The 69,844-nt window shown below is 49.8% G+C and overlaps 3 protein-coding genes across 3 annotated transcripts; 1 reads left to right on the forward strand and 2 right to left on the reverse strand.

Moving 5' to 3' along the window:
- The first annotated feature begins 6,041 nt into the window (after positions 1–6,041).
- Positions 6,042–23,672, forward strand: GLT6D1 (glycosyltransferase 6 domain containing 1). The gene is made up of 5 exons (XM_010372750.2): positions 6,042–6,282; positions 6,383–6,459; positions 15,174–15,221; positions 21,122–21,259; positions 22,649–23,672. Exons 2-5 carry the CDS (start codon positions 6,389–6,391, stop codon positions 23,316–23,318), a joined length of 927 nt encoding a protein of 308 aa, XP_010371052.1. The 5' UTR covers positions 6,042–6,282; positions 6,383–6,388; the 3' UTR covers positions 23,319–23,672.
- Positions 23,673–31,342: 7,670 nt separating this feature from the next.
- Positions 31,343–38,200, reverse strand: LOC104669694 (beta-lactoglobulin). Its single transcript, XM_010372751.2, has 6 exons — positions 38,040–38,200; positions 36,961–37,097; positions 35,764–35,837; positions 35,407–35,526; positions 34,404–34,499; positions 31,343–33,184 (listed from the first exon to the last, which is right to left on the reverse strand). The coding sequence occupies exons 1-6, from the start codon at positions 38,148–38,150 to the stop codon at positions 33,159–33,161; spliced, it is 564 nt and encodes a 187-aa protein (XP_010371053.1). The 5' UTR covers positions 38,151–38,200; the 3' UTR covers positions 31,343–33,158.
- A 22,916-nt stretch (positions 38,201–61,116) lies between these two features.
- Positions 61,117–66,149, reverse strand: PAEP (progestagen associated endometrial protein). The gene is made up of 7 exons (XM_010372869.2): positions 66,022–66,149; positions 65,066–65,205; positions 64,331–64,428; positions 62,966–63,070; positions 61,977–62,081; positions 61,666–61,711; positions 61,117–61,261 (listed from the first exon to the last, which is right to left on the reverse strand). The coding sequence occupies exons 1-6, from the start codon at positions 66,115–66,117 to the stop codon at positions 61,695–61,697; spliced, it is 561 nt and encodes a 186-aa protein (XP_010371171.1). The 5' UTR covers positions 66,118–66,149; the 3' UTR covers positions 61,117–61,261; positions 61,666–61,694.
- Positions 66,150–69,844: the final 3,695 nt, after the last annotated feature.

Raw genomic sequence — 69,844 nt, forward strand, 5'->3', positions numbered from 1 at the left:
ACCTGATTGGCTACTGTGTGTTTGGACGAACGGAGGCAAGATGGCGCAGTTCCGGGTTCTTCACCGTCAACTTTCCCGCACCGGGAAAGACAGGGGTCGACTGCGCAGGCGCAACCCGACCTCCGACGGAGAAAAACCGGAACCCGCCTAGCCACGCCTACCGACCCGCCCCCGACCCGCCTATGTCCCGCCCACTGCCCTCCCACTCCCGGGCCCAGGACATAAAAGCCGCTCCTGGCGAGCACGCGGTGTGAACTTCCTTGGCCCTCCTGGTCCGCGGGACCCCGGAACCTCGTCCGAGAAGGCCGGTGCGAACTTCCTTGGCCCCTGCTCCTGTGCGGACCTAGGAACCTCGCCCGAGAACGCCGGAGTGACTTCGTCGGCCTCCACCGCCGGAGACCGGTGAACCTCGCTCCCTCCTTCACATTGGCTTGTAAATAAAGTTTTTTGCCTTGCCTACTTGCCTTTTCTCTGGCATTTGCTCTGGGGGTCGCATTAAAGCAAATCACTGTCTAAAACTGAATATAGCTAATTAGGTGGGAAGGGAGAGGCTGTCTGTTATGGTACAAGGCATGTTTGGGCATGTCAGAGTGCGGCAAAGGCCGGCAGGGTAGTTTCCGCGGGAAGAGCTGTTTCAGCGGAAGGGGCAGTTTACAGAATGGGTAGCCAGGAGTAAAAGAGGACTCTTTCCAAATAAGGAAGAAATGTGAGTTACAGATTGGGACTGGTGGGAGAAGTTGTGTTTACAGAGCAGGTAGCTTAGGCTAAGGGACAAGGAAGTTGATCTCGAGAGCAAAGAACAAGGAAGTCAGAAATTAAACCTTTGAAGAGGAACTTACTGTATCTGACACATACCAGCAGATTGCCAAGTGCTCACCGTGTTCAGAGCACCTGTGTCTCTGGGGATGTAGGGGAGTGTGTTTTCATCCATTGACGGTGCAGTGGAACCAGTCCCACCTCTGTGGAAAGCACCTTGACAATAGCTGCTTACATTCTAAATGGGCAGAACCTTCAACCTAGTGAGAACTAACCTCTGCATTTTTATCTTGCCCAAATTCCTACCTAAGGGGTCTGGGGAGTCATGCTGTACAGATCATGGATTCTCATCAGATGGGTTTTATTTGACCCTGTGTATTGTGACTTGCTTTTCAGTCTGACTGTGGCATAATATTATGAGCCAAGGAAAACAAAATATTTAACCCCAAAATATATTTCCTTGTCATGCCTTGAAATTGCCCTGCAAAATCTCTTGTGGGAAAAAAATCTACATCCTATAGAGAATCCCCTTCCCCTTTGTTTTCCTTCCTTCCTTTCCAGATCCAGGAGATAATCAACTAAGAGCCAGGCTCCCTTTTAGGTCCCATAAGAAACATTTTACAACAGGCTCGCTCTCTCTGAAGGCTGCTATCTGAGAGATTCCTCTGCACAATAAAACTTGGTCCCCACAATCCTTTGTCTTGACCTGAACATCCTTTCCATTAATCCCAGGTCTTCAGATAACCTCAACCAATTGTCAACCAGAAAATGTTTAAATTTACCAATAGCCTGGAAGTCTCTGCTTTGAGTTGTCCCATCTTTCTGAACCAAACGAATGTATTTCTTAAATGTATTTGATTGACGTCTCATGCCTTCCTAAAATATGTAAAACCAAGCTCTACCCTGACCACCTTGGGCACATGTTCTCAGGATCTCCTGAGGGCTGTGTCATAGGCCATAGTCACTCATATTTGGCTCAGAATAAATCTCTTCAAATATTTTACAGAATTTGACTCTTTTCATCCACACCAGCAATTACATTTCTGGGGATCAAGTCAGTGTCGGCCAACACGTGGTCTCAGAGCATGTCCCAGGATTGTCATGGTGGCATTATCACGAATGTCTGGCAATAGGAGACTGGTTACATAAATTACAGTACACTCATATAATGGGATACAGTGTGGCTGTAAATAACAAGTTGAATTTGAATGAGATGTAATGGAATGATCTTCAAAATATACTGAGAGAGAAACTCAGGGTGCTGAAGAGTGTAGCACATCACCACTTGTACCCAAAAGGAAACTACAGACCAAACTCTGTATGTCTCTGTATGCATAGAAGGGTTATGGGATAAAACCCAAGGGCCATTACAGTGTGTGCTCCTGGGGTGGAGGAGGAGGAGAGCCAGAGCCAGCAAAGAAGTAGACTTGGTGCGCATTGCAGAACCCTTTGCACTGTTCAGTGTTTTGTTTTTATTTTTGAGACAGGGTCTTGCTGGGTCACCCAGGCTGCAGTGCAGTGGTTTGATCATGGCTCACTGCAACCTCCATCTCCTGGCCTCAAGAGATCCTCCCACCTCAGCTTCCTGAGTAGCTGGGACTACAGGTGTGTGCTACCACACCCAGCTATTTTTTTTTATTTTAGTAGAGATAGGGTTTCTCCATGTTGCCTAGTCTCGAACTCCTGAGCTCAAACAATCCACCCACCTTTGCCTCTCAAAGTGCTGGGATTACAGGCTAGAGCCATCATACCTGGCAGATGCGTTATTTTGATTTTTTTTTTTTTTTACCAAGTTTGCTGGGTCGAATGGTATTCCTTAAAAACATATGCCCAAGTCCTAACCCCTGGTATCTGTGAATGTGATCTTATTTGGAAATCGGGTCTTTGAGGATTATCGTTAAGGTGTAAATTAAGATGAGGTCACACTGCAGTAGGGTGGCCCTTAACGCAACATGACGATGTCCTAAGGAGAGGAGGAAAGACACACACACACATACACACACACACACACACACACAGAGAGAGAGAGAGAGAGAGAGAGAGAGAGAGAGAGAGCACTGTGTGATGACAGAGGCTGAGAAGAGGGATGCGTACTCAAGCCAAGGGAGCCAAGGGCGGCTGCAGCATCAGATACTGGAGACACCTCCATCTGGGGCTCCTAGCTTCCAGAATTGTCAGAGAATAAATTTGTGTTGTTTTAAGCTGCTCAGTTTAATTCGTTATGGCAGCTATGTGAAACTAACATGTACATATGCTAGTTTTTCTTTCTTTCTTTTTTTTTTTTTTTGAGACAGGGTCTTGCTCTGTTGCCAGGCTGGAGTGCAGTGGCTTGATCTCAGCTCTACAACCTTCACCTCTTGGGTTCAAGCAATTCTCCTGCCTCAGCCTCCCGAGTAGCTGGGACTACAGGCATGCGCCTGGCTAATTTTTGTATTTTTAGTAGAGATGGGGTTTCACCATGTTGGCCAGGATGGTCTTGATCTCTTGACCTTGTGATCTGCCCACCTTGGCCTCCCAAAGTGCTGGGATTACAGGCATGAGCCACTGCACCCAGCCTACTTTTTCAATAAGAAAAACTATTTTATTTTCAAATGAGAGGGGTGAAATAAATAAAGGTTCCTATTATGACCACGAATGAAGGTGGCTGTCTGAAGATGGTGGAATTATGTACAATTGTCATTTCCTTTGTGCAGTGAGGCATCTGACTCATAACACAAAAACATGCTGTTTCTGTAATCAGAAAAATAAGTACTTAAATGACATCCTCAGACAGCATAAGAAGGGTTTTACTGTCTTGGGGTGATCAGACAGAACCTCAAAGAGGATGAAGGAGGAGAAGGATGCTGCATTTTTCCTCTGTTGTATGAATATAAACATAGGTCATTCAGAATATCTCTCCATAAGTAAGAATCAGTGATTAGGAAGTAAGGAGACACAACAAAGGAAATGAAAAGCAAAAGGATATTTACAAATTTCCTTCCTTCCTTCCTTCCTTCCTTCCTTCCTTCCTTCCTTCCTTCCTTCCTTCCTTCCCCTTCCTTCCTTCCTTCCTTCCTTCCTTCCTTCCTTCCTTCCTTCCTTCCTTCCTTCCCTCCCTCCCTCCCTCCTTCCTTCCTTCCTTCTTTCTGTTCTGTTCTTTTTTTTTTTTTGAGATGGAGTCTTGCTCTGTTGCCCAGGCTGGAGTGCAATGGCATGATCTGGGCTCACTGCAACCTCTGCCTCATGAGCTTAAGCAATTCTTCTGTTCTCAGCCTCCCAAGTAGCTGGGATTACAGGCGTCCACCACCACGCCTGGCTAATTTTTTTGTATTTTTAGTAGAGATGAGGTTTCACCATGTTGGCCAGGCTGGTTTTGAACTCCTGACCTCAGATGATCTACCCACCTTGGCCTCCCAAAGTGCTGGGATTACAGGCATGAGCCACCGCACCCAGCCTATCCTTTAATTTTTCAAATGGGACAAAGTCTTGTCCTCATAACCATGGGAAGAACCTGTGGGCAGAGGTGTCACTGTGACACTTGCATCATCAAAGGAGCCCAGTGATGTCAGCACCAACAGAAGACTCCAGCGCCAGGAGAGCAGTAGACGGCAGCTGGTTTGTGACGCAACACACAGACCAAAAGATATGATGCTTGGAAGATACCTCTCCTCGTGGGATGGCTTTGGCTACCTCTTTACATCACTCTAACCCAGGGTAAAGGACTTTTAAAGAGGGATCTAGGAGAGTTTGGATGATTGTGGTAAAATCAGGGTTAGGGTCATCCCCTAACCTTGACATCGGAAAGATATTGACAGACAGGCAGCTCATCAACACAGCTAGAAGGGTGCCTAGGGATGATGTTATGGAGGAGGGAATGCTGCTGCAGAGAATCTGGCTAGATGGGCCTGTCTTACCCCATCCACATGGCATTTCTAGTGATCTTGAATTTAAAAGGTGGTCAGTTTCAAATTGCAGAGGCACAAGAACTGGGCCCAACTGAAGTCTGCCGAGGATGGGATTATATGAAGAACTGCCCCCATAGAAATACAATGTGAGCCTCATTTTCTTTCTTTCTTTTTCTGTCTTTTTCTTTTTCTTTTTCTCTCTTTTTTTTTTTTTTTTTTGAGACAGAGTCTCGCTCTGTCACCTAGGTTGGAGTGCAGTGGCACAATCTCAGCCTACTGCAACCTCCGCCTCCTGGGTTCAAGCGATTCTGCTGCCTCAGCCTCCTGAGTATCTGGGATTACAGGTATGCACCACCACACCCAGCTAATTTTTGTATTTTTAGTAGAGACAGGGTCTCACCATGTTGGTCCAGCTGGTCTTAAACTCCTGAACTCATGATCCACCCGCCTCAGCCTCCCACAGTGCTGGGATTAGAGGTGTGAGCCCCCGCGCCTGGCTGGTGAGCCACATTTTCAATGTCCAGTTTCCTAGTAGCCACATTACAAACAGTAAGAAGAAACAAGTGAATTAATTTTCATAATTTATTTTTCATTTAACTCACTCTTTCCAGACTACAACACCCAGACTGTTACCATTTCAGTGTGGAATCGATATGAAGTTATGAGTGAGATGGTAAATTCTTTTCTTTCCCACTGTGTTTGACTTTGAGACCCCATGTGTTTTGTACACTTGCAGCTTACCTCATTTCATAGCAGCTGCATTTCACACACTCAGGGACTACACATGGCAAGTGGCTACTTTATGGCTATCAGTGCAGAACTAAAGCATCATGTTTGTTAAATGAGTGTTCAAAAATGAAAATAACTGGGAGGCTGTGGGTGGATCACCTGAGGTCAGCAGTTCAAGACCAGCCTGACCAACATGGTGAAATCCTGTCTTCACTAAAAATACAAACATTAGCTGGGTGTGGTGGCTGAGGCAGGAGAGTTGCTTGAACCCAGGAGGCAGAGGTTGCAGTGAGCCAAGATCCTGCCACTGCATTCCAATCTGGGAGACGGAGTGAGACTCCATCTCAAAAAAAAAAAAAAAAAAAAAAAAAGGAAAATCAGAGAATCAGAGACCTGCATTTTGTGTGGACACACAGCCCAGTGGCGTGCTCCCAATGGGCTTGTAAACCAAATCCCACGTGAAGCCTCCATCACAAACTCAGGCACTGGTGAGAGTCCAGATTTCCATCTTAAAGTCTAATGCTTTTAACTTAGACTTCATTCCCTGTTTACAAGATCTACCTTTGAGAGCACTTGTAAATTTTTCGACCGGCATAGTCTGGGAACAGGTTACTCATCTTATGATCTCAGCGAGGAAGAAAGAATAAAAAGTTGACTTTGGGGACAGAATACATTATCCTAGGTCAAGATGACTTCCTCATCAAGACCTCATTCTGTTTTCACAGACCTGCAGTGGAGAGATTTATTGAGTTTCTTTTATGCAATCAAGGCAGACTTTGATACGAAAAGTCAGAGTGCACGTGAAGCTGGCCCACAAGGAACAGTCAGCCCCAGGCACTTGAAGGAGAAGAGAGGCTTCCCTACTCAAGTCGCTGTCTCCTGACAGCTGAATATTCTAGAAGCAATCTCTAAGGTTGGTGTCCAAGGCCCATACATTAACTCATTGTTAGAAGATGACAAATACGTCATTTTTTATTGATTAAAATCTAATTTTTTTCTCCCTTTTTCCCTAGGAGAGAATGAATTCCAAAAGAATGCTGTTATTGGTTTTATTTGCTTTTTCACTGATGTTGGTTGCGCGTTATTTCAGGTAAATATAAAATATTGATGAATCATGATCTTTAGTGATTGGCAGAGGTGGTTTTAATTTAATTTAGTTTAATTTAATTTAATCTAATTTGATTTAATTTGATTTAATTTTTGAGACAGGGGCTTACTCTGTTGCCTAGGCTGGAGTGCAGTGGTGCCATATTAGCTCACTGCAGTCTTGACCTCCCAGGCTCAAGCGATCCTCCCGCCTCAGCCTCCTGAGTAGGTGGGACTACAGGCACATGTCACCACACACAACTAATTTTTGAAATTTTTTTGTAGAGACCTATGTTGCCCAGGCTGGCAGAGATAATCTAAACTGCTGAGTTTTGTCCAAAGATATCAATACTACTCTCTAAGTAAATCAGAAGTTACTTTGTCTTTGTGGGACAAAGGAAAATATACATATTTTAATTATTTCATTGTTAAACATTCAACAATTATTCACTCAATAGAGTGCCTTCTAGGTGCCAGGCTCTATTCTAGGTGCTGGGGATGCAGTGATAACTAAAGTGCCTGTCCTCAGGGAGCTTCCATTCTATTTAGAGAAGGTAGACAGTAAACATACATGAAAGACAATGCCAGGGATATAATATTTTATAAAACAAGCATAATAAAAAATAAAGGTGAGCATGCCATTTTAGAGGAATTATAAACTGTCTCAAGTTTCCATCTTTGTGTTTAATGTAAAAAAGACTAAAGTCAACCTGTGTCTATGCATATAGAAACGTGTACTAGAGGACACATCTGTAAACCTGCTGATATGGTTTAGCTGTTTTCCCCACCCAAATCTCAACTTGAATTGTGTCTCTCAGAATTCCCACATGTTGTGGGAGGGACCCAGGGGAGGTAATGAATCATGGGGGCCGTCTTTCCTGTGCTAGTCTCGTAATAATGAATAAGTCTCATGAGATCTGATGCGTTTATCAGTGGTTTCTGCTTTTGCTTCTTTCTCATTTTCTCTTGCCTGCCGCCATGGAAGATGTACCTTTTGCCTCCCGCTATGATTCTGGGCCTCCCCAGCCATGTGGAACTGTAAGTCCAATTAAAGCTCTTTTTCTTCCCAGTCTTGGGTATGTCTTTATCAGCAGCATGAAAACAGACTCATACATCTGCTAATATTCTCTCATCCAGAAAAACTCAAATTCTTGCTTTCTCTGTACCACTCCTCATGGTCTTCCTCATAAGCAATGCAGTGTTTCCAGAGGCTATTTGAACAGCAGTAGTATCATGAGAGATAATGGTTTTTGAAAATGAAGGCTTTGCACAATACGTAACTGGTAAGGGACTTGTATCCAAAATATGCAAAGAGCTCTTAAAATTCGACACTAAGGAAACAAACACCTGAATTTAAAAATTAAATATTGGCTTTTAAAACATTTAAAAATGAGCGAAGGAGCTGAATAGAATCTCACAAGAGAAGATATACCGATGGGAAATAAGCAAACGCCAAGATTCTCAGTCTCATTTGTCATCAGGGAACGGCAATGAAGACAGGAGATACCACTACACACCCATTAGAACAGCTAACACCCAAAAATCTAAAATCTGAAAACCAGCTTCTGGTGAGGAAGTAGAGCGACAGGAACACTCATTCATTGCTGGTGGGAATGCAAAATGGTACTGTGGAAGACAGCGTGGCAGTTTCTTAGAAAGCTAGACAGAGCTTTACCACGCCATGGAGCAGCTGTGCTCCTAGGCATTTAGCCAACTGATTAAAAAACTTACGTCCACACAAAACCCTACACAAGATGTTTTTTTTTTTTAATTTTTTAATTTTTTTGAGATGGAGTCTGGCTCTGTCGCCCAGGCTGGAGTGCAGCGGCCGGATCTCAGCTCACTGCAAGCTCTGCCTTCTGGGTTTATGCCATTCTCCTGCCTCAGCCTCCCGAGTAGCTGGGACTACAGGCGCCCGCCACCTCGCCTGGCTAGTTTTTTGTATTTTTTAGTAGAGACGGGGTTTCACCATGTTAGCCAGGATGGTCTCGATCTCCTGACCTCGTGATCCGTCCGTCTCGGCCTCCCAAAGTGCTGGGATTACAGGCGTGAGCCACCGCACCCGGCCCACAAGATGTTTATAGAAACTCTATTCATAAATGCCTCAAACCACGAACAAACTAGATGCCCTTCAGCAGGTGAATGATAAACAAGCTGTAGTTCATGAAGTGCTCCAAACCAGAAACCAACAGACAACAGGAGAAGGATAAACGTGCTGTGGAATATCACCCAACAGTAAAAAGAAATGAGCTGGCCTGGTGTGGTGGCTCATGCCTGTAATCCCAGCACTTTGGGAAGCCGAGGCAGGTGGATCACCTGAGGTCAGGAGTTTGAGACCAGCCTGACCAGCATGGAGAAACTCCATCTCTACTATCAATACAAAATTAGCCAGGCTATGGTGGTGCAAGCCTATAATCCCAGCTACCCAGGAGGCTGAGGCAGGAGAATCACTTGAACCCGGGAGGTGGAGGTTGCGGTGAGCTGAGATCATGCCACTGCACTCCAGCCTGGGCAACAAGAGTGAAACTCCATCTCAAAAAAAAAAAAAAAAAAAAAAAAGAAATGAGCTATCAAAACTGTTAAAAGGCATGAAGGGCCGGGCGTGGTGGCTCAAGCCTGTAATCCCAGCACTTTGGGAGGCCGAGATGGGCGGATCACAAGGTCAGGAGATCGAGACCACCCTGGCTAATACGGTGAAACCCCGTCTCTACTAAAGAATACAAAAAACTAGCCGGGCGAGGTGGCGGGCGCCTGTAGTCCCAGCTACTCGGAGGCTGAGGCAGGAGAATGGCATAAACCTGGGAGGCGGAGCTTGCAGTGAGCTGAGATCCGGCCACCGAACTCCAGCCTGGGCGACAGAGCCAGACTCCGTCTAAAAAAAAAAAAAAAAAAAAAAAAAGGCATGAAGGAACCCTAAATGCATATTGCTAAGTGCAAAAAGCCCATCCGAAAAGGCTGCATGTGGGCCGGGTGCGGTGGCTCAAGCCTCTAATCCCAGCACTTTGGGAGGCCGAGACAGGCGGATCACGAGGTCAGGAGATCGAGACCATCCTGGCCAACATGGTGAAACCCCATCTCTACTAAAAAACACAAAAAACCAGCCAGGCGAGGTGGCGGGCACCTGTAATCCCAGCTACTTGGGAGGCTGAGGCAGGAGAATGGCGTAAACCCGGGAGGCAGAGCTTGCAGTGAGCTGAGATCCGGCCACTGCACTCCAGCCTGGGCGACAGAGCGAGACTCCGTCTCAAAAAAAAAAAAAAAAAGAAAAGAAAAGGCTGCATGCTGTATAATTCTCATGTGACATTCTGGAAAAGGCAAAACTATATTGGCAAGAAAAAGATCAGTGGTTGCCATGGGGTGGAGATGAGGGAGGGGATGAATAGGTGAAGCACAAAGGAATTTTGGGGGGCAGTGAAACTGTTCTGTATGACAGTGTCACCAGGGACACATGTAACTTTGCATTTAAAAGAAAACCCACAGGATGTTACAGCACGAAGAGTGAAATTAACATATGTAAATTTAAAAAATTAGGAAGTTCGAGGTATCCTAGGAAGCAATGCAGACTGTGAGAACATAATCTGTATCCCACATGTACAGAACAAGCCCACTGGAAGGGGTGAGAGAAAAAGCTGCTGACCTAAAATAACTTGGGAATGAGTGGAGTTTGTTTTGTTTTGTTTTGAGACAGAGTCTCTGTCACCCAGGCTGGAGTGCAGTGGCATGATCTCGACTCACCACAACCTCTGCCTCCTGGGTTCAAGCGATTCTCCTGCCTCAGCCTCCCGAGTAGCTGGGATTACAGCCACGTGGCACCACGCCTGGCTAGTTTTTTATTTTTAGTAGAGACAGGGTTTCACCATGTTGGCCAGGCTGGTCTCGAACTCCTGACCTCAGGTGATCTGCCTGCCTCAGCCTCCCAAAATGCTGGGATTACAGGTGTGAGCCACAATGCCCAGCTGGGAATGAGTGGAGTTTAAAAGTAAAAGCAATAGAAACTGCACGTGAGCACTGTGTTTGGGCCGATAAAGGTTTTTTCCCACAGGAGAATGAGTTAACAGTTCTGCTGCTGCTATACATGTATGTTTGAATCAGTTAAATAAATGAATGGGGCATGGGGGAGCAGGTTTCTTGCTGTTGGAGGGGACTTCATAGATAAGCAGGAGAGGGGCTGCAATGATCCGAGTGGGAATGGATTGAAGCTGGAGACCTCAGCATGAACTCACGTTTACCTTACTATGAACAGAGATGTTTACATGTCAAGATGTTCGAAGATACGTGGATATACACACAGGTTAGTGTCTATTTCCTTGCTGTATTAGCTGAGAGGGCCTAGGAGGAAGGATACCCCGGTAGCAATGAGCACACCTGATGCCCAGATCTTGGTGTCTAGCACCATTCTCCAGGAAAGCAACCAAGGCTTCTTGGAGAAGTGGGTGGTTCTAGATTCAGGCAGGAGATTTATAAGATGAGCCCAGAACATCTCATAGTGCCAGGAAGGATGGAAGGGATTTTTTACAAATTCTATATTTAAGGGAGTAAGCCACTTAAAAGGGACATGGGAGCTAACTGGGAGAGCTCCCAATGGCCAGAGTTGGAGCCACTTGAGCGAGAAAAGAAAGTAACATTGAATTATAACCCAGAGTATGAAACGAATTTCCACAAGTTCATACTGATGTAAATGAATGATTGGAGGAAAAACAAGACGGAAGAAAGGAAGGAAGACAGGTTGGCTGGATGTTAGAAGGATAGAAGGAAGGAAGAAGGGAGAAGAGACAAATCTCCCGTATGCAGAAGAATTCCAAATCATGTCTGTAGATTCTCCACCGCCAAGGACACAGAACCTGATGCCCCAGTCCTGAAATGTGAGTTGCGCGCAGTGCTTCCTTATAAAGAAAGCGGGGAGAAAGAGCAGTCTTTGTGTGGAGAGACCTGAAAACACAACCCTAGCCAGGCGGACAAGGTGAGCATCAGCAGGAAGTCATGATGGGGTCTGAGAGGCGGTTGCAGTCAAGAGGAAACTGTGCAGGCAGGAGGCTGAGTGGAGTGTGGCGTCCTGGGTGGGATCCAGACAGGAGGCTGAGTGAAGTGTGGCGTCCTGGGTGGGATCCAGACAGGAGGCTGAGTGGAGTGTGGTGTGCTGGGTGGGACCCTGAAAAAGAGAAGGAACATTAGGGGAAAACAAGAAAATCCAACCAAAATATGGACTCCCATTAATAATAGAGCATCAGTGTTGCTTCATGAATTGGAACAAAATTACCCTACTAAAGCTAGATGTTAATAATAGGGGAAACTGGGTGAGTGCAGGGGATTCCACATACTAGCTTTAGAATGTTTTTGTAAGGCTGAATCTGCTCTAAAAATAAAGTTGATTGAAATGAAAATGGGGAAATAAAGTAAAAGTAAATCATGCACAAAAAAAAAAAAAAAAAAAAGGGAAAAAAAAAACAAGGCCAGGTGCGGTGGCTCACGCCTGTAATTCCAGCACTTTGGGAGGCAGAGGCGGGTGGATCACTTGAGGTCAGGAGTTTGAGACCATCTGGCTGACATGGCAAAACCCTGTCTCTACTAAAAATACAAAAATTAGCAGGGCGTGGTGGTGGGTGCCTGTAATCCCAGCTACTGGGAAGGCTGAGGCAGGAGAATAGCTTGAATCTGGGAGGCGGAAGTTGCAGTGAGCTGAAATCACAACGCTGCACTCTAGCCTGGGAGACAGAGTGAGACTCTGTCTCAAGAAACAAAACAAAATGACCACCCCCACTGCTTTGGTGCCATGTATTTTGGTGCCATTCGTTTGTCCTCTGGAGGGTTGTACCTTAATGAAAAGGATGCATGGCCAGTTATAAAGGGTTTCAGATGATCTGTTTGAGGATAATGATGGGGTAATCTTCAGCAGAAAGGGGACAGGGACCCACACGTTAATCCACGGCACAGATTCTGCCATCTACCCCAGAACCATAGTCGGGGGCCTGGCATGTAGGAGGTGCTCACTCATTATTTGGTAAGAAATGAATAAATAAATGGATCTTGATTCTGGATATTTTGTTATTGAAATTGCAATGGATCTTTGTTCAAATTTAAAACTTAAATGATTTTTTTTCATTTATCTAAAGAATGAGAAGTTATTCACTGGTTGGGTTGATCCATTTAGGAAATAAACATACAGGATGCTCAGTTACATTTGAATTTCAGATAAACAGTGAGTCATTTTTAACAGAAGTATGTCCCATGCAATAGTTACACTAAAAAATTATTCATTGCTTATTGTAAACTGAATGGACATCCTGTGTTTTGCCTGGCAAACCTCTCTGTAGAAAAGGAATCTCAGGCCAGGTGTGGTGGCTTATGCCTGTAGTCCCAGCACTTTGATAGGCCGAGGTGGGCAGACCACCTGGAGTCAGGAGTTCCAGACCAGCCTGTCCCCATCTCTACTAAAATACAATAACAACAACAACAAAATTAGCTGGGCGTGGCAGCGGGCACCTGTAATCTGAGCTACGCAGGAGGGTGAGGCAGGAGAAACTGGGAGGCGGAGGTTGCAGTGAGCTGAGATCGTGCCATTGCACTCCAGCCTGGGAGACAGAGCAAGATAAAATAAAATAAAAATATTTTATTTTTTTCTCAAAAATAAAAATAAAAATAGAAAAGGCATCTCAGCTGGTGAGAATATTTGTTGTTTAAATATTCCACAAACTGCAAAGCAAGGCTGGAGGGGGTCAACTGGGTCCTCATGGCGAGAGAGGCAAGGGAAACAGAAAACCAAAGACAGCTCTAGTTCCTAAAGACACCACTGTCTGTGTTATGTGTAGGCTGGTGTGTATGTAATGCACGTGTGTGTGTGTGTGTGTGTGTGTACGTGTGTGTGGTGAGCTTGAGGATTTGGGGGTTGGTTACAGAAAGGACAGGACAGGATGGGTGTTGTGGCTCACACCTGTCATCCCAGCACTTTGGGAGACTGAGGCAGGTGGATCATTTGAGGTCAGGAGTTCGAGACTATCCTGGCCAACATGGTGAAACCCCATCTCTACTAAAAACACAAAAATTAGCTGGGTGTGGTGGCGCGTGCCTGTAATCCCAGCTACTGGGGGGGCTGAGGCAGGAGAATCACTTGAACCCAAGAGGTGGAGGTTGCAGTGAGCTGAGATTGCCCCACTGTACCCCACCCTGGGCGACAGAGCAAGACTCTGTCCTGGGACAAAAAAAAAAAGAAAAAAAAAATCTCCGTCGAAAGTGATTTTTTTCTTTAGGTTACAATAACCTTTCTCAACCAGGATGTTCTCTGCTCTGGTCATTCTGCAGGGTCCCAGAAATTAAGACCAGCATGGTGAAAGAATGAGGACTTTTAATTAAGTTCCCCCTTTGTCGCTTCATGTTTTTGATGAAGTCTGGTGTGGACAATTTGGATTTTGATGTGTCTTGCCCTGTGTAATCCAATCATGGAATGTCTGTGGCTAAGGACACTCATGAGAATGCCATAAAAGGAGACAGTCTTGAAGTCATTTATTTTACTTAAAAATATCCCAGGGTTACTATCCTAGGCAATGCAGGGAGACCCTGTCTCTACAGATAATTTAAAAATTAGCCAGGCATGGTGGCACACCCCTGTGGTCTGAGCTACCTGGGAGGCTGAGGTGGGAGGATCGCTTGAGCCCAGGAGGTTGAGGCTGCAATGAACTGTGATGGTGCCACTGCACTCCAGCCTGGGTGACAGAGTGAAAGCCTGTCTCAAAAAAAAAAAAAAAAAAAAAAAATACTCCTAGGGTTATGAAACAGAGGTTGCCTAATAAGCTTGCTAATAGCTTAAAAGCACAATTACACTCTAGTTGAATGCAGTGTTGAAATGCAAAGGGAGGTAGCTTGTGCCTGTGGTCCCATATACCTTGGAGGCTGAGGTGGGAGGATGGCTTGAGCTCAGAGGTTTGAGGCTGCAGTGAGCTGTGATCATGCAAGTGAGAACGCATCTCTTAAAATAAATAACCAAATAAATGCAAACAGAATCAAAGACGAACTTCTGGATGCCTCCTCCCCACCTCTTTACAACATGTAGCAAAGACACTTATGTTTGGTAAATAAATTAATTAAATCCATGTTTTTGTCTGAATATACATTCTCTTACCTGATCTGTTCATTTCCTTTTTTAATTTTTTAATTTTTTATTTTAATTTATTTTTGAGACGGAGTCTTGCTCTGTTGTCCGGGCTGGAGTGCGGTGGTGTGATCTCGGCTCACTGCAAGCTCCACCTCCCGGGTTCACGCCATTCTCCTGCCTCAGCCTCCCGAGTAGCTGGGACTACAGGCGCCCACCACCATGCCCAGCTAATTTTTTTTTGTATTTTTAGTAGAGACAGGGTTTCACTGTGTTGGCCAGGATGGTCTCGATCTCCTGACCTCGTGATCTGCCCACCTCCCAAAGTGCTGGGACCACAGGCGTGAGCCACCGCGCCCGGCCATTTTCTTTTTTTAAAAAAAATCTTCCTCCCAACACCCATACTCTTTCCTGACATTCTGCCTGTGGCCATGACCTCCTTTCCCTACATCTCTTTCCTAGACCAGCTCATACCCTTCCCCACCCAGCTGAGATATCTCCTCTCCAGGAGGCTTCCCCGACTCTGATTTGGGTTGACGCATGTTGACAAAATGCCAAACAGGGCCTGCCCATTGCAGGCTCAATGAACATTGAACAGGCTCCCTGTAATCACTCGGTTTTCTCTTTGTACCCAGGAATCACCAAGTAGAAGAACTTCGGCTCTCAGACTGGTTTCATCCTGGGTAAGAACAAAAATGCCTGTTTGCATACACACACAAATGATATACCTCAACTTGACGTGATAGGTTTTTCTTCCCCAGTCACCAAATTCAGCTCTCCTGGGAGGTTTCCAGAATTGGAGTTTTATTTTCGAGGCTCTTATAAACAAACCAGGGTCCGTTGATCATGAACCAGGCGATGATGGTGGTCATGAAGAAGCAGACTCACTCTACCTGGCTTAGCTTTCCTGGTTTATGCAGTGCGAGAAAGTCTGTTCGGAAATAGCTTGAAAATGCTACTGATAACGCTGCTTGACTTTGGTGGCAGCACTCAGGGGCGGCCTCATGCTTTGTAAAGTGTGTGTAGTGTTCAACTTTGTGTTGTGTTCCTGTGTAGGTTTGGGGTTATTTACAGTTTGGGGGCTATTGTAGGCAAAGTTCTGGTGACTAAATGTAGCCCTTTTTTGTTTTTCTTTTACACAGATGTGTGACTTCCTATGTGAGATCCATTTCTAAAATGAAGTTATTAGGCCAAAGAATGCAGACATTTAAAATTTTTGATGTAAATTTAAAATTGCTAAATTTACTTTTAGTAATGGTACCATTTTATCTTCTTGTATACGGTGCATAAAGTATTACCAGCTTTTTTATGTTTGGTAAAGCTGCTAGTTAAGACATCTCAATTCAGTTTGCATTTCTGTAATTGTATTGTTTGAGTTTTTTTTTTTTTTTTTTTTTTTCAGAGACAGAGTTTTGCTCTTGTTGCCCAGGCTGGAGTGCAATGGCGTGATCTTGGTTCACTGCAACCTCTGCCTCCAGGGTTCAAGTGATTCTCCTGCCTCAGCCTCCTGAGTAGCTGGGATTACAGGTACCTGCCACCACACCTGGCTAATTTTTGTATTTTTAGTAGAGACAGGGTTTCACCATATTGGCCAGGCTGGTCTTGAACTCCTGACCACAGGTGATCTACCTGCCTCAGCCTCCTGAGTATCTTTTTATATGTTTACCATTCATTCACATTTCATCTTTTGTGTAGTTTTTTTTTTGTTTGTTGTTTTGTTTTTGTTTTTGTTTTTCTTTTTTTTTTTTTTTTTTTGAGATGGAGGGAGTCTAGCTCTGTCGCCCAGGCTGGAGTGCAGTGGCACGATTTTAGTTCACTGCAAGCTCTGCCTCCCAGGTTCACACCATTCTCCTGCCTCAGCCTCCCAAGTAGCTGGGACTACAGGTGCCTGCCACCATGCCCAGCTAATTTTTTTGTATTTTCAGTAGAGACAGGGTTTCACCGTGTTACCTAGGATGGTCTTGATCTCCTGACTTAGTGATCTGCCCGCCTCTGCCTCCCAAAGTGTTGGGATTACAGGTGTGAGCCACCGCGCCCAGTCAAAATTACATGACATATAGAAAATAAAATGTCAAGTCTTATTACATTTTGTAAATGGGTAAAACACTAATTTTAAAAGGCAGAGATTGTTAGAATGTATAAAAATGTATTTATATGCCATCTACAAGAGACATTTTTTATTCAAAGACACAAATTGGTTTAACTAAAAGAATTGAAAAGTGTATACCATACAAACAGTAACCAAAAGAGAGCCAAAGCGGCTCTGTATGAATATCAGACAAAATAGACAAAGACGAAACTTACTGCTAGAGAAAAAAAAAATGGGGCATTTTCTAATGACAAAAGGATCAATCCATCAGTAAGATACAACAAATACATAAACATTTGCATCTAATAACAGTTCTAAAACACATGAAGCAAAAACTGACAGAACTGAAGGGAGAAACTGACAATTCAACAAGAATAGCCAGAGACTTCAGTACTTCACTTTCTTTTTTTTTTTTTTTTTGAGACGGAGTCTCGCTCTGTCGCCCAGGCTGGAGTGCAGTGGCCAGATCTCAGCTCACTGCAAGCTCCGCCTCCCGGGTTCACGCCATTCTCCTGCCTCAGCCTCCCGAGTAGCTGGGACTACAGGCGCTGCCACCTCGCCCGGCTAGTTTTTTGTATTTTTAGTAGAGACGGGGTTTCACCATGTTCGCCAGGATGGTCTCGATCTCCTGACCTCGTGATCCACCCGTCACGGCCTCCCAAAGTGCTGGGATTACAGGCTTGAGCCACCGCACCCGGCCTGTACTTCACTTTCAATAAAAGACAGAACAACTAATCAACAAGGAAATAGAAGGCTTAAAAATACTACAAACTAGGCCTCACAAACATCTATAGAATCACCCAATAAGAGAAGAATATATATTCTCAAGTGCACATGAGACATTTTCCAGGATAGGCCATTATGTTGCACAATAAAATCTCAATAAATTCAAATGATTGAAATCATACAAAGTATGTTCTTTCTTTTTTGAGACAGAGTCTTGCTCTGTCGCCCAGGCTGGAGTGCAGTGGCATAATCTCGGCTCACTGCAAGCTCCATCTCCTGAGTTCACGCCATTCTCCTGCCTCAGCCTCCCAAGTAGCTGGGACTACAGGCGCCCACCACCATGCCTGGCTAATTTTTTATATATGTAGTGGAGACGGGGTTTCACGGTGTTGGCCAGGATGGTCTTGATCTCCCGATCTCATGATCTGCCTGCCTCGGCCTCCTGAAGTGCTGGGATGACAGGCGTGAGCCACCGCGCCCAGCCCAAAGTATGTTCTTTGATCATTTTTTCTAAATTCTAAAATTAGAAATCAATAACAGAAAGTAATTTGGGTAATTTACAGATGTGTGGACATTTAACAATTCACTCCTAAATAATCAAAAAGGAATCACAAGAGAAATTAAAAAATATTTCAATGTGATTGAAAATAAAAACACTACATGCCAAACTTACGGAATGCAGCAAAAGCAGTGCTTACTGAGAAATTTATAGCTATAAATGCCTACATTAAAATGAAAGATCCCAAGTCAATAACCTGCTAATTTTTAAATTCTTTTGTAGAGATGAGGTCTTGCCATTTTGACCAGGCTGGTCTTAGGCTTTATACGTTAAGGAAAATGTATACATTAAGAAAATCAGAAAAGAAGAACCAAATAAAACTAAAGCAAGCACAGGGAAAAAAAAAGAGGAGCAAATCAATTAAATAGAAAATAGAAGAATAATAGAGAAAGTTAACAAAACCAAAATTGGTTTTTTGAAAAGATAAACAAATTTGCCAAAAGTGTAACTTGATTGACCTAGATAAAAAGGGAGAACTGAAATTACTAGAATCAGGAGTGAAAGAGAGGACATGACCACCGACCTCCAGAAATAATAAGGATTATGAGGGAATACTGTGATTAATTGTATGCCAACAAATTAAATAACCTATGTGAAATGAAGAAATTCCTAGAAAGACTAAAGAAAAAAGGGAAAATTTGAATGAGCTATAATAAGTAAATACATTGAATTAGTAATAAAAATCTTTCTACAAAGAAAAGCCCAGAAATACAAAATGTCATTGGTAAACTATGTCAAATGCTAAAGAAGAATTAATACCAATCTTCCACAAGCTCTTCAAAATATTAAAAGAGAAAGGAGTATTTTTTAACTCATTCTAGACCAGTATTACCCTGATATCAAAACAAAAGTATCACAAGAAAACTACAGACGAATATCTCATATGAATATAAATGCGAAACTTTTCAGCAAAATACTATTATAGAAAACTGAATTCAGCAACATGTAAAAAAGGATTATACACCATAAACTACATAGTGGGATTTATTCCAGGAATTCAAGGTTGGTTCAATATATGAAAATCAATTAATGTAATACACTGTATTAACAGAATACAGAATATAAAACCCACAGGATCATCTCAATAGATGCAGAAAAAGCATTTGACAAAATTCAACACTTAAAATAATAAGCACCCAACAAACTAGAAATGGAAGGGAACTTCCTCAACCTGATAAATCAAAAGTACAACAACAATAAAAGATAGGTAAAGTGGACTTCATCAAAACTAAAACTTTCATGAATCAAAGGACATTATCAAGAAAATGAAAAGACAACCCACAGAATGGGAAAAACATTTGCAATTCATATCTGATAAGGGCCTAATATCCAGAATATATAAATAACTCTTATAATTAAACAACAAAATGACAAATAGTGATTTAAAATGGGCAAAGGATCTGAATAGCCATTTCTCCAAAGAAGATATACTAATGGCCAATAAGCACAGGAAAAGATGCTCAACATTATTAGTCATGAGGGAAATGCAAATTAAGGTCACAATGAGATAGCACTTCACACTCTATGATGTATAAAGATGTGTAAAGTAGGATGGCTGGAATAAAAAAGATAACAAAAAGTGTTGGTGAGGATGTGGAGAAATTTGAAATTTCATCTACTTTTGGTAGGAATGTAAAATGGTGCAGCCTTTATGGAAGACAGTTTGTCAGTTCCTCAAAAAGTTAACCATAGAATTATCATATGACCCAGCAGTTCTGCCTCTAGATATATACCCAAGAGAATTAAAAGCATATCTTCACACAAAAACTCATGTATGAATTTTAATAGCAGTATTATTCATAATAGCCAAAAGTATTAATAACTCAAATGTTCAACTAATGAACGAATAAACAAAATGTGGTCTAGCCATCCAATGGAATATTATTCAGCCATATTTCCAGAACAGGCAAATCTACAGAGACGGAAAGTAGGTGAGTTGTTGCAGGGATTGTAGGGAGAAGCCAATGGGGAGTGACTCCTTTTCAGTAGTGATATATTAAAGTATTCCATTTTCTTTGGAGAAACTGTAAATAGCATTGTGTTTTAAATATTACTTTCTGCATGTTCATTGTTCATAGTAAGGAGATTACTTTTTCAATGTGCTGACCTTGTATCCTGAAGCTTTGCTGAGTTCACTTGTTAGTTCTAGGAGATTTTGGTTGTTTTTAGATTCCTTAGGATTTTCGATGTAGACAATTATGTAATCTGCAAATAGGGACAGTGTTATTTCTTTCCTTTCCAATCTGATGGCTTTTATTTCATTTTCTTGCCTTATTGCAGTGGCTAGAACTGTCATCACTATGTTGGAACTGCCACATTCCTCATTGTAGGGAGAAAGCATTCAGTCTTTCACTATGAGGTGTGTGAGCTAGAGGATATTTGTAGATGTTCTTTATCAAGTTGAGGGCATTCCCCTCTATTACATTTTTTCTGGGCGCTTTTATCATGAATTGACATTGAACTTTGTAGGGTGTTCTTTCCAAGTTGAGCATGTGATTGATCTTCTCTACCTTTCAATATGGTGGTTTACATTCATTGATGTTCAGATGTTTAATAGCCTGTCTTAAATCCTGCTGTGGTCTTGTTGTATTGAAGGCAAATCAGATGGCTCTCTCCCTTTTTGGACTCACTTCTCCTTTCTGCTGCATTGCACTGATGGGCCTAACGCATGAGGGAGAAGCTGAAAAAAAAAGGGCATCCCCAGAAACTTGTAGGAAAAGGGGAGAGAGAAAAAGAAAGCAGAGAAGGAGGGAAAAATAAAGGCATTGCCTAAGGGAGGTGATCTCCTGCCTCCCATCTTGGCTTCAGTGAATGATCGGAGAGTGTTCTGACTCTGGGCTGCCTAATTTTGAGCTGCAGTCAGAGTTCGGAAAAGGCAGCTCCTGGGCTCAAAGGCAGGTGGTTGGGGGAGGAATGCACAAACCCAGGAGCCAGGTGGGCTAGATGTGGCATCCCAACCCCCACGTGTTAACTGTGCAGTGTCGGGCAACTTACTCAATCGTGTGTGCCTCTGGTTCCCCATGTGGAGATCAGGGGTGGTGGCACTCACTGCATAGGGCATTACAAAGATGAATCCAGTGGGATAATGCACTCAAACACAGAGCCGGGCGTGCAGTTGGTGCTTTCTAAGCATTAGTCATTACTGCTTGGCACCTGCTGCCACGCCTCAGTAAAGCAAGCCCTGTTTTAATTTGGTTCTTGTTCCACAGAAAACGCCCTGATGTTATAACGAAAACAGACTGGCTTGCTCCCATCGTATGGGAAGGGACTTTCGACAGACAGGTCCTGGAAAAACATTACAGAAGGCGGAATATCACCGTAGGCCTGGCTGTCTTTGCTACTGGCAGGTAGGTGCCACTCACCTTTGCCCTTTTATATTTTGGGAAAATGTGGATCAGCATTCACAGGTCTTTGACCTCCAAAGAACCAACCATAATTAAGCATAATTAACGATAACAATAGCCACGATTTCTGTGAGAAACGAACTCACCTTTCCAAAACCAAAGAATGGACTCAGAGACCTGGAGAACAGTGAAAGTGAGACTTTTAATGACAGTCTTGCAAGATCGGGTGTCTGATGGGCAGGCACACCCAGCACAGCTTCAACGAACCATTTATCCCCTAAGTGCACAGGCCCCTCCCCCGGTTGCTCATAGGCTGAGTACTGTGGGAGGGGGTGGGGTCACAATCTTCCCAGACGTCACCTATTGGTTGTTGGGCAGGTGCTTTAGGTGTTTTCTTTAGGGTGATCTTGCTGCATTTTGTTGCAGCCCACAATGCATTGCAATCATGGTCAGCTCAGGGGCTCTTCAAGTATCTGACTTATGACCTAAGTAGCTGAGCAGGCTGATAAGAACAGGCAAAGCAAGCTATTTTGCAGACTAGTAAAGTGTTATCTTTTTAAACTTTTTTGACTAAAGTTTTTTGGTTTGGGTGAGGGCAACTAAGGTGGGAGGCCAACAAGCAGGCATTGGCTATATAAGCAGGGGCCTAGTATATCCTGTTTCTTTTGTAGTTTGCTGACCTAAGCCAATTTAAGGCCCTTTGTCTTGGAAATGGACTACTGTAGATATGATTTCCTTCCATTTCTGGCTGGCCTGTACAAAAGGTGTGCTGGGTTTCTCTGTCGATGGCCGAGTCCTTAACACCAGTGGGAACTTTTTGACTCATATCCATTTAGCTCCTGCTCCCTTTCTTCACAACAGCCATTCCAAAACATGGTGGCTTTTCTCAGGCCCTCCGAGTCAGGACATTCCTTCCCACTCACCGACTCAGCTGAAGCTGTGCGCCCGACTCTTCCACGCTTATACATCCCGAGTTCCTTAGCATCAGAGGACACCCATGTTAGCGCATTCAGCTGCCTCTTCTCCTGATCATGTTTAGAAAAGTAAGTGTTGGCTGGGCATGGTGGCTCATGCCTGTAATCCCAGCACTTTGGGAGACTGAGGCGGGTGGATTACCTGAGGTCAGGAATTTGAGACCAGCCTGGCCAACATGGTGAAACCCCATCTCTACTAAAACCACACACACACACAAAATTAGCCGGGCATGGTGGCGGGTGCCTGTAATCCCAGCTACTTGGGAGGCTGAGGCAGGAGAATTGCTTGAACCTGGGAGGCAGAGGTTGCAGTGAGTCGAGATCACACCACTGCACTCCAGCCTGGGTATCAGAGCAAGACTGCATCTCAAAAAAAAAAAAAGAAAAGTAAGTCTCTTCTCCGGTGTGTGTTACCTAGGTTTGCAGAGGAGTACCTGAGGCTGTTCCTACACTCCGCGAATAAGCACTTCATGACAGGCTACCGAGTGATCTTCTACATTATGGTGGACACCTTCCTCCAGCTGCCTGACATAGAGCCCAGTCCTCTTCGAACGTTCAAAGCATTTGAAGTGGACGCCGAGAGGTGGTGGCTCGATGGCTCCCTGGTGCATATGAAGAGTCTGGGTGAACATATCACCAGTCACATCCAGGATGAGGTGGACTTTCTCTTCAGCATGGCGGTCAACCAGGTCTTCCAGAATGAGTTCGGGGTGGAGACACTGGGCCCGTTGGTGGCCCAGCTCCATGCGTGGTGGTATTTCAGAAACACCAAGAACTTCCCTTATGAGAGGAGGCCGACCTCAGCAGCTTGCATCCCATTTGGACAGGGGAATTTCTATTATGGCAGCTTGATGGTTGGTGGCACGCCTCATAATATTTTAGACTTCATCGAAGAATATCTGAACGGAGTTATTCATGACATCAAAAATGGACTCAATAGCACCTATGAAAAGCACCTGAACAAGTATTTTTACCTCAATAAACCCACCAAGCTGTTATCACCAGAATACAGCTGGGATCTTACATTTTCTCCTCCTCCGCAGATCCAGTACGTCAAGGTTGCACATGATTCCCAGAGGAAATTATGAATTACGCCATTAGGTTTATGTCGAATAAATGAATCACGGCAATTTCTTATAAATGAGGGAAGTCTTAAAACCCTCCATTTTTTAGAGACATACAAATTTACATCCTTCCCAAATAAATGTTTCTTCTTGCCATTTTGAGCCATCTTATTTGGCTAATATAGGATAAAGAATAAAAGGATAATTACTTAGCATGAATACACAGTAATGTTATTATCTATGTATTGTAGATAATGTGAAAATGCATTTGACATAGAATGAATTTTTTTTAATGGAGAAAGACTCTAGTTGAGAAAAGACATTCATAAAATGGAAAAGTAGCTCATGCAAAGTAAAAAATAAATGCCAGGCCACTCATTAAGTCTTCACTGTGTTTTTCGACTGCTGGGATACGTGTGGCTTGTGGTCAACCTCGCGTATTGTCTCAGTCTGTCCACTGTGTGATTTGACACAGGTGAGCTAGAGGAATCCAGTCAAAGCCACGTCTTACTATTATGGTTTCAAAGTGAGATATTCAGTTCCTTTTGTTAAAAAGCTGTAGGGTATTGGCCGGTTGCGGTAGCTCATGCCTGTAATCCCAGCACTTTGGGAGGCCAAGGCAGGTGGACCACTTGAGGTCAGGAGTTTGAGACCAGCCAGCCTGGCTAACATGGTGAAACCCCATTTCTACTAAAAATACAGAAAATTAGCTGGGTGTGGTGGCATGTGCCTGTAATCCCAGCTACTCAGGAGGCTGAGACAGGAGAATTGCTTGAACCTGGGAGGTGGAGGTGAGATTGCACCATTGCACTCCAGCCTGGGCGGCAAGGGTGAAACTCCGTCTCAAAAAAAAAAAAAACAAACAAACAAACAAAAAAAAAAACACCAAAATCTGTAGGTATTTTATTTTTTTAAAAAAGATATTTACTGAGCTCAGTGGTAAAGGTGCTCTGCCAGATGCAGACAGGAATAGAAGACGGTTTGGAACCCCTGTGTCCCTGGCAGCCCACAGTCTGGCAGGGGTTGCGGCTGTGTGCTAAGAGTACATGTTCAGAGTGCTAAAAGTGACAAGGAAGTTGGTCACCTGAGCTCTGTGGTGGTCAGGGAGCCAACACCTCCATGAGATGCTTTGTGTGTCACAGAGGGAGAGTGTTCCTAAGTCCGTGGGCAGTGGCAACTATGAACAGGCTTTAGTAAGTGTCATGGCTCACCCCATTACTATGCTGAAGTCCTAACTCCTTACCTCAGAATGTGACTGTGTCTGCTGGAGATAGGGCCGTTAAAGAGGTCATTAAGGTAAAATGAGGTCACTGAGGTGGGCCCTAATCCCACAGGTCCTTATTAAGAGATTAGGACACAGACACATAGAGGGATGACCGTGAGGACACATGGGAGTGTTGGGAGCAAGCCCCCCAAAATCTGGCCATAAACTGGCCCCAAAACTGGCCATAAAATCTCTGCAGCACTGTGACATATTCATAATGGCCCTAATGCCCAAGCTGGAAGGTTGTGGGTTTACAGGAATTGAGGGCAAGGAACACCTGGTCCACCCAGGGCAGAAAACCGCTTAAAGGCATTCTTAAGCCACAAACAATAGCATGAGTGATCTGTGTTTTAAGAGTGTGTTCCTGCTGCAGTTAACTAGCCCAACCTATTCATTTAATTCGGCCCATCCCTTCGTTTCCCATAAGGGATACTTTTAGTTAATTTAATATCTATAGAAACAATGCTGACGACTGGTTTGCTGTTAATAAATATGTGGGTAAGTCTCTTCTTGGGGTTCTCAGCTCCGAAAGCTGTGAGACCCCTGATTTCCCACTTCACACCTCTATATTTCTGTGTGTGTGTCTTTAATTCCTCTAGTGCCACTGGGTTAGGGTCTCCCCAGCTGAGCTGGTCTCGGCAAGTGGCGTCCATCGTGGGGGCTGGAATCCAGGTCGAAGGGTCAGCAGAGCGACAGTTGGAATGGAAAACTAGCTGGAGGATACCTGAGTACTCTTAAAGCAGTCCCCGTGGTGAGTAAGAAGGGGAGCTTGGAAGCGTCAGGGTAACAATGGGACAGATATGGGGTCTGGTTCTTTTCACCTTGGAACTTTTTCACACTGATAATGAGGAGGAACAAGAGTATAGTGAAGTAACAGAAGAGGTTACAGAGCATGTTTATTTGCCAGCTGAAGCTAAAGTGGCAAAGGAAGGAGAGGTTCATCCCTACCCGTCTGCACCCCCTCATTCTTATTTTGAAGAAAATCGCCCCCCAGATCTTTCTTTTCCGGAGGACACTGGGCAAAAAGTAGTTGCCCCAGTGACTTGGAGCAGCGCCTCGAGTGACGGCTCTTAGTTCTATTCAGGCAGGAATTCAGCAAGCTAGACGATAGGGTGATTTAGAGGCTTGGCAGTTCCCTGTTAGAATACACCCGCCAGATCAACAGGGAAATATTACAGCTACATTTGAGCCTTTTCCTTTTAAATTACTCAAAGAATTGAAAGAAGCAATAAATGAGTATGGACCAGGTTCTCCTTTTGTAATGGGACTGTTAAAGAATGTTACTGTTTCCATTCGGATGATTCCTGCTGACTGGGACACTCTTACTCGAGCTTGTCTAACTCCTGCTCAGTTCTTACAATTTGAAACTTGGTGGGCAGATGAAGCTTCCATTCAGGCTGCTCACAATGCCCAGGCCCAACCTCAAATTAATATAACTGCAGACCAACTTTTGGGGGTTGGCGGCTGGGCTGGTTTAGATGCACAAGTCGTCATGCAGGATGAGGCCATAGAACAGCTTAGAGGAGTGTGCATTAGAGCTTGGGAAAAAATCACTTCAGGTGGAGAACAATACCCTTCCTTTAGTGCTATAAAACAGGGACCAAGGGAACCATATGTGGATTTTATAGCTCCGTTACAGGAGTCTCTTAAAAAGATGATTGCAGATTCGGCTGCTCAGGATATAGTGTTGCAGTTATTAGCTTTCGACAATGCTAATCCCGATTGCCAGGCTGCTCTGTGACCTATCAGAGGGAAAGCACATTTGGTTGATTATATCAAGGCCTGTGATGGTATCGGAGGTAATCTGCATAAAGCTACTTTGTTGGCACAGGCAATGGCAGGACTGAGAGTGGATAAAGGAAATACTCTGTTTCCTGGAGCTTGTTTTAACTGTGGGAAGCATGGCCACACTAAAAAAGAATGTAGAAAAATTCAGCGAGCCTGAAATATGTCCAAAATGTAAAAAAGGAAAACACTGGGCCTGAAATATGTCCAAAATGTAAAAAAGGAAAACACTGGGCTGGTCAGTGTCACTCTAAGTTTGATAGAGAAGGGAACCCGATTTCGGGAAACGCCATGAGGGGCCCATCCCAGGCCCTGTTCTAAACCGGGGCATTTCCAGCTCAGGCCACTCCCTCACCCATGTACAATGTCTGTCTCCTGCCACAGCCGGTAGTGCCACAGTAGATTTATGCTGCACAAAAGCTGTGAGCCTTCTGCCTGGGGAACCCCCACGAAAGGTCCCAACAGGAGTCTGTGGACCTTTGCCAGCAAGGACAATAGGATTACTTTTAGGAAGGCCTCGTTTAAGTTTAAAAGGCGTACAAATACATACAGGAGTCATTGAGTCAGATTACAATGGGGAAATTCAAGTTGTTGTATCTACTTCTGTTCCCTGGAAAGCGGAGCCAGGAGAGCGCATCGCACAGCTCCTGATTGTGCCATATGTGGGAATGGGAAAAAGTGAAATTAAACAAACAGGAGGATTTGAAAGCACAAATAAATAAGGCGAAGGAGCTTATTGGGTAAGTCAAATTACTGATAAACATCCTACCTGTAAAATAACTATACAAGGAAAGAAATTTAAAGATTTTGTAGATACAGGAGCGGACATTTCAATCACTTCTCTACAGCACTGGCTGTCCACGTAGCCAATTCAACCTGCTCAATTTAACACAGTTGGAGTTGGTAAAGCCCCTGAAGTATATCAAAGTAGTTATATTTTGCATTGTGAGGGGCCCGACGGACAACCTGGGACTATTCAACCAATTATAACTTCTGTACCTACAAATTTATGGGGAAGAGATTAATTACAACAGTGGGGAGCATAAATTCTAATTCCAGAACAATCATATAGCCCTCAAAGTCAACATACAATGCATGAAATGGGGTATGTCCCTGGTATGGGACTAGAAAAAAATTTGCAAATTGAAAAAACCGCTTCAAGTGGAAAAAGTTCCCGCCAAAGATTAGGGTATCATTTTTGATAGTGGCCATTGTTAAGCCTCCAGAACCTATACCTTTAAAATGGTTAACAGATAAGCCGATTTGGATACAGCAATGGCCGCTAAGTAAAGAAAAACTGGAGGCTTTAGAGAAATTAGTTGCTGAACAATTAGAAAATGGGCACATAGCTCCAACATTTTCTCCTTGGAATTCTCCAGTTTTCACAATTAAGAAAAAATCAGGTAAATGGAGAATGTTAACTGACTTAAGAGCCATCAATTCAGTTATACAACCTATGGGAACATAACAGCCAGGATTGTCTTCTCCTGCTATAATTCCAAAAAATTGACTTTTAAAATAGTCATAGATTTAAAAAACTGTCTCTTTTTTTTTTTTTTTTTTTTTTTTTGAGACAGAGTCTCACTCTGTCACCCAGGCTGGAGTGCAGTGGCTGGATCTCAGCTCACTGCAAGCTCCGCCTCCCGGGTTCACGCCATTCTCCTGCCTCAGCCTCCCGAATAGCTGGGACTACAGGCGCCCGCCACCTCCCCCGGCTAGTTTTTTGTGGTTTTTAGTAGAGACGGGGTTTCACCGTGTTAGCCAGGATGGTCTCGATCTCCTGACCTCGTGATCCGCCCGTCTCGGCCTCCCAAAGTGCTGGGATGACAGGCTTGAGCCACCGCGCCCGGCCAAAAGACTGTTTCTTTACTATCCCTTTAGCTGAGCAAGACTGTGAACGGTTTGCATTTACAATTCCTGCAGTGAACAACCTGCAGCCCGTTAAGCATTGTCACTGGAAAGTGTTGCCACAGGGCATGTCAAACAGCTCAACAATTTGCCAGATGTATGTGAGGCAAGCAATTACATTATTCACTATATGGATGATATACTTTGTGCTGTCCCCCACTTGAGAACTATTAGCCAATGTTGTGATCACTCGCAAAATTCAATTTCTCGTGCTGGTTTAATTATAGCTCCTGACAAAATTCAGATTACTACTCCTTACTCCTACTGGGGGACCTTAGTAAAGGGCACTACCATTGTACCACAGAAAGTAACCATACATAAGGATAAATTAAAAACGGTAAATGATATCAATTGGATACGACCTGCTCTAGGCATTCCTACCTATGCCATGAGTAATCTGTTTTCTATCCTTAGAGGAAATCCTAGTCTCACTAGCCCTCGGCAATTAACAGAGGAGGCTGAGGTCGAGTTACAACTGATTGAGAAGCAAGTCCATAAAGCTCAGATAAATAGAATAGATCCAGAGAAGATTCTAGATTTGCTAATTTTTTCAACTCAGCATTCACCGACTGGTGTTACTGTCCAAGAACAGGACTTAGGAGAGTGGCTTTTTCTTCCACATACTAATTCACAGACTCTAACTCCTTGTTTGGATCAAATCGCTGCCATGATAGGAAATGGGAGAACTCGGATTGTTACATTACGTGGATATGATCCTGGAAAAATTATTGTCCCTCTCACGAAGGCACAAATGCAGCAAGCTTCTATAAATAGTCTACTTGGCAAACTCATTTAGCTGACTTTGTGGGTATTCTCGATAATCATTTTCCTAAAACAAAACTGTTTCCGTTTTTGAAATTAACGAATTGGTATCCCTAAAATAACTAAATTTAAACCAATTGAAGGTGCTGAGAATGTTTTCACAGATGGGTCTAGTAATGGTAAAGCTTCTTATTCCAGCCCAAAAGGTAAAGTTTTTCAGACGTCCTGTACTTCAGCTCAAAAAGCAGAACTTGTAGCTGTAACTGAGACATTGACTGCTTTGGATATGCCTATTAATGTGATTTCTGATTCTTCATACGTGGTTCACTCCACCCAGTTAATTGAAAATCCCCAGTTATGATTTCATACAAATGAACAACTGTTGAGTTTATCTACCCAATTGCAAACAGCAGTTAGGAGTAGAATGCATTTTTACATCACTCACATTAGAGCTCATACACCTCTTCCAGGACCTTTGACTGAAGGGAATCAAATGGCTGATCGCCTAGATGCTACTGCAATATCTAATGCTCGACACTTTCACAATTTGACCCATGTGAATGCCTCTGGTCTCAAACGCAGATACAGCATTACCTGGAAAGAAGCTAAAGGTATTATCCAGCGATGCCCAACTTGCCAAATGGTGCATTCCTCATCTTTTACAGGAGGAGTGAATCCTCGAGGACTGGAACCCAATTATCTTTGGCAAATGGATGTCACACATGTTCCCTTGTTTGGGAGACTAGCTTATGTACATGTATGTGTGGACACTAACTTAGTGGCCTGAGCAAACTAATCCAGTAGGTGTCCCAAAAATAATGGCAGTTCAAACACCGGATTGCAAGGAGTGCTGACCACCAGTTTCCTGGGATGGAAGATGGAGGCTAAGGAAAGCCTCCCTGGGTTCAGAATTAGACCTGGGGCTACCACCTCAGGGTCCCCTTGGTTATGTCATCCGGCCTCCCCGTCATGCCCTGTTCATGACAGGGACCGTCTTAAAGAACCTATCTGTCAAGGCTTAGCTCACCCTCCCTCTTTTTTGCTGCTGTCTCCTTTGACTAAAAGAAGGTGATCTTTTTGGTGACTCATTCTTGCATCTCACACAGTAGCTCTCATATTAAAAAAAAAAAAATCTATGAAAGTTTCAATAGGGTGAAAATAGATATTACATTAGCCACAAACCCTATATATACAGTTTTAGTAATTACTTGGGCCGGATCTGGAAAGGGTGGGGTGTACTGAACTAAACAAAACTTCTTTTTTTCCTGCCAATTTATGGATAAGGCTAGAAGACTTACTGAGAAGGCTTCTGAAGATTTATTTTTAAAAATTATGGAATCAGTATTAAAGCATTGTAAATTTCTTGATTTGCATGGCAGAACAACAGGTAAGCTTGCCAATGTTTAGAATTTCCAGGTGCCAGGGCAAGCCTGCTTAGGAGGCTTAGAAACCCGGTCACTCAGAAAAGCCAACGTCTGTCCCCACCAGCCAGCGTGTGCCTCCCTCACAGTGGGTGCTAAATTGATTTCTAGAAGTAGTTTAATTTTGCCAATTTGATGAGCAATAATAAATGGCCTCTCTTTTTTATTTGATTGCTTATGAAGTCAAACCTTTTTTTTTTTTTTTTTTTTTTTTTGAGACGGAGTCTCGCTCTATCACCCAGACTGGAGTCCAGACTTGGCTCACTGCAAGCTCCACCTCCCAGGTTTACACCATTCTCCTGCCTCAGCCTCCCGAGTAGCTGGGACTACAGGTGCCCGCCACCACATCTGGCTAATTTTTTGTATTTTTAGTAGAGACGGGGTTTCACCGTGTTAACCAGGATGGTCTCGATCTCCTGACCTCATGATCTGCCCGCCTCAGCCTCCCAAAGTGCTGAGATTATAGGCATGAGCCACTGCACTGGGCTGAAGTCAAACCTTTTAATCAGCCTTTTGATCTATGCAAATAGCCTTTTCTATCTTTTGCTCAGTGCTTTTTCTTTTTTTTTTTCTTTCAGAGACAGGATCTCACTCTGTTGCCCAAGCTGGAGTGTAGTGGTGTGATATCATGGCTTACTGCAGCCTCAAACTCCTGAGCTCGAGGGATCTGCCAGCCTTAGCCTCCCAAGTAGCTGCAACTATAGACACATATCACAATGCACAGCTATTTTTTTTTCTTTTTCTTTTTTTTATTTGGGACTGCTTTTTTTAAAAGTTTTTTTTTTTTTGAGACAGGGTCTTGTTATGTTGCCCAGGCTGGTCTCAAACTCCTGAGCTCAAGCTATCGTTTGGCCCCCAGCCTTCCACAGTGATGGGATTACAGGCATGAGCCACCACGCCCGGCCCTTTAAGGAGTTCTGATTTACATATGTATTTACATATGTGATATGAACCCTTCGTCACTTTTGCTGCAAATGTTAATTTCAGATTGTTCTTTCCATTTTGATAGTGTTGAAGATGGCTTTGATGTGCCGAGTTTAAAGCGCTCAACCTTTCCCCTGGTATTGATACTGTCTGTGTAGGCACCCCATCCGCAAGTTATAGAAAGTATAGAATTTTCAAGGTTTCCTTCCTTTTATTCAGAATTGATCAGGAACGAATTTTAAGATAATGTGCAGGTGAGAGAGCCAATCTTATTTCCCCCGATCTGTCTTGCCCATTTCCCTCGACACTATTTATTGAATAAATAACGCTTTTTTAGGACAGGCCATTTGTACCATCTCTGAAGGTATTGTATACATTCAGGTTCATTCCTTGACTTGATACCCAGTTTCTTGCTGTTCTTTTGCCCTGAGCTAATGTCTCACACTTCTCATCACTGCTGTTGGATATTAGGATAGAATGGTAGAGCCATCTGCATGATGCTTCTTTTAAAAATGTTTCCAAACTTTTATTCCTTCATGTCAATTTTAGATACAGATCTGCAGTTTGGGGAAAAATCCCACTGGAAGAGTAATGGAATTGCTGAAGTGTATGGGTGAACCTGAGGTTATCAACTCAACGGTGCTGAGAGAAACGCAGCACTCTCGCGTCGCTCTTTATCCCGGTCATTTTAGGGCCCCAGAAAAAGCTATTTTTTATGATCTTACAAATTCCGTAAACCTCTTGTTACACGTGTGCTTTGTGAGTCGTTTTTCCTTGTGTTTTTCCAGCCGGACTCGTTGATTTTCAGGAGAACCGTGGGGCTTCATCATCAGCTTCACCACCAGCTCTGGGGGTTTCATTCTGTTGTGTTTATCCCACGTGGGGGAGAAGTGGGAGAAGTGGGAGAAGGGGGAGAAAGGGGAGAAGGGGGAGAAGGGGGAGAAGGGGGAGAAGGCCTCACTGGAGGCGTTTTCAGGGCAGCCTCTGGCCATACCTGTCTCGGGAGTTCCAGACGACAAGTATCAAGTCCTTGACCCAGTTTCCTCAGAGCCTGCCCTGCCAATGGGCGGCCCTGGCTCGCCGGGAGCAGAAGCGGGTACTGCTCTTCAGAATCCTGGGCTCGGAGGAGTGGGCGTTGGCCGGTCTCACCTGCCATACAGGTACAGCCGTCCTTGTTTACCTGGCGGCCCAGAGCAGGGTCTGGAGCTGGGCTCACTCAGGGTTCTCAGACCTTGGTAGGGACATATGTGTTTGCTCACGGAGCGTGGAGGCCGCCTCTCTAGAGGGTCCCCAGCAGACCCAGGTGAGGCGGGTCACAGTGGAGAGGAGCTGGAGTCTAAGAACAGCCTCTGTGGGGTCAAGTTCCTGAAGGACACTTGGGGGCCACCCCAGCAGCTCTCGGGGGGCGCATCGGAGGCGCCTGGGGCTACAGTGTTCCACTCATTGTATATGTTTTGGAGGCATCTGGTGCTGTGGGCAGGAGCTCAGGGGGCCATGTGCCCCGTCCTCACCACCCTGGGTGTGCGCCAAGCCCACAGACCAGGCTGGGGCATGCTGTTGGCCCTTGGCTGTTGGTTGGCAGGTGGTTGGTAGGACCTTCCCAGCAGGGGAGGGGACCAGGAGACAGGCAGGGTTGGGCCCCAGGCTGGGGAGCTTCCTTGGGGCCCTGAGATGCAAAAGAGCTTCCAGCGGGGATCCGGGGCAGTCTAGGTCACAAACCAAGGTGAAGGGGGTGGAAGAGGGGCTGAGGGCAACAGAGGGGTAAGGGACCCAAGCAGGAAGACTCCGGAGCCGCCGGACCTAGGATCGGGGTGGGGGACAAGGGCCTGTGGAGCAGAAAAGAAAAAGCTGGTGATTCTGAGGACTTCACTTATTCATTTTGAAATCAATCAATCAATCAATCAATCAATCAATCACATAGCACAAAACAGCCGTCCCTCAGTGGCATCACCTGGCCTTCTGCCTCCCCATGTTGGCTGTGTCCTGCCAGGGCCCTGTGCTCTGTGGAAACCCAGTTCCCTTGGGGGCCCACAAGGCTCCACCACTGCCCCACTCAGCCTTGGAGCTCATCCCTGCCCTCCTCTGCTCGACTCCTGTTCCATCTGCACGACCCCTCTTCCAGGGAGCCTTCCTCACCTCATCCCATCTCAGGGCTACCCACTCTGGCTGCCTGTATTCACACAGCATGGTCAGGCTCCCCAAACCCTGCTCTAGCCGGGACTCCCACCCCTGTAGCCCTTGCCTCTAATAAATCAGGTAATTACAATGCTTGCTACAATGTAACCTGCACTAGGGCTGGATGATGCGTCTGTCTTGTTCTTGTTTTTTTTTTTTTTTTTTTTTTGAGGCGGAGTCTCGCTCTGTCGCCCGGACTGGAGTGCAGTGGCCGGATCTCAGCTCACTGCAAGCTCCGCCTCTCGGGTTTACGCCATTCTCCTGCCTCAGCCTCCCAAGTAGCTGGGACTACAGGAGCCCGCCACCTCGCCCGGCTAGTTTTTTTTGTATTTTTAGTAGAGACGGGGTTTCACTGTGTTAGCCAGGATGGTCTCGATCTCCTGACCTTGTGATCCGCCCGTCTCGGCCTCCCAAAGTGCTGGGATTACAGGCTTGAGCCACCGCGCCCGGCCGCGTCTGTCTTGTTCTAAGTGAAGCCCAAACTCCCAGAACAGGCCTGGCCCGTGTGTTTGTTGATTGACTGAATGATGTGTTGGGAGGCAGCAGAGGGGAGAGGCTGGCTGGGCACTTGGCTCAGGAGGCAGGAGATCTGGATCCCTTCCAGCTCCTCCTCCTGGCTGTGCAACTTGGGCTTGTTACTGAACATCTCTGAGCCACATCTGTAGAGTGGAGACGGCATCAGGCCCGTATCACTGTGTCACGCGGGGCTGGTGAGATCCGGCAGCCGCTGAAGCAGCCCACACAGGCCTGGCCGTAAGGGGAGTGGGGATGGGCTACACCCTCTGTGGTGCTGGCTGGGAAGACCAGGGCCCCGACCCTTGGGTCTTCCTCCCGTCCAGCTCCGGGACGTGGCTGGGGGCCAGTGCTCACCATCTATGTTGAAGACCGCGGCTTTCTGTAGGTGGAATTTCTCCACGTACTCCAGGTATCTTCCCACCCATTTGGGGTCCTCCTGCATTCTTCTGGCTGGAATCAGAGGAGCTGACAGTGAGGGACTGAGGCCTGGAGCCTCTGTCTTTTCTGCCCTCCTCCTCTGCGGAGAACAATGGGGAGGCAGAGGCCCTGGGGATCTGCCAGCCCACCACTAAGTTGCCATGGGCTGGGGGCTCATCGGACCACGGCAGTACCCCCTCTGCGACCTCCCGGGCCCGGCCAGCTCTGATTGCAGTGGCCCCAACCCTGTCTCCTCTAAACACAGGTCTGTTCTGAGCACGGCAGGTAAAGTGCCCCTGGAAGGAGGGAGTCAGGCCTGGCCCGTCTCAGTGGAGATCCCCAGAGGGGTCCCGAGTTCCGGCCTGGCGCCACCCTTCCCACCCCCTCGACCTTCTCAGCCCTGGGGCCTCTCGACTGCTGCTGTACCACTCCCCCACCCCATCCTGGGCTCGGGCTCCGGCTGATCCTCCGCCCTGAAATGCCCCCAGGCCCATCTATCTCCACCTCATCTTCAGGGCACTGCAGCCCCTCGATGCCCCCGACTCTGTCCCCTGTGCCCTTCGAGCCCTTCTCCCATGGTGCTTTTACTTTCAGACCCACAGGACCCCGAGACATTGCTTGATAAGGAGGAAGACAAGGAAGGCATTTTTTCAGTTCCATCCACAGATAATTCAAGCTCCCAGTGCAGTGCCCAGAGCTGGGCCCACCTCGTAGCCGACCCGCAGTGCATGTCCTGCGTGGGGACACCCTCCCTGAGGGTGCGCTCAGCTGCAGCTCAGCCCGAGGCTGCCTGCGCCTTCAGAACACCCTGCACAGAAGGCCCCCTCCCAGACAGGACGGCAAGTCTCCGCACAGACCCAGGAGTGTCCGGCAGCTCCTCCCTCCTGTCTGGGGACCGGGGCACTGCACCGGCCAGTGCTGGGGAGAGCTGGCCACTTACCCAGCAGCACCCACAGGCTGGTGATCTCGTCATCCTCAAAGCGCACGTAAAGAATGAGGTTGCTGTAGTCGGTGCTGACGAAGCGTACGTGCATGCTGCCGCCCTCAACTGCGGGAGACCCTGGGGCCGGGTGATACACGATGCCTCACTCCTCTGTCCCCCAGGCCCTGGACCCCCCCATGGCCTGTGGACAGTGCAGTGCTACCAAGAGGATGCATGGCCTCCTTCCAGCACCTGGTCTTCTCCCAAAGCTGACAGCCCCTCCTGAGTGTTGCGGCCAGGACTGGGTGTCTGAGCGTCCCTTGCTCGCCCCTCCCTACTCAGAGCCCAGCCTGGATCCCGGACAGGGGCACTCACAGGAGCCTTGGTACTGGCCTTGCAACTGGGTTGGATGGACAGTGATGTTTGCTTCTTTACACACCCCTTCTCCCCTGGGAAAGGAGAAGGGAACCAGGGCCTGGTCAGCCTCCAACTCTGTCCTGTTGTCTTGCCCCAGGATATGGTGGCCCTCTCAGGGCTCTCTACCACGGGACACTGGGGCTGCCACCAGCTGAGACCCCTCCTGTCTTCCCCGGGGGGGTCAGCTCCCCAGGCTCAAGGTCAGCCTTGTCCTGGCACAGGCACCAGGGTCATGCAGCCAGGAGGAGGCGATGCCTGGGGGTGCTGGGGATGGGGTCGGAGTGAGGAAGTGGGGTCATCATTTCTGGGATGACACCAAACCTCCTGGAGTGGGTTGGTCCCAGTCTGGCCTTGGCTCTGAACTCCAGGTCTTGGGGGCTGGGACCCTGACTGTCCTGCCTGTCCCCACTTGCTCTGGCTCTGTGCATAGAAAGAGGCCCCTCACCCCCATGCTCCTGCCTCTGTGCACAGACAGAGCCCCCCTCACTCCCATAGTCCTGCCTCTGTCCACAGACAGAGTCCCCCTCACTCCCATGCCCTTTGCTCTGGGGTCTTCAGTTTCTCATCTGGGGTGGGTACCCGCCAACCCCTGGGACTCTGCAGGCCTCCTCACGGCATGTCTATGACCAAGTGGCTACTAGGATGTGGGTCTCACTGCCTTCAGAGCTGTGGGTGCAGGTGGAATAATGTAAGCTTGTTGATGGTGTCATTGGGCTCAGCGCAGCTTGTCCCCAGGGCCGATTTTCTTTTGCTGACAGCGCGGCTGTCCTTGGGATTCCCTGACTTACGTCGGGGCCGAAAGGGGCGTGGACCCAGGTGGCTGTGGTCCTTGGGAGAGGGTTGTTGGGAATTAGGCAACTTTCAAACACTGGATATCGCACATTTAAAACGCCAGACCCCGGCTTCCTTCACAGCTGGAACACAGGCCCGTGGCCCAGTGGGCATGTCTGCTGGGACTGGACGTGGCCTCCGGGGCTGGGCTGGTGTTTCCTGCCTGCCTGCTTCTGGCAGCTTCCAAGCTTATCCCTCTTGGAGCGGGGTCTTGGGCCTCAGCTTGGTGTGATGTTACCCTGCCTTGGAACACTGTCACTGTCCCTTGGGGATCCCTGGGTCTGAGAAGGAGCGCCTGAGAGGGGTGGCAGGAGCCATGCTTACTTCCAGAACAGCACGAAGTCCACGTCCCCACCGTCCCTGGTCTGGATGGAGTGGAGGGCAAGCCTCAGAGGGTCGGCCGGAGAGACCAGGTTTGCGTGGCTGGCTGCCAGCTGCAGGGTGAGCCAGCGCCCCTCCACCTGCAGGGGTACGGGCCGGGGCAGGAGAGGCCGGCTAGTGCCCGGCCATGTGGCACCCCCTCCACCTGCAGGGGTGCGGGCTGGGATGGGAGAGGCCGGCTAGTGCCTGGCTGTGGGCACCAGTAGGCCACCCTCTGAGCTCTCAGGCCCCAGCTTTGGCACTGAGCATGGTCAGCAGGTGGTCGTGCGCCTCCCAGGGGGCTGTATTGGCAAACGTTCCCTCTTCCTGGTCTATATTGGCAAATGCCCATCTGTGGATCCAGGTGGAGGATAAGCCATGCTTCCTTTTTGGGAAGAGTCACCTCCCATCCTCTTCTCTCAGATCTCTGTCCAATCCCTTTCCATACTTGCTACCCTCACCCTCGCTTCCCTCAGCCCCGCACCCCTGCCCCTGCCTGATCCAAGCTCTGTTCCCCTGGCCAGGGAGGGTAGAGGGGAGGGTCTGGCTCTGTGCTGGGCGTCCCTCCATCCCCGCACTCCCACCAGCAGCACCAGGACCCCAGGGGCCACACAGGGAGGAGGAACTGGTACCCTCCCTGCACCCGGGGCTGGCCTCTTCGTGTCACCCAGGGTGAACCCCTCCCCTGCTCCCTGCCTGGGCCCAGCGTCTGGGTGCACTGCTTCACTGGACGCCGCCCTGCAGCCTTCTCCTGAGACTGCTGTTGTGCCGCGGCTTCCACAGCCAGGAGAGAGGGAAGGGCCCCGAGGTTAATCAGTGGCCGCTGGTTCCGGCTGTGCAGGAGGACAGAGCCCGTTCCTGCCTGGGTTGGACCCAGGCCCAGGTGCAGCTCACCCTCCAGAGCTGCTGCAGGGTCAGGCAGGGCCCAAACCCCAGCCCCCGCCCACCTGCCCCCACCCCCTGCACCTCCTCAATGTGACACTCGTGTCATCCCCAGCCGGTGTTCCAAGCCTGAGTCTGGGGACTGGACCCACGACACTTACCTTCTGCGCGTCAAAGTCCGGCTGTACCGGCACTTCTTCCAGAGCCTTCTGGGCACCCGCCAGGCCCAGGCCGAGGGCCAGCAGCAGGAGAGGGCCTTTCTCCAGGGCCATGACTCCGGGGAAGGGAGAGTGCCCCCAACCAGCTCCCTCCTCTGTGCTGCCCAGACCCACCCCACCTTCCCACCCGCCACCTAAAAGTTCCAAGTTCCGCAACCCTACCCCAGGAATGACGCCGCCTCCCCGGCACCGCCCGGTGTCTAAAGTGATGGGAAGCTGTTGTGTGGACTGGGTGTGGAGTGGCTGTCGGGGCAGTTTAACTGCATTGCACATCTGTCCTGGATTCTGGGATGAGGCCTGTGGCCTGAGGGGGGCTGGGAAGAGGGCAGAGGAGGATGTGGGCTCATTCAGGCCTGCAGCCCCTCCTCCCCAGGCCCCCTGGTCCCCAGTGTGTTTGTCCACCGGCTGCTGGAGCCACGAATGCCAGGATCACTCTGACATCCCTGTTCACCTCCTGCTCACGGTGAGCCTGCCTGGGTGTGGGGAGGGTGGAGGGGGTGGGGCCTGCCTGGGTGTGGGGAGGGTGGAGGGGGTGGGGCCTGCCTGGGTGTGGGGAGGGTGGAGGGGGTGACGCAGACCAGCCCTGGGATGGCACTCGGCACGCGCTGGGCACTGAGCCCTCACGGGGCATCTGCCCCTTGTTCCTGCTTACTGCAAACGTCTCCCACCAGCCCTCTCTCTCCAACCCTGGAGCCACTCCCAGCCCAGGCCATGAGCCTCTCTCTTGCCCTATCCTCCTGCCCTCATGTGTCCAGAGGCCAGTGTGGGGTCAGGTCAGGTGCTCCCTGCTCACCCGCCTTGGGTCCTCCTTTGCCATCTGGATTAAGTGCGAATCTCCAGGCCACAAAGCCCCTGTGGTCTGCCCCTTCCCCACTCCCTCCTTCCCTGCTGCAGCTGCAGAGATGCCTGCCAGCCCTTGAATGTGGCACCTGCCTCTGTACCCCACGCCCACCCTCCTTCCTCCTGCCTGGGGCTGCAGGGGGCTGAGGAGAGGCTGCCCGGCCCCCATAGGTTCCAGCTTCCAGGGAGTCTGGGGTCTGGTTTGATGAGTACCGCTGGCCTCAGGATGACCACTGACTTGGCCCCAGCATTCTTAGATAGACACTAGGGGGCTACTCTGGGCTGGTGCTGCAGGGTTAACTCTAGGAGTGACGAACCCCGCCCCCCACCATGGGATGTGGGCAGTCCCAAGTTCAACCCACTGAGCTTGTTTTCTCTCCAAAGATGGAGAGGGGGCAGGGATGACACGGTCTGTGCAGGGTGCTCTGAGGACAGAGTCAGGTAATCAAGAAAAGAGCTTAGTTGAGTGCCTGCCCCTCACAAGCTCACTGTGAAGTCAGCTCCCGGCCAAAGGTCCTGCCAAGTGTCGGGTTAGGTTTGCATGAAATGCCCCCAGCCCATCGGGGAGTCTCCAAAGCCCAGGCTGGGGAGGGCCTGGCCTGATTTGCAGGGTCTTTCTGGAGGCTTCCATCAGCAGGCCAGGGTGAGGCAGCTCTCTGAGGTCAGACTTGGGAACGGCCAGGCTAGAAGACGAAGTTTCATTCCTTACCCCTGGCCACAGACACAGGGACTCAGGTGGCCTGAGGAGACCTCGGGCCCGTCCTCTATGTCGTGGAAGACAAAGCAGCTGCCACCCATGGCTGACTCAGTCTGGGCTCCCACACACCCTCCAATGCTGAGCTGGCCGTTCCTGAGTCAAGGGGCCAGAGACCAATACAGCATCTCACACCCCACCCACAGCCCCTGCGCCCTGGGAAGGCTCCACCCTGCACCCGCATGCAGGTTCCAGAAAGGGCCAGGGCCGGGCGGGGCTCAGTGCAGGGTGGCAGCGTCTGGCCTCTATCCCTCTTCCTCCTTCTGGGTGCAGGATGTCACTCAACAGCAGCCACGCTCAACCTCAAGTTTGCCTGTTTGGTTGGGCCTTAGGGGGTCTTAGCGCTCCCTGTGGACATTCCAGGGCCCAGCTGCTGCCCTGGGTCTATGATTTCTGCCTCTGGGCACCTTCCTCTACTTCCCAACCTCCCTGGTGGCCAGGTGCTGGCCTGAGATCTGCGTGCAGGGATGAGTGTGCAAGTGTATGTGCATGCAGGGGTGTGTGAGTGCAGGGGTGTGTATGTGCAGGTGTGCATGAGTGCAGGGGTGTGTGTATCCAGGTGTGTGAGTGGAGGGGTGTGAGTATGCAGGTGTGTATGAGTGGAGGGGTGTGCATGTGCAGGTGTGTGCGTATGCAGGTGTGTATGAGTGGAGGGGTGTGCGTGTGCAGGTATGCGTGAGTGGAGGGGTGTGCATGTGCAGGTGTGTGTGAGTGCAGGGGTGTGTGTGTGCAGGTGTGCATGAGTGCAGGGGTGTGTGTATCCAGGTGTGTGCGTGGAGGGGTGTGAGTATGCAGGTGTGTGTGAGTGGAGGGGTGTGAGTATGCAGGTGTGTGTGAGTGGAGGGGTGTGAGTATGCAGGTGTGTGTGAGTGGAGGGGTGTGTGTGTGCAGGTGTGTGTGAGTGCAGGGGTGTGTGTGTGCAGGTGTGTGTGAGTGCAGGGGTGTGTATGTGCAGGTGTGCATGAGTGCAGGGGTGTGTGTATCCAGGTGTGTGAGTGGATGGGTGTGAGTATGGAGGTGTGTGTGAGTGGAGGGGTGTGAGTATGCAGGTGTGTGTGAGTGGAGGGGTGTGCATGTGCAGGTATGTGTGAGTGGAGGGGTGTGAGTATGCAGGTGTGTGTGAGTGGAGGGGTGTGCGTGTGCAGGTGTGTGTGAGTGGAGGGGTGTGCGTGTGCAGGTGTGTGTGAGTGCAGGGGTGTGTGTATCCAGGTGTGTGAGTGGAGAGGTGTGAGTATGCAGGTGTGTGTGAATGGAGGGGTGTGTGTATGCAGGTGTGTGTGAGTGCAGTGGTGTACATGTGTAAGTGTGTTTGTGTGCACGTGTGTGTGTTCAGATGTATGTGCAAGTGCGAGGTCAGGAGTGTGAGTGCATGGGTGTGAATTCAGGACGTATGCAAGTGTGTGAGTGCTGGTGTGTGTGTATATGTGTGTGCAGGTGTGAGTGCAGATGTATCTGTGCAAGTGTGAAGTCAGGAGTGTGAGTGCAGGGGTGTGTATGCAGGTGTGTGTGAGTGGAGCGGGGTGAGTGCAGGGGTGTGCATGTGTAAGTGTGTGAGTGTACACATGTGTGTGTGCAGGTGTGTGTGCAAGTGTGAGGTCAGGAGTGTGAATGCAGATGTGTGAGTACAGGATGTGTGCAAGTGTGTGTGCAGGTGTGAGTGCAGATGTGTGTGTACAAGTGTGAGGTCAGGGGTGTGTGTGCAGGGGTGTGTGAGTGCACAAGTGTATATGTGTGCAGGGCTGTGTGTGCAGCGGGCAGACAGAAGGGGTGACTGGAGACAAGGAACGGGGCACCAAGACTGGGTGCCAGTTTCATGCTATCTGGAGTGGGAGGAGGCTGTGGCTCTTCCTGTGACCTCAGTGGGAGCTTCTGGGAGGGTCCCCACCTGCCCTGTGAGCCCTGCACACCTGGGTAGAGAGAGACCTCAGTGGGTGTCTCTGGAGGGTCCTCACCTGCCCGGTGAGCCCTGCACACCTGGGTAGAGAGAGTAGGGTCTTCCTTGGTCTGCAGTAGGGTCTTCCCACCTGGATGTTCTGACCGAGGCCAGGCCCTGGACCAGCCATCTTTAACCAGCACTGCCTAGCAGCCTCTGGCCCAGTGGACTGGGGACTGCACTGGGAGGGCCGTCCTTGGAGCAAGACCCCATCCCCTCTGGTGGAAAAGGCCGCTGGCCCAGAGTAGCAGGTGTGGACAGGAGCAGGGGTCCATTCACCCACAGCTGGAGTTTGTGCACCTTGCTGTGGATTAAAGCAGAAAGCAGAAGTCACTGCAGGAGCTCAGTGACCTGATCCCCCAGCCCTGCCCACAGCAGCAGCAGCCCAGCCCCAGACTCTGCAGAGCCCTGGACCAGCCAAACCCACTCCAGATGGCCCCTGGTCTCCTGGCTGCCTCTTGGCCCACATGTTCTCAGGGTGAATTTCCTACTGGGAAGTGTGGTCGTCCCACAGCCTGCTCCAGTTCAGGTCCCAGCAAGAACCGAGGCTACACAAGCGGCCCCCGATGCTGTCCCTTCCTGACGCCCTCTGTAGGTGTGCGGGTCTCCTATACCTGCTGCCCACGCTCACCCACGCAGCCATTCCTGCGGCCACCAGGGCTGCACCAGGTGGTGCATGGGGTTGTGGGGGTGGATACCAGGGAGGTCACAGATGACCAGCACCACCTGTGATGAGGATGGCAGGTGAAGAGGGTACCCTGGCATTTCCATGGAGGGAGACCAGCCCATGGGATGGGGCCCCAGCCCCTGATCCTCACAGCCCAACCCCCGGAGTCTGTTCCTTTTCTCTTTCCACTGTCCTGGTATGGGTGCTCCTGTCCAGGGTTTGAGCAGCACTTGCCTCGGGCCTCTGCCACAGGGAGGCTGCCTGCCTTGTGATTTTTCCATGTCAGTCACGATAAGGAAAGAGACCACTACTCCTCCTGCTGCATTTTTTGGTTCCCTGACAAAGTCAGAGCCATGAGAGTGAGATTGTCTTTGCTCTTCTCTGTGACAGAAAATGGAACAGCTCACATATGTGGGGATCCACCGGCCGCCTCCCACTCCAGTGTGCCCTGCCCCTCCCAGCTGGCTCAGCTCCGACCCCATCTCCCTCACAGATCAGTCCTCGATGGGCACCTGCAGCCCAAGATCCAACCACGGACGCAGACCCAGACCACTGATATCTTGTGTCTCTGTCTCTCTGCCTGTCTCTCTCTGTCTCTCCATCTCTGTCTCTCTGTCTGCCTCTGTCTCTCCATCTCTGTTTCTGTCTCTGTCTCTCTGTCTGTCTCTCTGTCTCTCCATCTCTGTCTCTGTCTCTGTCTGTCTCTCTCTGTCTCTCCATCTTCTGTCTTTCTGCCTGTCTCTCTCTGTCTCTCCATCTCTGCTTCTCTCTCTGCCTCTTCATCTCTGTCTGTCTGCCTCTGTCTCTCTATCTCTGTCTCTCTGTCTGTCTCTCTCTGTCTCTCCATCTCTGTCTCTCTCTGTCTCTCTGTCTCTTTCTCTCTGCCTGTCTCTCTCTGTCTCTCCATCTCTGTCTGTCTGCCTCTGTCTCTCTATCTCTCTCTGTCTGTCTCTCTGTCTCTCCATCTCTGTCTCTCTCTGTCTCTCCATCTCTGTTTCTGTCTCTCTGTCTGTCTCTCTCTGTCTCTCCTTCTCTGTGTCTCTCTAGGTCAGAAGGATGGCAGGCCAGACACACGGAGGAGGGGGCAGAAGGACCTTCCTAACTCTAGCAAATCCCTCCTTCGCTGCCTCTGTGCCTCAGGCTCACCCAGCCCAGGCCCTGGCTTAACAGGACACCCCTCCATGGAGCACCCAGGAGCGTGAAGCTCACCTCCCTCTTCCTCAAACTTCCAACTGTGACTTTTATTCCCAAAGGGAAATCTGTGCACCCCAGACCCTGGTCTGCCCCTCCCCGCAGCAGCCTCCCTGCCACCACCCCGCCTGTCTCGGACTTTGAGCTGGTGGGGAGGGGACCTGCTCCAGTGTGAGAGGACCCTGGGAATATGAGAAGCACAGTTGGGGAGCCACTGCTTGGGGTTTTTGAATTTCTGTGGTGTCGTCTCCCCATTCCTGCCCCACCTCGCCTCACTGCCCCTTCCGGAACCTTCCCACCAAGTCACATTTCCATCAACAACTAGCTCACGCCAACCCCATCTGAGCCACCTGGGAGCCGTGGTCACTTCTACTCAAGAAAACCCTGGGGTATAGAATTCTCTCACGCGCTTTCTGGTTTTTCTAAACAGAAGCAGCCCTCCTGGTGAGATGTGCTGCTAGAGCTGGCGCTGTCAGGGTCACCCGGGGTGTGAATAGGTCGCCGGCCTTGGGTTCGCCCAGGAGGAGCCGAGGGCTGCCACCGCACCTTCCAGGGGAGCAGCTCAGACGGGCGGCCCTGAGCCCTGTTACCAAGGCCCTCCTGGGGGGCTCAGGGCTGGGTAGGAGCCATAAGCGGTGGGGAAGCCCAGGGGAAAGGGGGTGGGTGTGGGGATTCAGCCCTGGGCTCTCCGAGGGGAGGAGGGGGTGCGGAGGTGGAGACCTGGGGGCAGGGTGGGCGGCCACCAGAGCCCTTGTCCCATGCAGGAGTAGGAGGCCTTCGAGCTGCCGTTTTCCGGGAGTTTGATGTCTGACATGAAACACAGACACGGGGGTGCCTCTGCCCTCAGTCATGGTCCTTGGTGACACTGAGCTTCATGGAGTTTCATGGCCCCTCCACCTGGAGGCAGCAGGGCCCAGTGTCCAGCCTGTGGCAGCCCTGCCGAGCCCCTCCTCCCCAGGTCCTGGGCTGCAGCAGCGATGGGGGCCGGTCATGCACAGGGCAGGTGTGCACTTTCTCTCACGTCGTATTCTGGGCCAGGGTCTTGGGGGCCGCTGACTCCAAACCCCCTCCCCAGCTGGGCTGGCCAGCTTGGTGTGGCCCCATGGCCACGGGTGATGCTGACGAGGTGGTGGGGGCTCCCTGCATCTTCTCCTACCTGGGGCCATTGGGTCTGTGGCTGTGGGGAACACGGTAGGCAGGCCTGGCTGAGGGCCCCAGGTTCTGAGCCCTGCTTGGTCCCTGGCCAGCCGGTGGGGAGGTCTCAGCTGGCCCCCACCCCAAGGGGATCCCAGAGGAGGGAGGGGCAGTGTCCCACGGCTCCTGCCCTCTCCAAGGGTATCATTCTGCAGATCCCCTTTGTGAGCACATTCAGAGCCCTGTGGGTTCTCAGTGCAGTGCCCACAACAGGCCTGACTCAGCTGCCCCCTCACTGCCGCCTCCCTGTGTAGCAGGAGGCCAGTGCCTCAGCATCTCCGCCTGCAGAGTGCTGTGGGGTGCACAGGGTACTGTGGGGTGGCAGGGGTCCAGGACGGGCCTCAGGGGCCATTGGCTGCCCCCCTGCACCCTCCCCCTAGAACCTCCGGGGCACCTCCTGCTCAGGATGGAAGTCCGACTGCCAGGGCCCCGGCTGTCATACAGCAGGGCTCAGGCCAGACCCAGCCGCACGCTGAGGAGATGCAGCCTCATCGTCCCTGATCATGGCCATTTGGGGACGTAGGGCTGCGGGGCTGTGGGGACATGGGGCTGCAGGGTGGATAAATGGCTTTGCCCGGGGGGCTTCTATGCACTGCCTCAGAGGCAGGGTGGCCCAAAGAGAACAGGCCCAGACTCCTCACCCACCAGCTCCCTCCCCTCCTTGCACCACCCGCCAGAATCAAAACATGTGGCAAGCCAGGGCCTCCTAGACACAGAGCCAGGGCCTCCTAGACGCAGAGCCAGGGCCTCCTAGACACAGAGCCAGGGCCTCCTAGACGCAGAGCCAGGGCCTCCTAGACACAGAGCCAGGGCCTCCTAGACGCAGAGCCAGGGCCTCCTAGACACTGCCAGCCTTGGGTGACATCAGCTTCTGCTGATAAGGTCAGGTGGGTTCTTGGGGCTGGGCTGCCCTCATGGGACTGGGATGGGCCTGGGAGAGATCTAGACCAGGGCACACCTGAGGGCCCTGAAATCTCAGACCCACTACATGTTGCTTGATGGGGGTTCTGCCTGTTTCTCTGGGAAAAGGCCACGACTTTCCCTAAACTCCCAGGGAGCCCGTGGTCACCATGAACTTCAGAACCGTTGGAGATGAGGCCGTACCTTTGCCCCTGAGGCCTTGGACCCTGTCTCCCAGCCTCCACCCACAAGCGGCTTCCAGTTGCTTTGGGGACATAGAATGGATATCACTGCCTGGGTGAGCTGGGTCTCTGGGCCATGACAGCCAGACAGGTGGGGCAGTGGCCGTCAGGGGAGCTGAGCAGAGACCCCGCTGTGCCCCCGCAATGGCTGCCTGGGGGGCTCTGGCAGCACGCCTGCTACTCTGACCTGTGTGCACACATGTGCGCGTGTGAGCATGCGTGCCTGAGCCTGTGTGTGTGCATGACTGGGTAAGCACACACGTGTGATGCATGTCCACATTTCTGTTTGTGTGACCGTGAGCATGTGTTTGCTTCTGTGCACAAGAGGAAACTCGAGATTCTCTGGATGTTGTGGGAATGTTCAAAATCTCTTTGGGAAGCCACACGCTTGTTCCCAGAAGCGACCTTGGTAACGGTCAGCAAAGTGCGCAGGAGCCTGGCCGAGAGGTGAGGGTGGGGCTGGGCCGACAGAACCAGGCCTTGGACGGTCTGTGGCACCACAGAGGACTGAGTGTGAAATCAGACTTTACCCATCAGATCCCAGACACTGAAGCAAGGTGGCTTTCAGAGTAGAGAAAAAGCAGGAAGGAGGAGAGCGACTGTGTTCATCTGAAGGATAAATGGGAGGAACGGCCCAGAAACCCAGTAATGCAGGCGGACGGCAGAGTGGCAGATGGCAGCTCTGTAGACATCAGCTCACCTGGCACACACCGCGTGCACCTCCAGGGTGTGCTGGCTACTGTGCTGGGCATGGGGAGAGATGGCCACCCGCGCGGTCCACAGAGGCTTCTGGAACTTACAGAGGGGCCAGGGCCCCACACAGAGCTACACAGGTGGGGGTAGGGCTGTGACGGGCTCCCGCCTTTCCAAGTGAGTGGGGGGAGGTGACGGGAGTAGTCAGAAACGGTGTTCAGAGGTGGGAACAGCATGTGTGAGGGGCCCAGTGGAGCCAGCGACAGCCCAGCCCCCGCCTGGAGCAAGCCCCGCCAGGGTGGGTCCCCGAGGCGCAGGGCTGTGGGGGCTCAGTGAAGGTGGGTGGTGCTCCATGAAGTCACCAAGGTGGCCAGGCCAGGCCCCGTGAGCTCCTGGCCCTGGGCAGAAGGCAGCTTCACCTGCGTGGTGGAAGCAGTTGGTGGATACAGCTGGGTTTGCGTTTTACAGGCCCCTGTCGGTGTGGTGAGGGGCCTTCTGCAGGCCAGGGTCCTGGTGGAGGAGGAGAAAACCCAGGTGTGTCCTCTAGGACCTGTGCCTGCCTGTGGGGTGGGGGCCGCAGCCAGTCCCTGAAGCCCCACTGCTCTGCTGTGGCCCATCCCACCCCATCTGCACACCTTCCCGGCCAGCTGGGAGCCGTTCCACGGGGACCCTGTGAGGCTGCCACCTCCAGCGTCAGAACGGTGACTCCTTTGTGGCCTGGAGAGAACACATGTTCACTAAAAACAACTAGCAGTCCAGGCATGGTGGCTCACACCTGTAATCCCAGCACTTCGGGAGTCTGAGGCAGGCGGATCACTTGAGGTCAGGAGTTCAAGACCAGCCTGGCCCACATGGTGAAACCCCATCTCTACTAAAAATACAAAAATTAGCCAGGTGTGGTGATGTGTGCCTGTAATCCCAGCTACACCTGTAATCCCAGCTACTCAGGAGGCTGAAGCAGGAGAATCGCTTGAACCTGGGAGGCAGAAGCTGCAGTGAGCTGAGATCGTGCCACTGCACTCCAGCCTGGGTGACAGTGTGAGATTCCATCTCCCCAGAAAAAAAAAAAAAAAAAAAAAAGCAGTGGTGTCAGATTCTGTCTTTTAAAAATTTTTACATAGCGATGGGGTCTCCCTATTTTGCCCAGGCTGGTCTTTGACCCCTCAGCTCAAGCAATCCTCCTGCTTCAGCTTCCCAAATAGCCAGGATGTCAGGTGTCAGCTCCCGTGCCCAGCCTATGCCATCAGGTCCTGCCTCTTCCACCCAGGGAATCCTACAGGGACAGCGGGAGGGCAGAGGGGAAACAGGCTCTGAGCAGAGGGACCCGGGTCCACTCATCAAGGAGCAACAGACCCAACAGTTCCCGATCACCTTCCCCTGCCACACCAATGTCCCCAGCTGACACTGCCACCAGCGACCCTGCTTGAGACACAAGAGCTGATCAGGAGCCATGGTGGGCCACTGGCCCGCCTCCCAGGTGTGAAGGGTAGGAGCCAGCATGGCCCAGGCAGTGTTGGAGACACCCATGGCCCCCTGGGGACCCCACTCTCACTCACCAGAGCCAGGCTGGTGGGGCAGAGATGGAGGTCACCTGGGAGACAGTCAGGGCCCAAGCCTGGCCACACCGGCGGAGGGCCCGAGAAGCATCCGGTGTCAGGTGCCCCCAGATTCTGCAGATTCTCCCTCTGGGCGTTTCCACCCAAATGTGCCGCGTGGAAACTGCCTCCATCCAGGCAACAGGCCTTGGCGGTGCTCCAGGAGCCTGCTCTTCCATAGCAAACAGGCCTGGAACCCCGGGCCGGAACTCCTTTCTGAAAACAAGTGGGAAAAAATACACAAACTGAAAAGAATTCTGCCGAGACAGCAAGCACAGCACTGGGATGCACCAGCCACCCCCGAAAGGCACGGGAAGGGAGCCGGGACCCCAGTGTGCAGGTCACCCCTGGAAGGAACCAGAAGGGAGGCGGGACCTGGGGCCGACAGCATTCTCCTTCAACACCTCCTGCCTTGCCGGCGCGCTGGGCAGTTCTCTCCCTCCCCTCTCCCTCCCCCCCTCCTCCCTGCTTCCCTCCTTCCTCATCAGCAAGTCAGCAACACTCTGGAGGCTGAGACCCACCTGGCCGCTGTGTGCTCTGGGCCTGTGGGGGGCTGAGCCTGAGGTACCCTTCTATGTCCACCATCCCTCTTGTCCCGAACGCCCCCTCGGCTTGCTGGTTGTCATGGTCATGATACCCACCTTTGTCCGAGGGTGAAGCTGCCTTTCTTCAATGCACCATCACGGACATGGGGAGGCCAGTGCCGTGGCAGCATTTCCAAATTAGCTTGACCCACAGGGCACCCCCAAGAACCCCTACCAAACACCCCCATCTCATGAGGAGAGTGTCCCCCACACATGGCCAAGGGTATGCTTTGGGATCTCAGAGGTATCCCCACGGAGGCACCCCAGGCCCTTGCAGAGTCTGAGCATGCTGCAGTGGACAGTCACAGTGGGCGGGAGTCAGCCATGTGAGTCTCAGCTTCTCGGCCTCTGAGCCGGGCTCCCGGTGCACAGCTTACATGGTGATGGTCACCGTGCCTTGGTGGGCAGCTCGGTGGACCCAGTGAACATCCGTCTCACGGTGACAGCAAAGCCTACCTTGGAAGAATCCGGTTTAGTTAACTGCGACTCAGGCTGCAGAGCGAGGGATGGGTGGCCTAGGCATGGCAGGTGTCTCAGAACGAGGGTTAGGGCCACTGAAAGACTCCTGGTAAAAGCCCACGTGGTCCACTTGGTGGGGCTTCCGAGTCTTGCCCGACAGTTGCTGTCCCCCAGGTTGTCACACACGCAGATGAAAGCAGGATGGGCTGAATTTCTTGGGTCACATTTTCCACCAGTATCTCTGTAAAATTTGGCCCGATTTTTCCCAGGGCCCTTCCACATAATCAGAGGACTGAGGCTCCACCCAGTGGCCGTCATGGGGATGTCAGCGGCCGGGGCCGCGCATCCTCCGGTGAGGCGAATTTTGTCTGAGTTAAATCCTGCCAGATTCAAGGTGACAAACTCCTCAGGGGCTGCCTGTGGGCTCGGCATCCTTTCTGTCCACACTCCAGCCCCGGGAGCTCCAGCTGCCTGCAATGTTGGACTTGCTTCTAATTCGTCACTGCGTTCCCCACTCTTCTGTAGGGATCAGTGCCAGAGTTAGAACACCCATGAAGGATGAGGCAGGAGGATCACCCGAGGTCAGGAGTTCGAGACCAGCCTGACCAACATGGTGAAAACCCGTCTCTACTAAAAATATGAAAACTAGCTGGGCGTGGTGGCACACACCTGTAGTCCCAACTACTCGGGAGGCTGAGACAGGAGAGTTGCTCGAACCTGGGAGGCAGAGGTTGCACTGAACCGAGATCCTGCCACTGCACTCCAGCCGGGGTGACGAGAGTGAAACTCGGTCTCAAAAAAAAAAAAAAAAAAAAAAAAGAAAGAAAGAAAGGAAAGAACGAACGAACCTCCCTGGACTTGTGCAGCAGAATTAAGTTGTGGAAACCCTGGAGGCAGGTCCGCCATCTGTGGAGGGGGTAGCTCTGAACCCATCAGCTGGGTGTGGTCTGGCCTGTGTGAGATTTGGAGTCCATGCGGCCCCCAAGCCTGGGAAAGAAGCAGCTGCAGGGGGAGGGGGTCCAGAGGCTGCGGAATCTATGGCTCATCATCTATGTGGTTGTTTAGGGATGGGGGTCCACGGGGAAAAAAATCATGCTGAAGTCTAGTGGAGCCGGGGCCACGTCAGGCTGGAGTGGGGCGGCTGTCCCAGGTCACGGGGGTCCCCGGGGACGGGGAGCACAGTGTTTACAGGAGCAGCTGCGACAGTTACATGAGATGCGACAATCAGCATTTCCAGGGTGCTGTGGCGGCTGCCAGAGCAGGGCTGGGGGATGATTTGGGGGAACAAGGCTCTTCCCTTATGAGGGACCCATGGAGTCAGCATCAGGGTGGGTGGGGACACTGTTGGGAGCCGCCGTGTCCACTGCTGTCCTGAACACATCCTGACAGACCAGCGCGACCTGGGGAAGGTACCCACGCCTGCTGCCCACGCTGCCCCTCGAGGGTAATGACACAACACAGGACTCAAAGGCCACGCCATAGATTACAAAGCAGCATCCTTCGTGTTCGCCCTCTGGTGGGCGGGTGTTGCATTGCAGCTTTAATTTACGTTTATCCAGATGAATAACCATGTGAAACATTTATATATATATATATGGTTTTTTTTTTTTTTTTTTTTTTTAAGACAGAGTCTCGCTCTTGTCACCCAGGCTGGGGTGCAATGGCACGATCTCAGCTCACTGCAACCTCCACCTCCTGAGTTCAAGCTATTCTCCTGCCTTAGCCTACTGAGTAGCTGGAATTACAGGTGCCCGCCACCACACCCAGCTATTTTTCTTTTTTTTTTTTTAGTAGAGACAGGTTTCACCATGTTGGCCACACTGGTCTCGAACTTCTGAGCTCAGCTGATACACTTACCTCGGCCTCCCAAAGTGTTGGGATTACAGGCGTGAGCCACAACGCTGGGCCAGCATTTTAATATTCTTTTGTGTGCGTATGTGTGTGTAGGGATGGGGTCTTGCTATGATGCCCAGGCTGGTCTCAAATTCCTGGACTCAAGCAATCCTCCAGCTTCGGCCTCCCAAAGCACTGGGATTACAAGCATGAGCCATCTGCCCAGCCCATTTTTTCTTTTTGCCATTCGGGTGAAGCTTCTGTTTGAGGGGCTTGTCAGTTCTCAGTGGGGTTGCCTTTCCTTTCCGTTCTGAATGGAAATCCTCCCTGTGACAAATCCTCTTAGTGAACAACCGCTGTGTGGGTTGCCTTTTTGCCCTCCTAATTGGGTCTTAATTGCCGCATAATCCAATTTACCTAACTTTTTCTTTCATGGTGGGTTCTTTTGGAGCCCTATTTAAGAAATCTTTGCAGACTCCCAGGCCATAAAGATGTTCTGTGTTTTCCTCTGAAGCCTTATTGGCCTGGTGCCTCTGGAATTGATTTTTGCATATGGTGTGAAGGGGGGTTCAAAACACATCTTCCAAGGCTCGACACGGTGGCTGACGCCTGTAATCCCAGCACTCTGGGAGGCCGAGGCGGGTGGATCGTTTGAGGTCAGGAGTTCGAGACCAGCCTGGTCAACATGGTGAAACCCTGTCTCCACTAAAAATACAAAAAAAATTAGCTGGGTGTGGTGGCACACACCTGTAATCCAAGCTAGTCAGGAGGCTGAGGCAGGAGAATTACTTGAACCCAGGAGATGGAGGTTGCAGTGAGCCGAGACTATACCAGTGCACACTCCAGTCTAGGCAACAGAATGTGACTCTGTCTCAAAAAAACAAAAACTACAAAAAACCACATCTTCCTCAATGCTTCCCCAAGTGATGCCACACCATTAACAGAGACGATCTTAGCCCCCACTGCCCCCCGCCCAGCTCTGCCTTCGTCATTGATCTGGGGCTGTGTGGAGACTGTCTCTGAGCCTCTTTTCTGTTCCGTTGATCAAGTTGCCAATCCTTGTGTGATGTCACACTGTCTGCATTACTGTAGCTTTATAATATGCCTTCATATTTATTTATTTATTTATTTTATTTTATTTTCAGAGGCAGTCTTGCTCTGTCACCCAGACTGGAGTGCAGTGGTACGATCTCGGCTCACTGCAGCCTCCACCTCCAGGGTTCAAGCAATTCTCCTGCCTCAGCCTCCCAAGTAGCTGGGGCTACAGGTGTGTGCCACCATGCCCAGCTAATTTTTGTATTTTTAGTGGAGACGGGGTTTCACCATGTTGGCCAGGCTGGTTTCAAACTCCTGACCTCAGGTGATCTGCCTGCCTCAGCCCCACAAAGTGCTGAGATTATAGATGTGAGCCACTGCGCCTGGCCCATTTTTATTTCTTTTGAATGTTGTTCTTATTATTCTTGCTCCTTTGCAATTACAAATGAATTTTTTAAATGAGTTTGTCAGTTTCTACACACCAAAAACCCATTGTGTTCGATGCAGTCAGGATTTCATTGAGTTTACAGATTAATTTGGAGAGAATTGATGTCTTGGCAACATTGAGTCTTCCAATCCATGGATATGGTATATTTCTCTGTTTAGATCTTCTTTAATTTCTCCTAATAATGTTGCTTATTTTTGCAGTTTAGAAGTCTTGCATCTCTTTCTTTGCCCTTTAAAAAGTCAGATTTAGTGAGGATGCTAGTAAAAGTCTCCCTTTTTTTTATTTTTTTTATTTTTTATTTTTTTGAGACGGAGTCTTGCTCTGTGGCCGGGGCTGCAGTGCAGTGGCCGGATCTCAGCTCACTGCAATCTCCGCCTCCCGGGTTCCCGCCATTCTCCTGCCTCAGCCTCCTGAGTAGCTGGCGCTACAGGCGCCCGCTGCCTCGCCAGGCTAGTTTTTTTGTATTTTTAGTAGAGACGGGGTTTCACCGTGTTAGCCAGGATGGTCTTGATCTCCTGACCTCATGATCCGCCCATCTCGGCCTCCCAAAGTGCTGGGATTACAGGCTTGAGCCACCGCGCCCGGCCTAAAGTCTCCCTTTTCAGTGTACAGTTCCACGAGTTTTGACAAACGGACACCTAGTCATGGAACCACACTACAATCATGATACAGAACAGCTCTATCCTCTGCCAAATTTCTCTCGTGCCCCTTTGCAGTCAACCCCGCTAAACCACCCCCTGAACAGCACTGAAATGACCTTTTTTTGTATGAATTTCATTCACTCTGCATAATGCTTTTGAGAATATCCTTGCTGGTGCCTGTAGCTGCAGTTTTTTCCTGGTGACTCGTTATCCATTCCCTAGTTCATGGACATTTGGGTTATTTCCAGTTGGGGGCAATTATCAATTAAGCTGCCTGCTGTAAGAGTTCATGTACAAGTATTTGAGTGAACATAGATCTTCATTTGATTTGGCAAAATGCTTTTTTGTATTTTGCGGGGCTGCTGAGTAGGGTGGCAAGTATGTGAATTGGAAATGAAAAAAAACTGCTGACCTATTTCCAAAGCAGTAGTATGATGTAGTTTAGATGTTTGTCCTCTCCAAACCCCATGCTGACGTGCAGTCCCCAAGTATTGGAAGTGAGGCCCGGTAGGAGGTGTTTGGGTCATGACTTGGTGCCCTCCTCATAGTAATGAGTGAATTCTCACTCTGAGCTCACGTGAGATGAGATGTTTTCTCTCAGTCTGAAGCTTATCTTTTCATTCTGTTAACAGAGTGGTTTGCAGAGCAAAACTTTTCGATTTTGATGAAGACTAATATATCAATTTTTAATTTTATGGGTCATGCTCACGGTGTCAAGTAAGAACTCTGCCAAGCCCTAGATTATGAAGATTTTTTTCCTTTTTTTTTTTTAAAGTTTTAGAGTTTCATGTTTTATATTTTAGTCTGAGATCTATATTTTGCACTAATATTTTTATAAGGTGTGAGACTTAGATTGAAGTTCTTTTTCTTTATTCGTTCTTTCTTCCTTATGAACTTCCTTTCCCTTACTCTTCCTTTCCTTTTCTTTTTTGCTTAAGGATGTATGATGGCACGATTTGTCCCTTAATTGTACTGCTTTTTTACCTTTGTCAAAAATTGGCTGGGCATATTTGTGTCAGTCTATTTCTGGGTTACCTACTCTGTTCCTTTGACCTATGTGTCTTGTGCCTCTACTGTGATGTCTATTTGCAGATGACATGGCTGTTCACATAGAAAATCTCAAGGAATCTACAGAAAACCAACAAGCAACACAATCTCCTAAAACAAATAAATGAGTTCACCAAGGTGGCAGGATACAAGATAAAGTCACAAAAATCAATTGCCTTTTTCTACAAAGTAGCAATGCACAGATAGACGCTGCTAATACCATACAGTCTTGTAACTACATAATAATATTTGAAATAACATTCGATAGGCTGATTACTTCCATTTTATTCTTCCTTTACGAAAATATTTTAGCTATTCTAGTTCCTTCGCTTTTTCCCCATACGTCTTAGAATAATCTTACCTGTGTCTACCAAAAGGATTGCTGGAATTTCGATGACAATTGCATTAAGCTTGTTTATCAATTTGGGGAGAATTTACATCTTTGCTATGTTAAGTCTTCTAGTCCATTAACAAAATAAGTCTCTCGGTTTATTTAGAGTTTTCTTGATTTCTTTCATCAACATTATTTTCAGCATATAAATCGTGTACATTTCATACAGTTTATACCTAAGCATTCCACCTTTTTTCTGAGTGATTGTAACTGGCATTGTATTTTACATTTCATTGTCGATCTGTGCATTGCTAGTATGTAGAAAAAGGCAACAGATTTTTGTGTCTTTATCTTGTGTCCTGCCACCTTGGTAAACTCATTTATTTTAGGACTTTGTTTATTTGTCTGTTTTTTGTAGATTCCTTGAGATTTTTCTATGTGAACAGCCATGCCACATGCAAATAGACATCATTCTATTTTATCCTTTCAACTCTGTAGGCTATTAGAAACTATCTCAGGTCCTCTCATGTGAGCATTAGGGGTGGTAAGACGTAGGAGGTACAGACACAAATAAATGGAGAAACAGACAAAAATCAGTTGACTGAGAATAATTTTTATTTTTCAAAAACAGGATGCAAAAAGGAAAAACCCTAAAAGCTTTTTCTTTTTTTTTTCAGACGGAGTCTGACTCTGTCACTAGGCTGGAGTGCAGAGGCACGATCTCGGCTCACTGCAATCTCTGCCTCCTGGGTTCAAGCAATTCCCCTGACTCAGCCTCTTGAGCAGCTGGGACTACAGGTGTGCACCACCACTCCCAACTAATTTTTTGTATTTTAGTAGATATGGGGTTTCACCATGTTGGCCAGGATGGTCTCGATCTCCTGACCTTGTGATCTGCCCACCTTGGCCTCCCAAAGTGCTGGGATTACAAGCATGAGCCAACGCACCCGGCCAGCATAAAGACTTTTTAAAAAATATAATTATAGCTTGCAATCAGCTTTTAATGAATCTGACTTCTAACCTTGGAATTCTTTAAAAGAAAAAAAAATCCATTCAAATATCTTATTAACAGATTTTAGCCAGGACCAACAGCTTATATTTCTGGCTTTTGAACTTCTTTACCAAAGGTAACTTTCCAAGTGAAACCAACAAGCCTTAACCAAGGTTATGACTTAACCAAGGATACATGAAACATCTCGAAACAGGGGCAAGGCAGTCGCCACAAGATCCAGAATCACCCAAATGACAGCTTGTATTAGTCTGTTTTCATGCTGCTAATAAAGACACACCTGAGACTGGGTAATTTACAAAAGACAGAGGCTTAATTGGACTCACAGTTCCATGTGGCTGGGGAGGTCTCACAATCATGGTGGAAGGCAAGGAGGAGCAAGTCACATCTTACGCGAATGGCAGCAGGCAAAGAGAGAAGCCTGTGTGGAGAAACTCCCGTATTTAAAATCATCAGATCTTGTGAGGCCTATTCACTATCATGAGAACAGCAAGGGAAAGACCCGCCCCCATGATTCAGTCGTTTCCCACCAGGTCCCTCCCACAACACGTGGGAATTATGGGATCTACAAGATGAGCTTTGGGTGGGGACACAGCCAAACCATATCACAGCTCCAAGAAAGGCAAGTTTCACTCGCCATAAGTGGGGCACAACCCACATTTCTATCTGGCTATATTTACTAGGGTCTTAGCTTCCCAGCTGATGGTCTACACACAAAGGCCCCAAATCCCTGTATGCCTGCACGAGCAGAAGACAAGAAATCAAAAGCTGTCAATGGAATGGAAAAGCATTAATAACTGGGAAAAGTCACACAAATATCAAACCAAAAGAGTTCCCTGACCAGGAATCAAACCCAAGCCATGGCAGTGAAATTGCAGAATTTTAACTATTAGACTGCAAAGAACGATGGCTTTTATTCCCTCAAGCCATCTGAAGTAAGGAGTTTGAGCCTCCAAGATTTTAGCTTTGTTTTAGGTCAGATTTTTCTCTTTCATTTATTCGAGAGAGTTTTTAAGGCTAGCCATGACACTATCATGTTTCCTTTTTAAAAAAGAAATCCAATCACCCCATCATTTTTAAACATGGAAGCCTCTGGGGTCTCTTATGGTGGCTAATCAGAGTCTGTTCTCTTAGAACTAAGGCTCTCTATGCTTTCCCCTTAGAACTAAGGTTCTTGCCTAGCACTCGGGTTCTCTGTAAAGACGCTCACCTTAGGAAGGGTCCGTTGGAGTGTTCTTAGCGTGAGAGTCCTCATAAAATCTTATGGACCAGCTGAGTCTGACTGGACTGGGAAGGTCCCCTCCTAAACCCGGGCCAACAAAGACATTCCCTCCAGAGTCTAGATGGAGGGAACCAGGGCAGGGACTGGGGAGGAAACAGGAAGACATAAAGGGAAGAGGTGGAGAGAAATAAAAGTCTCTGAAGTCTTCAATCTAAAAGCAGGAGATCTCAGATCCAGTGGACTTTACCTGGCTTCTTCCCTGTGTGGTCAGCTGGGGAGACAGCTGAGCCGAAGACCTTGGTGCATTGACTTCCAATCATGCTGGGAGAACCTGGGGCTCTCTGCAGATCCCATCCTCATCACCAATCATGTCAACTGAAGAATGATGAGGTTCATACATTTGGAAAGGAGAGTTTTACTTCTCATAAGGGGTTTCAGCCTGCAGCATGGCCATTCTGACAGACGGAGAAGTGTAGCCTTGGGCCAGAAGCCAGAAACAGAGATTTCCACAGAGAGGAAAAAGGAGCAAGAGTAGGAATTTATGCTCAGTAGAATGGCTGAATATGCATATTTAATAAGCTATAGGAAGAGTTATGAAAGGAGAAACATGCACATGGGCAATGGAGCTTCATGCTGTCACACATAGACCAGCTAGAACCACTCTGTGGTCAGTGGTCTCTTATCAGGAAGGAATGCTGGACAATTGTGTTGAAACCAAAAAAAGAGAGAAGTAGTGTCAGGTGCGTCATTGATATCAGCAGTGGAGTCTTTTGAAAGGACTGGTTTCTATTTAGCCCTTAGGGAAAAAAGTCTAATGGCAGTAAGTGTGTGTGCAGGGGGTGGGGGTAATAAGGAGGAGTGTGTGATCTCCCGCATCCTGTCATGGCTTAGAACTCAATTTTCAAGGTTACTTTGGGGTCTACTTGGCCAAGAGGGAGTTTGTTCAGCCAGTTGAGGAGCTTAGGGCTTCATTTTTATTTCCCAAATGCCATTATAAAAAGAAGAGAGATGAGACCTTTCTCTCTACCACGTGAGGATACAGCAAGAAGGTGGCCATCTGCAAACCAGGAAGAGAGCCCTCACCAGAGGTGAAATCTGCCAGCACTGTGCTCCTTTTCTTACCATTCCCAGAACTGTAAGAAATAAAGTGTTGTTTAAGCAACCCAGTGTGTCATATTTTGTTACGGCATCTGGAACTGACTAAGACAGAGGGAACACACTCAGTTGTTTACAGTTGAGTATAGTATTCATTGTAAGTTTTTTTATAGATGTTCATTGTCAAGTTAAGGAAGCTGCTCTCTATTCTTACTTTTCTGAGTTTTTGAAAAAACTTAAGAGCAGATATTGAATTTTGTGAAATGCGTTTTCTGTATTGATTGATATGATCATGTAGTTTTTCTTTGATAGCCTGACAATATGGTGGGTTACATGGATTAATTTTCAAATGTTGAACCAATTTCTCCTCCCTGGTGTAAACCCTTCTTATTCATGGTGTACAATTATTGTTAAATATTGCTGAAATCTATTTGCTAATATTTTGTTACGGATTGTCACATCTATAATCATGAGGAACACTAGGTGGTAGTCACCCTACCCCACCTTTTTATTTGTTTGTATGGTTTTGGTATCAGGGTAATAATAATAGCTTCATAAAATGAACTGGGAAGTGTTACTGCCCCTTCTATCTTATGCAACAGATTGTGTGGCATTAGTGCTAATTCTTTAAGCATTTGGTGTAAATACCCTGTGACACTAACTGGGCCCTGAGATACTTTTTATGGTAGTTTTTCAATTAAAAACTCAATTTCCTTAATAGTTGTAAGGGCTATTAAAATTATGTAGTTCACTGGGAGGCAGAGCTTGCCGTAAGCCAAGATCACACCACTGCACTCCAGCCTGGGCGACTGAGCAAGACTCTGTCTCAAAAAAAAAAAAGAAAAAAAAAATTATGTAGTTCATATTGAATGAATTGTGATAGGTTGTATTTTTCAAAGAATTGGTCCATTTCAAATAAATTGTAAAATCTATATGTGTAGAGTTGTTCATAGTATTCTCTCATTATCATTTTGATGTCTGTAGAGTCAGTAGTGATATCTCCTCATTCATTCCTGGTATTAGTGATTTGTGTCTTCTCTCTTTTTCTTTGTTATACTACATGTTTCCTTTCCAATGTTTATGCTTTTTGTTTCTTTTAATTGTCTTATCGCACTGGAGCTTTCAGTATGTGTTGAACAAGAGCAACGAGAAAGGATAACCTTGCCTTATTCTCAATCTTAGGGGGAAAGCACTCAGTCTAACTGAATGTTTACAAAAAGCACTAGTTGTAGTTTGGTGGTTTTTTTCTTTTTTTCTTTTTTTCTTTTTTTTTTTTAATCATCAGTTTAGGGACGTTCCCTTCTATTCTTTGGTAGGAAACCTAGGTAGGATTGAACTTTCAGCCCCCTTCTAGGGAGGTAATAGGTGTCCCTTTCAGGATAGGGCACTGAATGGACAGCTTGAAGCCCCCTGATGCCTATGTTTTCCCTCTGGCATGGTGGCCAGCAACACCATGGGTAGTGGCTATTTGATCACTTGGATTGTTGAGTGACCATGAGGAGTTGACTCTCCTGCTAAGCCACAAAGGAAATTTTGTATAAGTAAGAAAGAACTCTTTGGTGCTTTCAGTGATTGGTTCATTATTTCAGGGTTTCAGGGTTACTTATAAGCACAGCATATGCTATTTAATGTTGAATGACACTCTTGATGTGCAAGATCTCCTTCATGAATGGAATATTATATTTTTTGAAACCTTTTTAAAAATTAATTAAAGATTCGTATATGGCACTTCTCCCTTAGTCTTAAGTTAGTTAATTTTATTGATACATTTGAGATAGACTCTCATTCTGTCACCTAGGCTGGAGTGCAGTGACATGATCATGGATCACTGCAATGTCCACCTCCCGGGTTCAAGCGATTCCCCCGCCTCAGCTTCCCGAGTAGCTGGGATTACAGGTGCCTGCCACCATGCCCAGCTAATTTTTGTAATTTTAGTAGAGATGGGGTTTCACTGTGTTGGTCAGGCTGGTCGTGAACTCCTGCCCTCAGGCAATCTGCCTGTCTTGGCCTCCCAAAGTGCTGGGATTACAGGTGTGAGCCACCACACCCAGCTTTTATGGATACATTTTCTAATATTTAAACATCCTTTGCTTTTTGGGCTAAATCATGATGTATTAAATACATTTGTTAGATTCAATCTGCTAATAAGGTATTCAAATATTTGTGTCTTGATTCTGAAAGCTGACAGCTTTCCTTTTCCTGCATCTTCCTTATTCAGTTTTGTTATCAGGGCAGTAAGCAACTTTCCATCTTTTTCTATGCCGTGGAATGGATTGTATGAGCCAGGAACTATCACATAAAGGTTTTTTATTCTCATCCATAGACAGAAGATCTGGAAGTATTCTGGTTTTTTTCTACAATGATTGGTCTTTCTAAGTTTTCCTCTACTTTTTGAGCCAATATTGGTAATTGATGTTTTATCAGAAACATCTATATTTTGAAAATTTAAAGTTATGCATGTTATCATTGTTGGCAAATCTATTTCTGTTGTTGCATATTCTTCTTCCTTTTGTGATGTTCAAAATATTTTATAATGAAAAACAAGTTCCTCTCCCATGTCTCACCTCTTTTGTTCAGTTCCTCAGTCCAGGGTAAATCTCTTTATTTCACATTAGCCCAGAAAAGATCAATGGCGTTTATGAGCAGATGAAGGTTGATAGCAAAGCTCTTCCTGGTAGCAACTTCCCTTATGCTCCTGAGAGATGCCCTGGAGGTCATGCGGTTTGTGTTTTTTAAATAGTGCACAATTTGATTTGTAAATAACTCATTTAAGTTTTCATAGGAATATTTATTTGGTGAATGGGTCTGTGATTTTTCATATTTTGTCCTTTGTGTGACCTGGACCTCCAACATGAATGGCAAGCTCTGGCCATCTCAGCAGCACTCTTATCTAGTTCCTGAAAATTGTAAAGCCCCCTATAGTGTGTTGATCCCCAAATATGATGGGGCCTACAATACAGAAACCATGAACTCAGTTCCCTCAGTCCCCCAGCCCCCGAGTCCCCCAGCCTCCAAGTCCCCCAGCTCTGAGTCCCCCAGCCCCTGAGTCCCCCAGCCTCCAAGTCCCCCAGCCCCTGAGACCCCCAGCCTCTGAGTCTCCCAGCCCCCGAGTCCCCCAGTCCCTGAGTCCCCCAGCCTCCAAGTCCCCCAGCTCTGAGTCCCCCAGCCCCCAAGTCCCCCAGTCCCTGAGTCCCCCAGCCTCTGAGTCTGCCAGTCCCCAAGTCCCCCAGCCCCCCAACCTGCTCTCAGCTGCATCCCCACATGCCAGCCAGCACAGAGTCAGGGGATGAGGTTATTTATTGCTCAAAGAGGGACAACTTAGGACAGGAGACCCCAGGCTGAGGCCCAGGAGGTCCCAGGATCCCAGGAAATGTGCCTTGGTCATCAGCCTCCTCGTCCCTCCCAGGAAGGCGACATCGTCTCCATCCGCACAGGGGCCGAGGCTCCGGGACCTGACGTGCACAAAGGGGCTCCGCTGTGACTCTAGAACCCTGCAGGGCAGGGGGCATCCCCTCCCAGGCTAGGGGTGTAGGACCCCTGCTTGTGTGAGGGGAGCCCCACCTCACCCCCAGCCTCAGGCTGGATGGTCTTGTGATCCCAGGCCTGCCCTCCCCGAGCGCCCCCGCCACTCACCCCCACCCTGAAGGAGAGGGTCTCATCCTGTGCCCAGGACACAGGAAATGGCATCTGGAGTGGCCAACCCCAGAGACGCGGGCATGTGGCCAGCTGGGCTTTTCCAGAGGCCCCAGGACTCCAGCCCATCACTCAGGGTCAGCCCTGGGGAATGGACTCAGTGGGGTCTGTTCCAGGGACCCAGAGAGGCGACCTCAGGCTATGGGCGGGGCTGGTACATTACCCAGGAGGCAGGACCGAGCAGGAGCTTATCTAGATGCGGCACTGTTCTGTGGGAGGAGAGGGGGCAGTGGGGGCCTCAGTGGGAGGGGAGACTTAGCTGAGGACGCAGCAGCCCCAGGGCCAGAGGTTGGGGGATGACGGGAGGGAGACGGGACCCCACCTCAGGGTGCCTCTGCACCCCCGGGGAAGCCCTGGGGAGAACGTGGGAGGGGCCAGTGAGGAGTGACAGGTGCTGCCCTGAGTCCTACAGAGGTTGGGACAGTGGCGGCTTCTCCTCCAGCCAAGGCTGGGGCTGTCCTGGGGGCAGCTCACCTTCTGCCTGGGTCATGTCCAGGAAGATCTGCATGTGCACAGGCAGAGTCTTGAGAAAGTTGATGAATTCCGCCATGACCTTGTCGTCCGCCTCCAGGGTCCTGGCTGTGGGGGATGTTGGCTCAGTCCTGGGCCCTGGGAGCTCCAAGGGCCCTGCCTGGGGAGGGAGGGCAGGGAAGGAGGCCCTGGTGCTCTGAGGTTGGGCAGAGTTTGGTCTAGAGCAGGTTCTCAGACTGGTCTCCAGGGTTTGGCCACCAGGCCTGCAGGCTCCCTGTCCCCAAGCCCTGCTCCTTGGCTGGGCCTGCTCCTCATCTACCCTAGGCAGTGCTGGGGCCCGCAGAGCTCAGGATGGTGTCTATGGGGTCACGGGAGGAGAGCACAGTGTCCGCCTCCCCCTCCGTGTCGGTCTGCCCTCCCACAGCCCAGGACAGGTGATTTGTAGAGCAGGGGCGTCTCTACAGCCCAAAGCCAATGGTCCATTTAGTGGCCCTGGGAACTCCCAACAGCACTGCGGGTGTGACGTGGAAAATGTCACCTTATATTCATTTTCCAAACATGATTGTTTGAAAGACATTTTAGTATCTGGCTTCTTATTTGACAAAATAATTGAAAATCTCCATTCAGGAAGGCTGTTGGATTTATAGCCACCTGTCGACCACACAGAGATGGTCAAAGTCACCTGCCCTTGCAGCTGACCTGCAGGGACACCTCCTTCCCAGCGTCCACAGTGGCCTCTGCTGTCCTCGGGGTCTGTGTCTGTCCCTCAAGTCCCTGTGTGCAACACTTCCCTTGTTTCTGATGCAACACTAGGACCCCCCTCCCCCTCCTCCCTCTTCCATGGGGCTCCTGGGCTCCTTGGGAAGGCAGGCTGGGGGAGGGCTGAGCCAACGCCTCCCTCACGGGCCCGCCTTCCATTCACTCGAGGACCGATCTGAGCGTCTCATTCTGTGTCCTTTTCCCACGGGAACCCTGGGGGCCTAGGCGCGCACCCAGGTACTGGCAGACCAGGTTCTGCTTGGGGGTGTTCTCCAGGCAGAGGAACAAATATTTGCTGCTGTCGGTGTTGAACAGGTAGATCCTGTTCTCATCCAGATCTAGAAAGAGAACAAGAGAGGAGCGGAAATGAATTCTGGGCGCTTTGCTGCAGCGGGAAGGGGAGTGCTGGTCGGTCTCCTGTGGTCCAGCTGGACTTCCCGTGAGGGATGCGTCTACCCTGATGCCCAGCGTCTCCCTCCCATTTCTCTCCCACTACACTCCAGGCTGTGCAGAGCTACCCCACAGCGGGCCCCCCTTGGGAACTTCCTTTGGGGCCAGTGTCCCCCTGGACCCCAGCATGGTGTGACTTTCCCATCAGAGAGCTCCCAGCACAGCTCACAAGTAACACCAAGGGGCAAACGGGGCTGGGAGAGGCCTGGCTGTTAACTGTGACCCTCCACGGAGATGCACACCATCCCCTGGCTCGGGATTCCCTCCCTCATCATCACACCCAGATGACCACCTGGGCAAGCCACCGTCAACACTGTGGCCCAGTGAGGCTAAGAAACGGGGTCTCTACTCTGATGGGGGTGAGACCGACACCCAGCCGTGGCAGCAAAGGTGAGTCCTGAGAGTCACCACCACATGCCAGGGCGGCGGGGAAGCGGAGACCCTCGGATCGGGGCCCAGTGAGGTGGGCTCCACCGACTTCGTCCAGTGGCACCACCAGGGCAGAGCTGTGTCACCAGGGTGGCTTATATGGAAAATGCCAGCGTCTCGGCCCAGCTGCAAGCAGGGGATGCTGGAGACCCTGGGCGGGCGCCCTGGCCCAGGAGTCCTTTCAAGTGCCTCAGTGGTTGTGGTGTGCAGCTGTGGGGGAAGTCACATGGAGGGGAGAGTGGGGGTACCAGAAGGCAGTATGTGGCTCCCGGAGGACTCCCTGCACCAGGTTGGGGAGGGGAGGCCTGGTGAGAAAGAGCCCTCATGGCTCTCTGGCATCTCGAATTAGCGATGAACGAATACAGAACCAAGGAGACGCAGCCTCCAATCCGGTGGTCACAGGAGCCCTGACTCTCAGCAGACGGCTGGCCGAGTGCAGTTGGGAGCCATGCGGAGGGTCCAGGGAGAGTGGGGACAGGCTGCTGGCTAAGGGGGTCACCGCCGCTGCCTGAGCTGAGCCCAAGCGACCCAGTGTCACTGCAGGGAGTTAGACCAGCCCAGAGGGGACCCAGAGGCGGTACTGCTCCCTGCAGTTGCCGTCACCATGGTGACCTGCGCTTGCCTTAGCACAGCCAGGCCAGAGGCCAGGCTCCACTGTCCCACCCCTTGGGAACCTGGCCAGTGTCCCCAGAGCTGCCTGGGCTGTGGCCGGCACTTACAGTTGATCTTGAACTCGATGGGGTTCTCGGTTTTCTCTGCAACGATCTTCTCCTCAACACATTGGTTGCCGTCTCTGAAAGGGCTTCGTTTCTGTGACCTGTGTGCACAAACGCTATGGTGGCCAATCTGCAGCCCTGGAGAGGGGGGCAGGGGCCAGACTCCGAGGACTGAGGAGAGAGGGGCTTCCAGGCCACTAGTGCTGGTCACCAGGACAAACACTGCTCTCGGGCAACCCCTAACGTGTAGCCCGGGACCAGGCAGAAGAGGCCAGAGGGAGCCAGTGAGTGCCCTGGGCCCCCGAGGTCAGGGGCCATGACCGTGGGTAGCAGTGGTCCCAGGGTTCATGCAGCAATCATGGGGTTCAGGTCCTCCTCTCCCCCAGCCGTGACTCTGGGGGCAGGCAATCCTCACAGGAACCGCCTGGTCCCAGGAGACCACAGACCACAGCAGCCCAGCCTGGCCTCCACACCGGCCTTCTCCGCAGACTGACCCGGGCTGCGATGTGTGGTCAGTCGTTGGCCCAGAGTCCCCGGGCAGGGGCTCTGAAGGGACAGACAACCTCCTGAGCTTCATTCCCCACCCCACTTGGCACCGTGGAGGGTCCACAGTGAAGCCCCTGGACCATCAGAAAACGCCTGGGGCCCGCCCTGGCTCTACCCACCCCTCGCAGTCCTGGACCCCGGCTGTGGGAGAGTGAGCCCCGCCAGCCACAGCCCCAATGACGAGGAACCCACCATCTGCGCAGGGCAATCTCCAGGTTGCCCTCAGGGGTGGGCTGCAGCGAGCTGATGTAGATCCTCAGAGGGGCCTCCTTGGTCTCCAGGAGGGAGAAGTCACTGGCTGCCATGGCCATGGAGTGCCAAGTCCCTGCCAACTGAAGAGGCCTCGAGCTGCACGGGGGTCCCCAGGCCACCATGGCTCTCCTTGTGCCCCGTGCAGGTGAGGCTGAGTCCCACCTGTCCCCAGCTCCCTCAGGCCACTGCAGGAGTTGGATTGGACTCATCAGGTTGCTGTGTGGGACAGATACCAGAGGGGGCCTCGCACCGCCGTGGACCCAACTCTGCTGCCCCAGAAATGTTCCAGTTGAACTCATTTGAGCCCGAAAAAGCACCTGGCTGAGCCCATCTCCTTGAGTCAGGGGAATATTTGGATCCTGGGGAGCCATGTGGTTGGGGTTGGAGGGAGGTTGGGGGACAGAGAGGCCCTGCTAGGGGCTGAATTGTGCCCCCCAAGATTCATATATTGAAGTCCTGACTGCAGCACATCCAAATGTGAGCTAGAACAGTTTAGGAAGTGATGAAGTTAAACTGAGGCCATCAGGGTGGCCCTGACCCAGTCTGATAGGGGTCCTCAGAGGAGGAGATTAGGACAGGGACACCCAGAGGGACGGCCCTGTGAGGACACAGTGGGAAGACGGCGTCTACAAGGCAAGGAGAGGAGCCTGGAGGAGAGCCAGTCCTGCCGACATTTTGATCTCGAACTTCCAGCCTCTAGGACTGTGAGAATCAGCTCTGTTGTTTGGGCTGCAACCTGCGGGAGGCCAGCCCTGGGAAGCTCAAAGCGGCCCTAACATCACAGCCTCCTCTGTCGACCCTCCTCGGCCTTCTAGATCCTGGGCTTCCCGGCTTCCCACAGCCCCCACCTGCCCCAGACCTCCCACAGTAAAGCGCCCGCTCCCCCAGCCTCAAACCTTTGGGAGCTCCACGTCCTGCATGGCCTGGGGGCTGTCGATGGCCTGGACACCACAGATCAGGGCCACGCCCAGGGTGAGCAGGAGGCACTGCATGGCTGCGGCTGTGGTTGGCTCTGAGGTCTGGAGCGAGAGGGATGCTGAGGCAGTGTGGGCTCGGGGGGCCTTATGTAGGAGGAGGACAGACAAAAGCCCTGCCCACAGCCTCGCCATGCGATTCCTCGAACCCGTGACTCATCCTTGGCCTGTGGGCCGCTTCCTCCACTGGGACAATGGAAGGCTCTTCCCTATGTCCACCCGGGAACCTCCTCTGTGTCCGGGCCAGGCAGTTCCTGGCAGGGCCTCAGGTGGGAGGGGCCTGGGTCGGGTCCAGGCTGGCAGCCAGTGGCAGGAGCACCTCCTGGGTCGGGGTTCTTGGAAAATGGTGGATCAGAGGCCAGCACTGAGGACAGCTGTGCCTGGGGGCAGTGGTAGGGCCAGTGGGGCAGGCAGAGGGCCCGAGAGCCCCATGGCTGCCCCAGGATGCTATGGACATCCTGCTAGTGAACAGCCGTCTGCTCCACAAAGGGGCCACAAGTCTGCGCCCGTTCATACTCCCCAGTCGGGGCTCTTCCCACAGGTGCCCCCCAACGCCAGGTGCCGCCGGCCAGGCCCGGCTGGGCAAAGCCTCCTTGAAAGTCTTTGCTTTTTCCCAATCTCCCTTGTGTTTCTGTTTTCCTCTCCTGGCTCGGAGAGCAGCTCCTCCAGCATCCTTGGCATGGCCTTGTAGGGACGGCGTCTCCCTCCCCCTGCTCAGTGCCCTCCAGCTAGGACGGGCCCCGGGTGGAGTCAGGTTCAGGGGAAACACTGAGGACCCCGGTGTGCGGTGCTCTTGGCCTCAGGTCTTCGTTGTGAAGTACAAGCCAAGCAAAAACAGCAACGGTGACCACAGCAGTGGTGATGATCCAAACTAGGGTGCCCAATCGTCTGGCCTGTAGCTTCAGCCCTGGGGTAGGGAACATGGCAGGGGCCGTGTGCACAGCACACCCAAGTGCGCTCCACGTGGATGCGCGTGGTGGGTCATGTCTGCAGCATTGGAATTTCAAGTCTACCAATGTGCTTTTGTCCCACTCAATGGTGCAGTTGGGGCCATCAGCAACTCAGGAGTGCAGGCTGCCGGAGGATATGTCCCCATTAGGTTTGAGGGGCATGACGCAAGTTGCAGAATAACGTGTCTTTCAGGATTCCACGTGTGCAAACCAACACCCACAGGGGTGTGTGTGTGCACATGTGCCTGTGTGTGCACACACGTGTGTGTGTGCCCGTGTGCAGGTGTGTGTGTCTGTGTGCATGTGCCTGTGTGTATGCCCATGTGCAGGTGTGTTTGTGTGCAAGTGTGTGTATCTGTGTGCATATGCCTGTGTGTGCATGTGCCCTTGTGTTTGCCTGTGTGCATGTGCCCCTGTGTGTGTGTGTGCAGTTGTGTGTGCTTGTGTGCAGGTGTGTGTGCCCATGTGCAGGGGGTGTGTGTCTGTATGTAGGTGTGTGTGCCTGTGTGCAGGTGTGTGTGTCTGTTTGCAGGTGTGTGTGTCTGCAGGTGTGTGTCTGTGTGTATGTGCCTGTGTGTGTGCCCGTGTGCAGGTGTGTGTGTCCGTGTGCAAGTGTGTGTGTCTGTGTGCATGTGCCTGTGCGTGTGCATGTGCCCATGTGTGCCCATGTGCATGTGTGTACCTGTGTGTGTGCCTGTGTGCATGTGTGTATACCCATGTGCATGCCGATGTGCATGTGTGTGTACCTCTGTGTGTGCTCGTGTGCATGTGTGTACCTGTGTGTGCCCGTGTGTGTGTACCTGTGTGTGCCCATGTGTATGTGCCCGTGTGTGTGTACCTGTATGTGTGCCTGTGTACATGTGTACCTGCGTGTGTGTGCCCATGTGTGTACCTGTATGCCTGTGCCTGTGTACGTGTGTACCTGTGTGTGTGCCCATGTGTGTGTGTGCCCGTGTGTATGTGTACCTGTGTGCAGCGGACACAATGCCTGGAGCTTTCCATTCCAAACAATGGACTTATTCATCTCTGGGGAGGGCTGAGATCGGGGTGGGGTTGGAAACAAGGACAGGGCAGGCAGCCACCTCCCATGTGTCCTATGAGGGAAGCAACCTCCTCTCCAGTAGTGGGGAGACCTGGAGGATCTGCCCTGTCCCCCTCCCAGGGTCGTATGGTCTTTCCAGGTGGCCTGCAACCTGCGCTTGGGGCCTTGCCTATCTGTGTGCCATTTTCAGCATCTGGGATCGAGGTGAGGGGGTCTCCTAGATGGGCTTTTGCTTGCCGGCTATCCTCCGGTTTATTTCCAAAGGACCCCATTTATTATCACTCTGCAGGACAGCCTACAGGTCCAAGGCTGGCCCCAAGACTCCTCCTTCCAAGGGCAGCAAGAGAAGGAGGCGACTCAGGAGGCCCCAGTCCTCACCCAGGCAACCTCCTGAGCTGTGGTCCTGCTGCGGGCAGCTGTGCACAGAGCTGCCTCTAGAGGGACGTGACCTATGGTCTCTGCTCTCCCTGGGGCAGGTGCCGCCCAGGACCCTGGCCACCCCACACAGGGAGGCACTTGCCTGTGGATCACAGTTCCTGTTCCTACAGTTTGTGGGAAGCTGAAGCAAAGAGGGCTGGAAGTGGGAAGGGAAATAGAATTATGTGACACTCCCTAAGGAGGACCAGACCTGGATGAGGCTTTAACAAAATCCATGTCCCGGCCTCTGCCACCATGCCCAGGGCTGCTTCTGGGCCTCACCCGTGCTAGCTCACTGAATTCTTGCAACAATCCTCTAAGTTCAGTCTTCCTAGTTTTCCCATCTTACAGGTGAGGAAATGACGATGAACAGGGTTGAATCATGTGGCCTGAAAATCCCAGTCCACCCAGAACCTCAGAATGTGACCTTATTTGGAAGTGGGGTCTTTGCAGGTAATTGAGTAAGACGAGGTCGTCCTGGAATGGGGTGGGCCCTACCTCCAACACAGATGGTGTCCCTGTAAGAAGAGGAGAGGACACACACACACAGACATCCACAGACACAGTGACACACACACAGACCCAGAGACACACACACACACAGACACCCACAGACAGACACACACACAGACCCAGAGACAGACACACAGACACACACACAGAGATAGGCACACACAGAGACACACACACACAGACACATACACAGACACCCATAGACACACAGACACAGAGACACACACACAGAGATAGGCACATACACAGAGACACACACACACAGATACACACACAGACACAGAGACACACACACAGGCACACACATACACACAGACACACACACATACAGACATACACACACACATACACACACAGACACACACACACAGAGACAGACACACACAGACACAGAAACACACACACAGATAGGCACATACACAGATACAGAGACACACACACACACAGATACACACAGACACAGAGACACACACACAGATACACACACAGACACAGAGACACACACACAGACACACATATACAGACAGACACACAGATACACACACAGATACACACACAGACACAGAGACACACACACAGATACACACAGACACAGAGACACACACACAGACACACATATACAGACAGACACACAGATACACACACAGATACACACACACACACAGACACACATATACAGACAGACACACAGATACACACACAGATACACACACAGACACAGAGACACACACACAGATACACACACAGACACAGAGACACACACACAGACACACATATACAGACAGACACACAGATACACACACAGACACAGAGACACACACAC

The sequence above is a fragment of the Rhinopithecus roxellana genome, chromosome 16, assembly GCF_007565055.1.
Source record: "Rhinopithecus roxellana isolate Shanxi Qingling chromosome 16, ASM756505v1, whole genome shotgun sequence".
In the NCBI taxonomy this organism is placed as follows: domain Eukaryota; kingdom Metazoa; phylum Chordata; class Mammalia; order Primates; family Cercopithecidae; genus Rhinopithecus; species Rhinopithecus roxellana.

What these genes read in the sequence shown, in the direction of transcription:
- PAEP (XM_010372869.2), bottom strand. Translation starts at nt 66,117, where the DNA reads ATGCAGTGCCTCCTGCTCACCCTGGGCGTGGCCCTGATCTGTGGTGTC. An exon ending in AGGACGTGGAGCTCCCAAAG is followed by an intron (nt 65,206 to 66,021) that starts GTTTGAGGCTGG and finishes AGGCCTCTTCAG; the next exon opens with TTGGCAGGGACTTGGCACTC. An exon ending in GAGATTGCCCTGCGCAGATG is followed by an intron (nt 64,429 to 65,065) that starts GTGGGTTCCTCG and finishes TTGTGCACACAG; the next exon opens with GTCACAGAAACGAAGCCCTT.
- GLT6D1 (XM_010372750.2), top strand. Translation starts at nt 6,389, where the DNA reads ATGAATTCCAAAAGAATGCTGTTATTGGTTTTATTTGCTTTTTCACTG. An exon ending in TCAGACTGGTTTCATCCTGG is followed by an intron (nt 15,222 to 21,121) that starts GTAAGAACAAAA and finishes CTTGTTCCACAG; the next exon opens with AAAACGCCCTGATGTTATAA. An exon ending in GCTGTCTTTGCTACTGGCAG is followed by an intron (nt 21,260 to 22,648) that starts GTAGGTGCCACT and finishes TGTGTTACCTAG; the next exon opens with GTTTGCAGAGGAGTACCTGA.
- LOC104669694 (XM_010372751.2), bottom strand. Translation starts at nt 38,150, where the DNA reads ATGGCCCTGGAGAAAGGCCCTCTCCTGCTGCTGGCCCTCGGCCTGGGC. An exon ending in CGGACTTTGACGCGCAGAAG is followed by an intron (nt 37,098 to 38,039) that starts GTAAGTGTCGTG and finishes GTACCCCTGCAG; the next exon opens with GTGGAGGGGCGCTGGCTCAC. An exon ending in CGCGGTCTTCAACATAGATG is followed by an intron (nt 33,185 to 34,403) that starts GTGAGCACTGGC and finishes TCTGCTCCACAG; the next exon opens with GCCCTTGTCCCCCACCCCGA.